The sequence below is a fragment of the Lynx canadensis genome, chromosome F1 (genome assembly GCF_007474595.2).
Source record: "Lynx canadensis isolate LIC74 chromosome F1, mLynCan4.pri.v2, whole genome shotgun sequence".
Taxonomy (NCBI): Eukaryota; Metazoa; Chordata; class Mammalia; order Carnivora; family Felidae; genus Lynx; species Lynx canadensis.
In genome coordinates, this window is record NC_044319.2 from 65,815,616 (window position 1) to 65,887,704 (window position 72,089).

General features: G+C 42.6%; 1 protein-coding gene and 2 pseudogenes across 1 annotated transcript; all 3 read right to left on the reverse strand.

The window, feature by feature from the left end:
• Positions 1-7,409: 7,409 nt before the first annotated feature.
• Positions 7,410-55,807, reverse strand: LOC115505070 (annotated as a pseudogene).
• LOC115505074 (T-cell surface glycoprotein CD1a-like) lies at positions 8,090-11,245 on the reverse strand. The gene is made up of 5 exons (XM_030302446.1): positions 11,067-11,245; positions 9,940-10,206; positions 8,984-9,262; positions 8,511-8,789; positions 8,090-8,184 (listed from the first exon to the last, which is right to left on the reverse strand). The coding sequence occupies exons 1-5, from the start codon at positions 11,125-11,127 to the stop codon at positions 8,090-8,092; spliced, it is 981 nt and encodes a 326-aa protein (XP_030158306.1). The 5' UTR covers positions 11,128-11,245.
• LOC115505072 lies at positions 30,367-33,367 on the reverse strand (annotated as a pseudogene).
• Positions 55,808-72,089: the final 16,282 nt, after the last annotated feature.

Below are 72,089 nucleotides of genomic sequence, written 5' to 3' on the forward strand. Positions count from 1 at the left end.
GAACTGTGAGATCATGACCTGAGACAAAGTTGGACGCTCAACCGACTGGGTCACCTAGGCGCCCCCACAACATTTCATCCTAAAGCATCATAATACACATTCTTCTCAAGTGGACATGGAACATCCTCCAAAATAGATTACTTATTGGGTCACAAAATGGCCCTCAACAGGTACAAAAAGATTGAGATCATACCATGCATATTTTCAGATCAAAAATTGAAATCAACCACAAGAAAAAAATCAGAAAGCCTCCAAATAAATGGACATTAAAGATATCCTTCTTTAGAATGAGTGCGCTAACCAGGAAATTAAAGAAGAAACTTAAAAATACTTGGAGGCAAATGAAAATGAAAACACGACAGTCCAAATGCTTTGGGATGCAGCAAAGGCAGGCTGAAGAGGAAAGTACGTTGCAGTCCAGTCCTATCTCAAGAAACAAGCAAGATCCCAAATACACAACCTAATATTATACCTAAAGGAGCTACAAACACAGCAGCCAATAAAACCCAAAGCCAGCAGAAGGGAAATAATAAAGATTACAGCAGAAATAGACTATGTAGAATCAAAGAGAGAGAGAGAGAGAGAGAGAGAGAGAGAGAGAACAGATCAATGAAATTAAGAGCTAGTTTTTTTAAAGGTTACTCAAAATTGATAACCCCCTAGCCAGATTTCTCAAAAGAAAAGAGAGAGGACTCTAATAGATAAAATCATGAATGAAAGAGGAGACATCACAACCAACACCACAGAAATACAATTAAAAGAGACTACTATGAAAAATTATATTCCAATAAATGGACCATCTGGAAGAAGTGGACACATTCCTAGATACTCACACACTACCAAAACTCAAAAAGGAAGAAACAGAAAATTTGAACAGACCCATAACCAGCAAAGTAACTGAATTGGTTATCAAAAATCTCCCAACAAATAAACGTCCTGGGTCAGATGGCTTCCCAGGGGAATTCTACCAGACATTTAAAGCAGAATTAATACCTATCTTTCTCAAGCTGTTTCAAAAAATAGAAATGGAAGGAAAACTTCCAGACTCATTCTATGAAGCCAAAATTACCTTGATTGCTAAACCAGACAAGCACCCACTAAAAAGGAGAATTACAGGCCAATATCCCTCATGAACATGGATGCAAAAATTTTCAACAAGATACTAGCAAATTGAATTCAACAGTACATTAAAAGAATTATTCATCATGACCAAGTGGATTTATTCCTGGCCTCCAGGTGTGGTTTAATGTTCACAAATCAATCAACATGATACACCACATTAATAGAAGAAAGGATAAGAACCATAGAATCCTGTCAATAGATGTAGAAAAAGCATTTGACAAAATACAGAAACTTTTCTTGATAAAAACTCTCAAAAAAGTCAGGATAGAAGGAACATATCTTAACATCATAAAAACCATATATGAAAGAACCACAGCTAATATCATCCTCAATAGGGAAAAACTGAGAGGTTTCACCCTGAGATCAGGAACAGACAGAGATGTCCATTCTCACCACTGTTGTTCACCATAGTGTTGGAAGTCCTAGCAAAAGCAATCAGACAACAAAATGAAATAAAAGGAATCCAAATTAGCAAAGAAGAAGTCAAACTTCCACTCTTCACAAATGACATGATATTCTAAATGGAAAACCTGAAAGACTCTACCAAAAACCTGCTAGAGCTGATACATGAATTCAGCAAAGTCCCAGGATATAAAATCAATGTACAGAAATCGGTTGCATTTCTATACACGAAAATGAAGCAACAGAAAGAGATATCAAGGAATTGAACCCGTTTACAATTATACCAAAAAAACCCATAAAATACCTAGGAATAAACCTAACCAAAGAGGTAAAATACTCTGAAAACTATAGAAAGCTTATGAAAGAAATAGAAAAAGTACAAAGAAATGAAAAATATTCCATGCTCATGGAAGGGAAGAACAAATATTGTTAAAATGTCGATACTAACCAAAACAGTCTACACGTTCAATGCAATTCCTATCAAAATAACATGAGCATTCTTCACAGAGCCAGAACAAACAATCCTAAATTTGTATAGAACCACAAAAGACCCTGAATAGCCAAAATAATGTTGAAAAGGAAACCAAATCTGGAGACATCACAATCCCAGACTTTAACCTGTATTACAAAGCTGTAGTCATCAAAAAAGTATGGCATTGGCACAAAAATAGACACATAGATCAATGGAATAGAATAGAGAACCCATATGGACCCACAAACATATAGCCAACTAATCTTCGGCAAAGCAGAAAGAGTATCCAATGAAAAATGACAGTCTCTTTAGCAAATGGGAGAACTGGGAGAACTGGACAGCAACATGCAGAAAAATAAACGGACCACTTTCTTGCATCATGCACAAAAATAAATTCAAAATGGATGAAAGACCTAAATGTGAGACAGGAAATCATCAAAATGCTACAGGAGAGAACAGGCAGCAACTTCTTTGACCTGGGCCACACCAACAATTTACTTAAAGATTAGTGGACCCTGTTGTGGGTTCATTTCTGGGTTTTCTGTTCTGTTCCATTGACCTATGTGTCTATTTTTGTGCCAGTTTCATAGTCTTGGTGACTACCTTTGTACTTTCCCTTAAGTCCAGAATTGTGATGCTACCAGCTTTGCTTATATTTTTCAAGATTGCTTTCACTATTTGGGATCATTTGTGGTCCCCTACAAATTTAGACTTGTTTGTACTAGCTCTGTGAAAAATGCTGGTGTTATTTTGATAGAGATTGCATGAAATGTGTAGATTGCTTTGGGTAGTATAGACATTTTAATAATATCTGTTCTTCCCATCTGTGAGCATGGAATGTTTTCTTTTCTATTTCTTTGTGTCCTCTTCAGTTTCTTTCATAAATTTTCTATAGTTTTCAGACACAAATCTTTTACCTCTTGTTTGTATTTATTCCCAGGAATCTTATGGGTTTTGATGTAATTGTAAATGGACTGATTCCTTGATTTCTCTTTCTCCTTGTTCATTATTGTTGCATAGAAATGGCAATAGATTTCTGTAGGTTGATTTTGTATCCTGTAGATTTACTGAAGTTGTGCATCAGTTCTAGCAGTTTTTCAGTGGGGTCTATCAGGTTTTCCACAAAGAATCAGGTTGTCCGCAAATAGTGAAAGTTTGACTTGTTCCTTGTGAATGTGGATGCCTTTTATTTCTTTTGGTTGTCTGATTGCTGAGGCTAGACTTCCAGCATTATGTTAAATAACAATGGTGAGAGCGTACATCACTGTCTTGTTTCTGACCCTAGCGGAAAAGCTCTCACTTTGGCTGCATTGAAGATTAGCTGTGGGTCTTTCATATATGACTTTTATGATGTTGGGGCTGTTCCCTCTATCCCTAATTTTTGAGGGCTCTTATCAAGAATGGATGCTGTCTTTTGTCAAATGTTTTTCAGCATCTATTGAAGGGATCACATGGATATTATCCTTTCTTTTACTAATGTGGTTTTATTACATTGATTGATTTACAAATATTGAACCACCCCTGCAACCCAGGAATAATTCCCATTTGATCGTGGTAAACACTTCTTTTAATGTTCTGTTGGATTCAATTTTCTAGTATCTTGTTGACAATTTTTTGCATACATGTTCATTAGGGATCTTGGCCTGTAATTCTCCTTTTTAGTGGGGCCCTGTCAGGTGTTACAAGCAAGGTAATGCTGGCCTTGTAGAATGAGTTTGGAATTTTCCCTTCCATTTCTTTTTTTCAAACATATTGAAAAGAATAGATATTAAATCTTCTTTAAATGTTTCCTAGAAAACACATGGGAAACCATGTAGTTCTGGAATTTTGTTTATTAGATTTTTCATAACTGATTAAATTCTTTGCTGGTTTTGGGTCTCTACAGGTTTACTATTTCTCTTTCAGTTTTGGTAGTTTCTATGTTTCATTTCTGCTGGTCTTCTTGAGGAGGGGCTCACTGCTCTGGTTCTCAGGCACATCTGCCCAAGAATAGCAGCACCTGCAGAGCACAGAGGGGCGGGGCTTGATGCCACTAGTTAATGCTGCTGCTGTTGGTACTGTGCTGCTTGCTCAACTTAGTTGATGCTGGGGGGGACAAAGAGAAATGGCACCAACCCCCTCCCTCATCCCTGGACTGGGTACTCCGTGCTAGCCATTCTCAGGGCACTCCCAAAACAGCAAATAGTCTCCCCTCATGTGTCCCAGGCATCACTCAGATTCCTGCTTTCACCCTACCTTTCGCAGACTATCTGTGTACCCAGCAGTTCAATGCCCCTATGCTCTATCACTGGCAGGAAGACTGAGTTTTAAAACCCCAAACTTTAAGGACCTGGCATGAAGTGGACCCACACTTGTCTTGGGTGGATCTCGCCATGCTGGGACTGGTGCAGGTTTCTCCCAGAAGGGCAGCCACACCAAAGAACAGGGTGTGTATTTGGACTAAAATGCAGCAAAGAGCTGGCATCTAGATTACATGCCCTCTGTAGGTATCTCTGTTCTATGCTAAGAGGTGGGATAGGGTAATAGTGCCAGCCAGTACTATTGTCCCCAGAGAGACAATTCTACCTCTCCTAGATACACTACAAGAAAGGGGAACAGTCTTTCCCAGTGTGTCCCAAGGACTCCTCAGTGCCTTCACTCTGCCCCTGGGGCTTCTGTCCTTCTCCACAGGATGACTGCAAAACCCACTGTGTTTCACACCAGCAACAGCATGTACTTCTAACACTCCAGTCTTTGACCTCCAGTGGCTATAAAACTCATGAAAATCAGCCCCTCTCCTTTTTCTGGTCAATGGCTTTGGGGAAGTGTTTTCCTTCTGTGAATCCCTATATGTTTATCTCTCTCTCACTCACTCTCTCCTCTGTCTGAGACCAGGGCTCCCTCCCCTCCCCAGCACAAATGATCTGTATCTCCCCCAAACACAACTCCATACCTCACCTCCTACCTTCCAAGATGTAGTCTCTTCTCCCCCTTTAGTTGTGCAATTTGTCCTCTCAGTCCTCAGATTGACTTCTTGAGTATTCAGAATAATTTGATATTTATCTAGTTGTGTTTAAGGGATGAGGCAAACCTGTGGCGCTCTTACTATTCTGCCATCTTAGCTCTTCTTCTCTGACCATCTTCTTCCTTTTTCTTTTCTTCTCTTTATCTTCCATGTAGTGAGAACCCCTTGGATCTATCTCTTGGCAAATTTCATGATAAAACTTTTCTGTCTTCTTCCATACAGGTTTCATCCTCAGCTTTGCTTCTCTTGTGTTGAAAAATGGATTTTAATTGTTTCAAGGTTTATATCCCAATGTTATCATCCAAGACAAGAAAGAGGATCTCTTTCCCTTGCCATCAACTAAAAGAATCAGGCTTCTAGTGGTCTGGTCACCTAGAGTCAGTCATGGCTCTGAACCGTCATTCTAAATGAGGACAAGTGGCATCTTTATGATGATTGACCTGAACTGATTGTGTCCCGTCCATGCTTCAGCCTGTAACATGGTCTAGGATGCTTTCTCCTGATGGCCTTAGGCTGATCAGAGCCCAAGCCTATGCATGAGATGCATGAGGGTAGGGTCAACTAACAAAAAACCACATGCTGTCCATTTGAGAATGACAAGGTAGACAAGAACATAGACAAGAAACAATTAGCCTAATTGAGATGAGAAGATGGAAGTCCTGTGATTTGCTCTTCTCCATCCTATATTTTTCACCTTTCCCACATCTCCTATCTCAACTTCATTTTCCAGAAGGTCCACATGTACCATGGTGGATTCCTGCACTTCTTCCCTCTGGATGTTCTCCTGCCCTGGGCTCCCTCTTTCAGCCCCTAAACAAATTAGAACTTGTGCCTTTCCCAACGTTGGACTGAAATAAGTTGCTACACTAAGAAAGTAGATAGAAACAGCAATGAAAACAGTAATCAAATGAGGAAAGCAAAAATTTTAAGCTCCAAATACAGTGATGGTCTTTTCTTCCCCTGCTACTTTCCACTCAGAATGTCTCTTCTGCATGATCAGGGCTTGAGAATGATTTGTGGAGGTAAACACTAGAGTAACTGAAATCTAACCATGGACATCTCCACTAGCACTGCCATTGAAACAATCAGTCACAAAGGTCCATCTTCAATATCTACAGACTGTCTATGCTAATGGACCCACCTACTGACATTGATTTGTAACCCCCAGACCCACCAGTTCACTGCTATTCATAATGAATGGCAGGGAGAGTGCTCTGACATGCGTCACCCATCGCATGTGTCCTGGTGAGGCTGAACCAGTTGCTGCTCTGCATTTCCATGGTAATTCCCACACTGTAAACATGTGTCCTTTTCATCGTCTATTTGGTGCCACATTTTCTGCATTTACATATACTTTCTTGGTGATTTCGGTGTTTCAAAAGGCCCTGAAGCCCAGACGTGCGAGGTTGACTCGTGTTCAAGAGGGTGTGATGTGTCTCACAGATAAAACACTTGTGCAGGTAGGTCTCTCTCAGGCTCAAGAGGCAGAACTGTGGGCCTTGAGTTCAGTGGTACTGAATCAACAATGTACAAATCCGGGAAAAGTAAAAGGTCTATGTGGAGCCACCTCAGAACGTTCTAAAGTAACATCTAGGGCACTATAATGATGTTACAGAAAAGGAAGGAAAAGAGCTAAATATGTGGGTTCATGAAATGACAACCATATCTTCTTTGTTTCTAGACACACCATGGGCAGCACAGCTGTGGGACTGAAAGTCAAAGACACTGGAGATCACAGTAACCAAACCTGGAAATGTTATATATTTCTGAGGTGGTATTTCAATATAGGGAAATACAACATACGATAAATTACTGGGATATACATGTGTATATATAAGCTGTCTTAAAACAAAAACACACATGAAATAAGGCTGTGTATTCATCAGATGGCAACTGTTCTGAGCAGAGGCTCCAAAAACTGAATGCTGTATTTCCCCCAGGAGCAGGTATTCTTCTGTTTTCAAGGTCATCTCGTTACCCTCCAAGGAGACACTTGCACTACTACCTCTCAGGCACCACATTTATGCACCTGTGAATCCCCTGCTGGTTTTGCTAAAATGCACATTGTGATTCAGTGAACCTCAGCTGAGGCCAAGACCCTATATTGCCAACAAGCCCCAAGGTGATGTCTCTGCTGCTGTCCTGAGGGCCTCAAACAGCCAGGACCTGTATCTGCCCCCTCCTTTTATCCATAACAGGTCCACTCCAATAGGTGTCTGTGTTTAAATAATAGAAATATCCACAGACAAAACTGTATTCTCCTCAGAGGCTCAGAGATGTTAGCAAGGAACCATAACAGTATCAAGTCTCCAGGCAAAGTGAAAAGACTTTTGACAAGAAGAACATCAAACGTCTCAACTACTACAAACACCACAGGAGGCGAAAGAAGAAAAAACTATGAAATTGGCATCAATTCAACACAGACTTTTATTGAGGACATATTCCATGCAGGCGAGACTCCTTGCCAAGGATACAAATACTAAAAAGATGTGGGCTTTGCACTCAAGAGACCTAGGAATTAGAAGGGAAAAGGGACCTAAATGCAGGGCAAAAACGGATAGGAACTGGGTGTAGATTATCCACAGTGCAGGTTAAAGTGGTGGAAATTCCCACCAAGCAGAGACTGCTTCCACTATGCAGACCAGAGAAGGTGCATGGGAGGAAGTGACACAAGATGCCTGTGACCCATGGAGGTCCTCAGACTTCATTTTACTCTAAGATAATTTTGAGATTTAAGTCTGAGACTCAGGTCAGAACAAGAGTTCCTGTTAAACGACACTCAGCTTATACTGACAACTGATGCCTGAGCAGAAAGGAAAGACAAAAGCTGCACATAGGGACTTGCTGGTCCATCACTGCTGAGATGGGTTTAGGGACGTCCTGGTCCTGGGCTGCTGGGATCTCTCTCCAAAGGGAGGCCAGTGCACTGAGGTCTCCAGTGTGATTTCCTAGGAGGAACAGATTGGAAATGCTCTGCAGCAGGTGGAGGTGAGGACTGCAGGGAGAGGAGCACTGAGAGGAGGAAAGGTGAGGACAGACACAAGGGGAAAGACACAGTTGGGAAAGAGCAGAAACATGGTTCCAGAGTCTTACCAGCGCTTCCAGAACCAGAATGCAAGACCTGCCAGAAGCACCAGGGGCACCAGCACTGCCAGGAAGACCAAGCCCACCGGGCGGTGCTGCTCTGTGGGTTTGGGACACAGAGGGTGTCAATTCCCATCCATCTTGGGTTCAACTGCACCTTCCTGGTCCTTTTTCTCCTGTCACCCTCTGCCTCACCAACCACCCTTCTTCTTTCTCCTCTCCCATCCCTGCTCACAGATGGATCCTTCAACCAACCCTCTGCTTCCTGCTACATCTACAGGACCCTCACACCCAGCTCTCCATTTCTTAGGTCACTAAATTTTAGTCCTTTATGATCTGGAGTCCCTAGAATCCCAACTTTGTATCTGTCTCTCCTGCACTGCTGGAGGACCACCCTTTCCCAGCTGGGCACCAGCCCTTTCTCACCCCAGTAGAGGACAATATCCTGGCCTTCTAGACTGCTGTGTCTCACTCGGCAAGAGAGGCCGGCTGCCTCCCTGGTTTCCACATCCAAGGACGTCTGAAGATACCATGTCCCGTCAGCATGGGGCAGGATGTCACCTCGCCGGGTGCCCGGCTGCTCCTGCTCACCCTGCATCCACGTCACCCACACTGGCTTTGGGTAGAAGCCAGAGACATGGCACACAAGGAGCAGACGGCCAGGCCCCGGACTGGGGCCAGTGGACAGCCAGGCCTCTGGCTTCACTGCAGAGACAGGACAGGAATTCTCAGACTGAGAGGGAAGATCTTCACATCGCTTTAGATACACACCTTTCCACCTCTAGAAACCCGTCACCATCAGCCCTCTCCCTCTTGGCCCCTTTTCTCCCTGAGTTTGAGGAAATGTTGCAAGTTTCTGAGTGCAGAAAGAAAGCTTGGAGGGAGGGAGCAGGACTGACCTTGCCGCTGAAGATCTGCCTTCCCTGCACCAAGTAGACCCAAGAGAAAACGGGGGCAGATGTCATTAACATGTGCTTGTATTCGTAAGTTGACAACATGGTACTGATTGAATAGTTTGGAGACCTGCTGAGCTCTCTTTCCTCCCTTTGGAGATGGCCACCATGACGTGTTCTGGAAGCTCACGAGATCTGATCCTTGATACGCAATCCACAAAAATCCTATTGATGCCTCTCCAAAGCGCAGCACACAGCCTTTGACCAGCTGTACCTGAAAAGGATCTGGCAAAAGAGACTGTAAGTTATAGGAAATGGGGAGGGAAAGAGATGAAATGAGGTAAGTAGAAGCCAATAACAGAGGAAGCAGAGGGAGAAGTTGAGGGTATTGGAAGGAATGGAGCAAAGTTTGGTTTAAGTGGAGGCTCACACAGAGGGGAAGTGGTGGTCACTGCAGCAGAGGAAGAGGTGAATGACTGAGGAAGGAACAACTGTTGGAGGAGAGACCAGAAGGCTGTGGGCAGAGAACAGGAGAGGGCTCAGCAGGAGAGCTGTGATAAAACCATCCGGGGGAGGGGGTAGTGGGTACAGGGAACACATGGACAGATGTTGATGAGAGGACTCAATGAGGAGTAAAGCACAATTCGAGGATCAGTCACAGAGTGAAGGAGAGGAGAGTCTCTGGCTGGAGGCCAGGGAATGGGGTGGTCATGGGAGACTGGTGAGAGACAGGAGAACACAGCCTGAGGTCAAGGAGCGGAGGGGAAATAGCAGAAGGCGTGAAGCTTTTCACGTTCCGGGTCTGGCTTCTGCCTCCTGAACACAAGGGTATGATTCCGTTTTATGAAGGGGAGTCGAGAGGTTCAGCAACCAGGGGAGGCTCTTTCCTGGAGGAAGAAGGAACTCAAGGCAACACACACCAGCCACCTCCATCCCACCTGCCCTGAGGGACCCGAGCTCACATTCAAGCTGCCATTGACTGACGTGGTTCTGAAATATCAGAGGAAATGCAATGGATGCTGCATGTAATGACCTTTCCTGTTCCATCAGCTCCCTGTTGCTGAAGTTGCCCTTGGACCAAGGTCGCAGGTGTATGAGAATGCCGGTCTTGCTGTCCCAGCCATGAGTCTGAAGCTCATCCAGCCAAGCTGAGCCAAGGTTTTGTGTCCAGGAACGGTTGTAAAAAGATGTTGTCAGGATGATTCGGAAGGAGTTCGGCCCCTGGAAGTCTGTGTCAGAACAGATAGAGTGAGGGAGGCATTGCAAAGAAGAGAGAATCAGAAAAAGGTGCCAGCAAGGGGCACTGAAATCTGGAGGACAGGGAGCCATAGTTCTCTCAGGAAACACGTGTTGCCCAAAGCTCTGAGCCCATCATTCTGAACCCATCGTTCAGCAGAGAACAGGGCCCTGGGGTCAGGGATGTGTAGAAAGGAACCGGGTGGACATTCTCATTCCCCAGATATGTGCTGGAGAACCCAAACCATGAGTGCACACACAGGCGAGTGTGCACAAACAGTGACACACCTAAGCAAACTTACATTACACACTCTTGCCCAAACTAACATACACAGATACACATGCACACCTTCACACACAAATACACACATACACCTATTAAAACACAACCATACAGACACACAAGCAGTTGTGCACACATGTCACACACAGACTTGCACACATACAGACACACACGCAGATACATGCAGAGAAACAAACACAGGCACCTATGCGCACACACTCATACAACTTGCACACGTGTAGGCACACAAGCACGTGGACATAAATGATGCACACGTGCACACATGCAGACACAGAGATGCACACATGGGCCTCTAAAAGCACACATTTATAACACAAAAGCACACATTTATAACACACACATGCAGGCACAGAAGCACACATATGACACACATGTTCACACACACTGACACACAAATGTATGCACATCACACACATATAGGCACAATCATGCACACATGACACGTGAGCACACATGATACACGTGTGCATGCGCATGTACGCATTTGCATGCACACATGTACACACATCACACACATATACACTCTCTGAGCAGGGCCACTGTCCTCACCATCGTCACTGTCACCACCTGGGACAAGAACTGTGAGCAACACCAGTTGCAACAACAGCATCTTTTTGCAGATGTTCTTTCTTTCTCTCGGAAAGTGGGTCTTTGGCGTCTGTTCTCACAAACCTCCCCACACGCAGCCCCTCTCTTCTGACTTCCTTCTCAACACACACGCCTGCCCTGTGTCTCCGCGACAATGCAGATGGACTCCGCCCTCAACCCTGGACACCTACTCAGACTCTCACTTCCCCTCCGGGTCTGACCCTCCTCTCGGCTTCCAGCTTCTCCCTGTCACCAACCTCCATTCTGTTTCCCGAGGTCCTAACTCAGGTGCTGGGGACCAAGTCTTGGGTGACATGGAAAAGGAACCCAACCTCTTGTGCTTTTCTCCTCATCCAGACAGTAACCCATGAAAACACGGCTCCCCAGCATGCAACCCTGGAGCCTGCTGTCACCCTGTCCCTCCTGCCCTTGGAACACTCCCCATGGACTCCCTTCCCTGTCTCACCCCCACCCCAGCCCATCCACATCTCTGATGTGTTACTGCTTGTGTTTAAAAACAATCAACCAGGTCAATTCGAAGATCTAATCGATTGCATTAAGGGATACAAGTTTGAGGGAGCATACAATTTGGCATGGAAAAGAGGAGCCCCTAGGAAGCGTACAAATAAGAGGTTTTTTATAGGAAGGAAGTTGGAAAAACACAAGAAACAAATGTTTCAGGGAAGGTCACTTTCCCTTAATTGGGAGCGTAGGGGTCTAGCCATCCAGATGACCTCCCCTCACTGGGGAATGGAGAGGACCCATGTGACAACAGACCTCACTGTGATGAACAGAGAATTCCTCACTGACAGGGGAAGACTTACATTTCTGGGGGAGGTTGGAACAGCCGTTAGCTTAGGCATCAAACAAGGTTTGGGGACTTGGCTTGGCCTGAGACACCATTTTGAGTCCATGGGTTTCTTTTAACACATTCTATTTGCTTTTCCAAATTTCCCCATGATTGCCTGTGTAACAGTATCAGCAACCACCAGTTCACCATTATTTTAGGGGAGAATCAGTTGTCATCAGAGAGACCACAGGACATTGAAACATCTGAAGAATACCCACTCAGTCGGACTTGCACTAATACATATTCACTCACCAAACACTCAACACCAGCCTGGTCCAAGCACCTTGCTACATGCACGAAAATACAGTGTTCACAGTGCAATCACTTTATTCAAGGAGCTTTTAGTCTCTTTGGGAGAAAATAACACATACACCAAGAATTATATATTCTGGTGTGCTGAGTTACTTTTTCTTCTTTTTGTTTTGTTTTTTTAATTCGAGGTAACGCTATGCATTACTCAGCGTTCATCAATATAGGTATAAAACTATTCCCTTCATCTTCTCTCATTCCCCACCTGCCTCCCCTCGGGTGACCAACAGTGTGTTCTCTATTGTTCCCATTCAGTTTTTGCCTTTATCTCTCCTTTGTCTTTTTCATTTGTTTTGTTTCTTAAGTTCCACACGTGAGTGAGACAATAGGTGTTTGTCTTTCTCTGGAAGGCTTACTTATTTCACGTAGCTTAAAACTCTCCAGCTCCATCTATGTCATTGCATATGGCAATATTTCAGTCCTTTACTTGACTGAGTAACATCCCATTATACGTACATATCACACTTTGTCCTTCTTCATCCATCATCCGTAGACACTGGGTGGCTTCCATAATTTGGCTACCGTAAATAATGCCGCAGTAAACATAGGAGTGTGTGTATCTTTTCAAATTGCCATTTTCATATTACTTGAGTAAATATACAGCAGAGGAGTTACAGGATCACGTGGGAAATCTGTTTTTAACTGTTGAGGAAACTGCATACTGTTTCCACAGGGGCTGCACCAGTTTGCATTCCTACCAACAGGGTACAAGGGTCCTTCTCCACATCTTCCCCAACGCTTGTTTCCTGTGTGTCTGAATTTAACCGAACTGACAGGAGTGAGGTGGCATCTCATTGTGGTTTTGATTTTCATTTCCCTGATGAAGAGTGATGCTGAGCATCTTTTCATGTGTTTGTTTGGCCATCTGGATGTCTTCTCTGGAGAAATGTCTATTCATGTCTTCTGCCCTCTTTTTAATTGGATTATTGATTTTATTGGTGTGGAGTTGTACTAGTTCCTTGTGTAGTTTGGATACTAACCCTTTATCAGATATGTCATTAGCAAATATCTGTTCACATTCTGTATATTGCCTTTGAATTTTGTTGATTGTTACCTTTGCTGTGCAGAAGCTTTATATTTCCCTGTAGTCCCAATATTTTATCTTTGCTTTGTTTCTCTTGTCTCAGGAGCCATTTCTAGAAAAGTATTGCTGCAGCTGATGGAGAGACAGACCTGCCTGTGCTCTCTTCTGGCATGCTTATGATTTCAGGTTCCACATTGTGGGGTTTTTTTTTAACATTTATTCATTTCTGAGAGAGACAAACAGAGCACAAGCAGAGGAGGGTGAGAGAGAGAGGGACACAGAATCCAAAGCAGGTTCCAGGCTCTGAGCTGGCAGCACAGAGCCCAACGTGGGGCTCAAACTCACAGACCATGAGATCATGACCTGAGCCGAAGTAGGAAGCTTAATCAACTGAGCCACCCAGGTGCCCCGCACGTTTTGATCCTGAATCCACATTGAGTCTATTATGGCATATAGTGTAACAAAGTGGTCCAGTTTCTTTCTTTTGCACGTTGCTGTCCACTTTCGCCAACGCCGCATTTTATTTTTTTAATATAATTTATTGTCAACTTGGTTTGCATACAACACACACTGCTCATCCCAACCAGTGCCCTCCTTCCTGCCCATCACCCACTTTCCCCTCTCCCCCCTACCCCATCTACCCTTAGTTTGTTCTCGGTCTCATAAGAGACCCAGTCTTAAGAGTCTCCTCTCTCTCTGTATATCTTTTTTCTCCCCCCCCCCCCCCATGGTCTTCTGTTTAGTTTCTCCAGATCCAAATATGAGCCAACACCACATTTTAAAGAGACTTTCTATTTGCCATTGCATGATCTTGTCTCTTTGTAAAAAAATTAATTGGCCACAAAATCCTGGGTTTATTGCTTAGTTCTCTGCTCTCTCCCATTGATCTGTGTCTACTTTTGTCCCAGTACCATAATGTTTTTATTACTACAGCTTTGTAGTGTAACTTGAAATCTGGAATGGTGATACTTCCAGCTTTGTTGTACTTTTTAAAGATTGATTTGTCCATTCAGTCTTTTTGGTTCCATACAAACTTCAAGATGGGTTGCTCTAGTTCTGTGAAAAATGCTATTGGTATTTTGATAGGCATTGCATTAAATCTGTAGATTGCTTTGGGTACTATGGACATGTTAACATTATTTTTCTTCCAATCCACGAGCATGGAATATCTTCCCATTTCCTTGTGTCACCTTCAATTTGTTCATCAGTGTTTTATAGTTCTCAGAGTACATGTCTTTCACTCCTTTGGTTAAGTATATTCCTAAGTATTCTGTTATTTTTTGGTGCCATTGTCAATGTGATGGTTTTCTTAATTTCTTTTTTTGCTGCTTTGTTATTATTGTATAGAAATGCAACGCATTTCTATATATTGATGTTGTATCCTGTGACCTTACTTAATTCATTTATTGGTTCTAGTAGATTGGGGCAGGGGGGTGGTCTTTAGGGTTGTCTATATATAGTATTGTGATCTGCAAACAGTGGACATTTTACTTCTTCCTTGCCATTTTGGCTAACTTTTATTCCTTCCTCTCGTCTGAGATGCAGAAATATTTACAATGGTTATATCTTCTTGATGGATTGTTTCTTCTATTATTTTATAGTGTCTTCCTTTTTCCCTTGGTACAGCCTTTCTTTAAAAGTCTCTTTTGTCTGATACAAGTATTGCCACCCTGGATTTCATTTCACATCCATTTGCTTGATGCATGATTCTCCATCATTTCACTTTGTATCTTCATGTGTCCTTAGATCTGAAATGAGCCTCTTGTAGGCAGCATAGAGATGCGACTTGCTTTTTTCTTCATCCCATCACAGTATATCTTTTTATTAGAGCATTTATTCCATTTACATTCAATGTATTTATTGAAGGGTATGACTTATTGCCATTTTGTTTCTTGTTTTATGGTTGTTTTGGTATTCTCTGTTTTTTCTCCTCTTGCTTTTTTCTCTCATGATTACTTGGGTTTCTTGATATACTTGGATTCTTTTCTCTTTATTTTTTGCACAACTATTACAATTTTTAATGGCTTCACTAGGATAAAACTGATATATAAAGCACTGTACAAAAGCATAAGCAACTCTTAAATATAGAGAGCAAACAGAGGGTTGCTGGAGGGGCTGTGGGAGGAGGATAGGCTAAATGGATAAGGGACGTCAAGGAATCTTCTCCTGAAATCATTGCTGCGCTATAGACTAACTTGGATGTACATTTAAAAACTAATTAATTAGTTAATTAATTAATTTTAAAAATTATTATACACGTTAACAAAAATAGAAATGGATGTGGAGAGTGATCATCTAATGTTCATTAGGAGCGTATGTACGTGTATAAAGTTTGGTTTACAATAATTGTAAAAATAAAGAACTGTACAAATTTCACATGTACAATTTGATCAGTTCAGATATACCAAACATTTCTGATACCACCACCACAATCAAGGTAGTAGACAACTCCAAAACCTTAAAGAGTTTCCTTGTGGCCCTTTGCTTTGTTTCATTTTGTGTTGTGGTAAGAGCACTTAACGGAAGATCTACTCTCTTAACTCTTGGAAAATATGGTATTATTAACTATAGGAACAATGTTGTACAGAACATCTCTAACATACCCAACTAACATAATTGAAACTTTCAACACTTTGAATAACAAGTCCTCAATTACTCACCATCAAACCTCTGGTAACTACTACTCTCTGCTCCTATGAGTTTCACTATTTTAGATAACCCACATATATGAAATCATACACTGTTTTTCTGTCTGGGACTAGACTATTTCACTTAGCATAAAGTCCTCAAGTTTCAGCCATGTTATCACAAGGACAGTATTTCCTTTTTTGCGGCCAAATATCATTCCATTGTATATACATACCTCTTTTTCTTTATTCATCCATCTGTAGACAGACACTTAACAAAAGGGAAAGAGAAGAAAATTCCAAGAAGAGGAAAGAGCAAGGAGAAGATATATAGCAAAAGGAAGCACAGCAGATACAAGAACAAAATAGGATCCCTGAGGCTCTGGCTGGAGCAGATATCAATCAGTGTGTATATTTACAGATTCTGTGTAGAGCAGTCAATATTAACTTATTGGTCACTGAACTTTGAATCCATTCTCTATTCTTCTCCTCTGCGTCCACATTTTAGGTATATGGCGTCATACTTTACATCCTTTTATTTTGTGAGTCTCTTGACTGATTTCTATGATATTTTTATTTTTACCACTTCATGCTTTCTTTCCTTTTGGTCTTTCCTTTCCCTTCCCCTCACAGTCCCTTTTAATATTTCTTGTAGGGTTGGGTTAGTGATCATGAATTCCTTTAACTTTTGTTTGTCTGGACAACTCTATCTCTCCTTCTCTTCTGAATGATAGCTTTGTTGGATAGAGTAATCTTGGCTGCTGATTTTTTCCTTTCAGTACTTGAATATATCATGCCACTCCCTCTGGCCTGCACAGTTTCTGCTAAAAAGTCAGCTGATAGCCTTATGGGTTTCCCATGTATGTAGCTATTGTCTTTTCTCTTGCTACTTTTAAAATTCACCTTTATCACTACTTGTGCCATTTCAATTAATAGGTATTGTGTTGTGGACCTCCTTGGGTTGATTTTGCTGGTGGCTCTCTGTGCCTCCTGATTCTTGACTTCTATTTCCTGCATGAGATTTGAGAAGTTTTCAGCTATTATTTCTTCAAATAAATCTTCTTCCCTTTTTTTCTCTCATCTCCTGTGATCTATAATGCAAATGTTATTTTGCTTGATGGTGTCCTTGAGTTTCCTAGGTCTATTTACATTTTGTGTTATTTTTCCTCTCCTGTCTGGCTTGATCATTTCCCATACCCTGTCTGCCAGGTCACTGATCCATCTTTCTGCTTCTTCTAGTCTATTGTTCATTGCATCTAGTGTACTTTTGATTTTAGTTATTGAGTTCTTCATCACTGATTGATTCTTTTTTATGTTTTCTACCTTTTGGTTGAGAATCTCACTGAGGGTTTCCAGTTTTTTCTCAAGTCAGTGAGTATCTTTGTGACCGTTACTTTAAATTTTCTATCAGAGACAAGTGAAGATGGCAGAGGAGTAGAGGGACCCTGGGCTTGCCTCTTCCCTTGAATGCAGCTAGATGAATATGAAATCATTTGGAACACGCAAGAAATTGATCTGGGGATTGAGAGAACAAAACTGAACAACCAGAGCTAGAAAAGCGGCCACACTGTGGAAAGCAGGAGCTGCAGGAAATTGATTTGGGTGAGAAAAGAACTTCAGAAGGTACGGAAACTGATCACAGAGAGAAGAGAGAGGAAGAGGGACAGAAGGAGAGAAAAAGTGGAGGTACACTCAGGGGATTTCACAGTAAGAACTCTTTCCCAAAACCATTGACTGGGAAAAGAGGGGCTGTCCACCATACGTTTTTATGAGATTGAGTATGCAAATTCTGAAATTTTGGAGGTCCAAGCCATTGCCTGTTTCATGACTGGATAGCTTTACAGTACTCCAGGGGAAAGGAGGGTAGTTGCCTTATAGTGGTCAGTGTGGTCTGAGGGTCCGCTGGATTGCATGGGGAGAAAGAGTTCCCCTGCTTGGAGACCACTTGGGAGAGGCAGCACGGCTCTCTGGGGACAAAAGACCCTGCAGGCATCAATATGGCGTACTACTCACTGCACAGGAACAGAGATGCCAAATCAGGGCAGCAAACCTTGATGAGCGGTTTTGGCTGCGTTTTACCATAATGTCCAAATCAGTGCACGGTGGCATAACCAATTTCCATGACAAAGTAGCAAATGCCAAAAACGTGGCCACAACCTCTCCCAGAGGATGAGCATGGTTCTGCTGGCAACGGGTCCCTAAAATTTGGCGTTTTGAACCCTCCCCCATGTGCCTGAGGGAGAGCATAAGGGTACTGTGGAGGACTGTGCGTCCTGGCAGGCAGACCGCTCTGATGCCTACAGGGTGAAGGTAGGGATCTGACAGAAGCTGGGGACACAGGAAGGGTGATTATTTGCTCTTCTGTCAGGGCTTCCTGAAGAGTGGAGGGCATGAATTCCTGCTCTAGGGACACGAAGGTGCGGAGACACCCTTTCCCTACACACACCCTTCAGCACTGACTGACCTCAGTGAGCACAACAGCCCCACCCAGTGGACTGCGGAGCTACACCAAGCTCCAAGCTTGGTGGGGCCTACACCAAGCCCCACCCCTCTGAGCCCTGCAGGTACACCCTTACTAGGGCAAGGCCACCTGAGATCGATGCAAGAGACCCTACCTCCAGAAGACCAACACAAACCCTTCTCACGCACTTAGTCCACTGATTATAGATTACTGCAAATCTTCAACTCTAGGAGAAATATGAGCTAGCTTACTTTTTCAATTGTTTTATATTTTATTTTTTTTAATTATTATTTTATGAATCTAGTTTCTGTTAACAAGAATTCCAAAACACACACAGGATCTAGCTTCCTTTTTTTTTTTTTACTTTTACTTTTACTTTTTAAATTCTTTGTATTTATATTATTCATCATCATTATTATTACTATTATTTTGGATCTCGCTTCTTTTATCAAGCAGACTAAAACGCACCTATGATCTACCTTCTTTTTTTTCTAGACTTCTTTATAACATAGGCATTACTCTGGTACCAAGAATACAAATGTCTTTACTAACATGAAAACAGTGACCCAGATAAAATGACAAGACAGAGGAATTCACCTCAAAGAAAGAAGGAAAGAAAAGAAGTCACAGCCAGGATTCAATCAATACAAATCCAAGATATCTGAACCAGAATATAAAAAAATTATCATAAAGACACTACTTGGGATTGAGAAAAGCAGAGAAGACACTAAAGAATCCCCTCCTGCATGAAAAAAAAAAAAAACAACTAAAACTAGACATGCCAAAAAATAAAAATAAAACTACAAACAAGATATAAAACCAAATATGCAATGACAGTGAGGATGGGCAAAGTAGAAGAAATGCAGTGACTCCTTGAAGCATCGTAACATTTGTATCATAGGAGTCCCTGAAGAAGAAGAGAGAAAACGGAAGAGAAGGTGTATTTGAGCAAATTGTAGCTGAAAACTTCCCTCATTGGGGGAAGTAAACAGACATCTAAATCCAGGAAGCACAGAGAACTCCCATTAAATTCAACAAAAGCCAGCCATCACAAGATATATGATAGTCAAATTCACAGAATACCCAGCCAAGGAAAGGATTCTGAAGCAGAAAGGAAAACAAAGTCCTTAACGTATAAGAGAGGGTAGATCAGGTTTGCAACATCTGTCCTCAGAAATGTGGTAGACTAGAAGACAGTGGCATAATATATTCAATGTGCTGAATGGGAAAAAATGTCCAGACAAAACTACTTTATCCATCAAGGCAGCCATTCATACACATAGACCAATGGAATAGAATAGAAACCCCAGAACTAGACCCACAAATGTATGGCCAACTAATCTTTGACAAAGCAGGAAAGAACATCCAATGGAAAAAAGACAGTCTCTTTAACAAATGGTGCTGGGAGAACTGGACAGCAACATGCAGAAGGTTGAAACTAGACCACTTTCTCACACCATTCACAAAAATAAACTCAAAATGGATAAAGGACCTGAATGTGAGACAGGAAACCATAAAAACCCTAGAGGAGAAAGCAGGAAAAGACCTCTCTGACCTCAGCCATAGCAATCTCTTATTCGACACATCCCCAAAGGCAAGCGAATTAAAAGCAAAAATGAATTACTGGGACCTTATTAAGATAAAAAGCTTCTGCACAGCAAAGGAAACAACCAACAAAACTAAAAGGCAACCGACAGAATGGGAAAAGATATTTGCAAATGACATATCAGACAAAGGGCTAGTATCCCAAATCTATAAAGAGCTCACCAAACTCCACACCCGAAACACAAATAACCCAGTGAAGAAATGGGCAGAAAACATGAATAGACACTTCTCTAAAGAAGACATCCAGATGGCCAACAGGCACATGAAAAGATGCTCAACGTCGCTCCTCATCAGGGAAATACAAATCAAAACCACACTCAGATATCACCTCACACCAGTCAGAGTGGCCAAAATGAACAAATCAGGAGACTATAGATGCTGGAGAGGATGTGGAGAAACAGGAACCCTCTTGCACTGTTGGTGGGAATGCAAATTGGTGCAGCCACTCTGGAAAACAGTGTGGAGGTTCCTCAGAAAATTAAAAATAGACCTACCCTATGACCCAGCAATAGCACTGCTAGGAATTTACCCAAGGGATATAGGAGTACTGATGCATAGGGGCACTTGTACCCCAATGTTTATAGCAGCACTCTCAACAATAGCCAAGTTATGGAAAGAGCCTAAATGTCCATCAACTGATGAATGGATAAAGAAATTGTGGTTTATATACACAATGGAGTACTACGTGGCAATGAGAAAGAATGAAATATGGCCCTTTGTAGCCACGTGGATGGAACGAGAGAGTGTGATACTAAGTGAAATAAGCCATACAGAGAAAGACAGATACCATATGTTTTCACTCTTATGTGGATCCTGAGAAACTTAACAGAAACCCATGAGGGAGGGGAAGGGGGGGAAAAAAAGAGGTTAGAGTGGGAGAGAGCCAAAGCATAAGAGACTCTTAAAAACTGAGAACAAACTGAGGGTTGATGGGGGGTGGGAGGGAGGGGAGGGTGGGTGATGGGTATTGAGGAGGGCACCTTTTGGGATGAGCACTGGGTGTTATATGGAAACCAATTTGACAATAAATTTCATATATTGAAAAATAAAAAAAAAAAGGCAGCCATTCATAATAGAAGCAGAGAAAAGAGTTTCCCAGAGAAACATTTTGTTTAGATTTTCTAAAGGAGTTGTGACCACTAAGCCAGCCCCGCAAGAATTATTAAAGGGGACTCTTTGAGGAGGGAAAAAAGATTAAAAGTAACAAACACTAGAAAGGAACACAGGACATCACCAGAAACACCAGCATCACAGGTAACACAATGGCACTAAATTCATATGTTTCTATAATCACTCTGGGTGTAAACGGATTAAGTGCTCCAATCAAAAGACATAGGGTATCAGAATGTATTTTAAAAAGTAAACAAAAAACATTTATATGCTGCTAACAAGAGAATGATTTGAGAGCTAAAGACACCTGCAGAATGATTGAGAGGATAAAGAAACATTTATCATGCTAATGGACATCAAAAGAAAATAAGAAGCTGGAGTAGTCATTCTTCTATCACACAAGCTAGATTCTAAAGCAAAGACAAAGGCTGTCTTATGTAGCAAGAGATGAAGAAGGTCACTACATCATAATCAAAGAGACTATCCGAGAAGAATATCTAACAATTGTAAATATTTATGCTCCCAACATGAAACAATGCACACATATACATCAATTAGTAATGAACCTAAAGAAACTCGTTGATACTAATAGAAAATAGTAGGAGACTTTAATACTCAATTTAAGCAAGAGACAGATTACTTAGCAGAAAAATCAACAAGGAAACAATGGCTTTCAGTGACACACGGACCAGATGGATTCACTTGATATACGCAGAACATTTCATTCTAAAGCAACACATACACGCTTTTCAAGTGCAAATGGAACATTCTCCAGGATAGATCACATGCTGGGTCATAAATCAGGCCATGACAATACTCATGGATAGGAAGAACAAATATTGTTAAAATGTTTTACTACCCAAAGCGATCTACACATTTCATGCAATTCCTATCAAAATACCAGCAGCAAAATACCACAAAGATAGTACAAACAATTCTAAAATTTGTATGGTACCACAAAAGATCCCAAACAGCCAAAGCAATCTTGAAAACGCAAGGCAAAGCTGGAGGCATCACAATTCCAACCTTCCAACTCTATTACAAAGCTGTGGTGAACAAGACAATATCATAGGGGCACAGAAACAGACACATAGATCAATGGAACAGAATAGAAAATCCAGTAATGGACCCACAACCATATGGCCAACTAATGCCCAACATAGTAGGAAAAATATCCAATGAAAAAATGAGTCTCTTCCACAAATGGGGTTGGAAAAACTGGACAGCAATATGCAGAAGAATGAAACTGGACCAATTTCTTACACCATACACAAAAATAAAGTCAAAATGGATAAAAGACCTCTGTGACACAGGAAACCATCAAAATCCTAGAGGAGGACTCAGGCAGCAACCTCTTTGACCTTGGCCTCAGCAACTTCTTACTAGACATGTCATGGGAGGCATGGAAACAAAAGCAAGAATACAATATTGTGAGTTTCTCAAGATAAAAACCTTCTTCACAGTGAAGAAAACAATCAACAAAACTAAAAGGCAACCTTCAAAATGGGAGAAGATATTTGCAAATGACATATGTGACAAAAGGCTAGTCTCCAAAATCTATAACAAACTTATCAAACTCAATACCCCCAAAAGAAGCTAATAATTCCATTAAGAAATGGGCAGAAGTCATGAAAAGACATTTTTCCAGAGAACACATGCAAATGGATACAGACACATGAAAGGATGGTCATCAATACTTATCATCAAGTAAATAGAAATCAAAGCTACAATGAGATATCACTTCACACTGGTCAGAATGGCTAAAATTAACAATACAAGAAACAACAGGTGATGGGGAGGATGTGAAGAAAGGGGAATACCTCACACTGTTCCTGGGAATGCAAACTGGTACAGGCACTCTGGGAAACAGTGTGGAGCTTCCTCAAAAAGTTAAAATAGAACTACCTATGACTCAGCAATGTCACCACTAGGTATTTACCCAAAAGCTACAAAAACACTTATTTGAAGCGGTAGATGCACTCTGATGTTTATAGCAGCGCCATCAACAATAGCCAAATAATGGAAAGAGCCCAATGTCCACTGACTGATGAATGGATCTTCGTATCTATACACAATGGAATGTCATTCAGCCATAAAATAATGATATCTTGATGTTTACAGTTCCATGGATGGAGCTAGAGTGTATTATGCTAAGCAAAATAAGTCAGTGAGAGAAACACAAATACCATTTTTACTCACTCACATGAGGAATTGAAGAAACTAAACAGATAAATATAGGGGGATCAAAGAGGGAGGCAAACTATGAACCAGACCATTACCTACAGAGAACAGACTGAGGGTTCCTGGAGGGGATTGGGTGGGGGATGGGTGAAATGGGTGATGGGCATTGTTGTGATGTTGCATGTCGGTGACGAAATTGCTAAATTCTACCCCTGAAAGTAACATTACCCGATATGCTACCTAACAAAAATTTAAATTAAAACTTGATTAAAAAAAGGAAAAAAAGAAAAGGGTCGGGATGTGAGGTGATAGCCATGTTAACTAGCTTAGTTGTGGGCATGATGTCACCATGTCCACATACACTAAACCATCAAGCGGTTACTTCCTTTTATGTTTTCAAAAGACAACAGAGTTTATTGCACAGCAGTTCAATGCATTCAAACATGTGATGAATGCTACATAAAATATTATTTTCCACAATTTGTCTTGATTCAATTTCCTTGACCAATGCTTCATTTTCGGTCAAAATGCTGCATGTCAAACTGAAGGCTCCACAGCTCAGGGCCTGAGCGTCACCTGCAGCTCCCTGCATGCCGTGTGCACTGGGCTCCCGACGTTCTTCAGGCCGTCCTCTCTGAGAAGTTGTTGGAAGACTTTCATCAGTAGGACCTTTGTTCATGTCACATCACAGGCTCTGCTGCACCTGCCAGACCTGGCGAAGGCCCATGTGGCCAGTGGGGCCTCCCAGCCTTCCTCCCTGGGTGGCTGGAAAGCTGCACACTGTACAAAGGTACAATTTTCATTTGTCATCATACTCCAGTGAAGCAGGAAAAGCAGCAACAACAAAACCAAAGCATCAGAAAAGTAAAGGCAGACACACAGACCCACAGAAGGGACTGGAGCCCCAATGATTCCCCCCCCCCAGTTCCACCAGCCAGTACATTCCCTGCATGCTTTCAGCCCAGCAAGGGAGATTTCTGTCCTTTGTGACTGGAAGCTCCCCTCTGATGGACGTAGATGTGGCCCCTGGGAATGCTGGGCTAATGTGCCTCTTCTTTACAATGTTCCTCCACACTTCTCTCTTCCTTTCTTTAAAATATTCCCCTATTCCTTTTCTTACTTGCTTGCCTTTTTCTTCACGTGTCCTCACCTGTCCCACTCTTACCCTGTCTTATTGACACTGACATCTGGATCAATCCCTATCCTGGGTGTTTTCGTGGGTTTCTAACAAACCACTGATCAGGAATAGAGTGCTGGTTCAGCTGCTGGAGAAGTGACTGGTAAAAATTTCTTCCAGGGTTTTCCTAGACATGAAAGGACAAGCTGTATCAGCCTTTAATAAACCAGGAAATGTCATGGCAATGGCAGTGAAATACTCAAAATGCAGGAAATTTTCTATGGATTTCTTTTGAACACAATATGTCTATTCATTCATTTATTCATTCTGTCATACATTCTATCATTCATTCATTCATTCATGACTTACTCAGTTTTTTCTATTTGTATTGGAAACATGTTCTCAGAGAGTGGTTCCAAAATGTATGAGAGGCAGCTGTGTGTCCAGATACTTAACATATAATGAATAATCTCATCCTTTAAGCTTTTTATTCTTTGATGTCTACATTCAATCTTCCAGAGGCAAACTTCAGAACTGTTAAATAAGAAAATTTAACTTCATACATTTGAGCAATAATTTCTTTATTAAATGACCCATGAATCATGCATCACCCCAGCTAGCACACAGGTAGGCACCTTGAGAAGTTGTACAAATGGAAGGTTTTTACAGAGGGAGGGTGGGGCCAGGGGGCTGGTAGCAAAGGAGAAGGGTTGTTCCAGGATTCAGACCTGTTTTCTTGTGGGAAGAGCAAGGAGTCTTATCCTGCACATGACCTTGTCTTCCTTAGGGCGTTGGAGAGGTGCCAGGTGACAGATTTAGTGGTACTGATGGAAAGAAAAATTTCCTGCCTGACTCATTTAGGCTACATTTCTGGGGTCACTGAAATTAGTTAGATGGGGTATGAAGCCCCAGGGAGGGAACTCAGCTGGTGACATCATTTTGGGTCTACGATTTTCTTTTCTAACAGGATGTGGCTCAAGGGCATGTATCTTCATCGTCTTGTTTCCCCACCAACAGGAGCTGTACTTGGTTCCCTGCTGGCTGGTCTGCTTGGGACAGAGAGGGGGATGCGACTTCTGCTCTGGTCCAGTCCCATCCTCAGCCAGGCGTTTTGTGTTTCAGTTTGGGGACTGGGCCTTCCGAGAGTTCCCCCCTTTGCCTCAGCAGATGGAGCCTCTTAGTCTGGGACAAGGTGTGTTCCTGTCCCTTCCCCCGCTGCCCCTCCCCCAAGCTGCAGAGTGGCTCGCTGTGCCCTGAGGTAGTGGGGCTCCCTGCCCTTCCCACACCCAGTGAAGGCTCCTTTCTGTGTGGGGAATAGTAGCCTTCCAGCCTTTTTCAGGACGGAGCTGCTGTCAGACCTCAGGCTTGTACCACCAGAAAGCAGTTCTCTGGTCTGTGTCCTGGATGCCAGTCTGTCGGGAGCCCCTGGCCAGGTCGACGGGAAAAGCCTAGGGATACAGCAAATTTCTTGGACTCATGCTAGCCTTCAGTCATTTGTTAACACTTATAGCTGAAGTAATCTTTCTGGTTTGTAGAGACTCTGGCATCTGTCCTATGTAAGCAAGGGTTTGCATGCCATATTTCCTTGGAGGCATCTGTATTTCCCTAGATTTTGTGTTAACAAGCTGCCCTGATCCTCAGCTCTGTAATGTGATGAGGCTTTGGGGTGATGGTGGGGTGTTCATGGGTTCAGAGCCAACAGCCAACAAAGAATTCTTGAAGACGTCTTTGGTGCAAAAAGGTGATTTCATTAAAGTAGGGGGACAGGACTCATGGGCGGGAAGTGCTGCCCCAGACCCTGTGGAGAGACTGGTTATATATTTGGGAGCTGGGGGAGATAAAGTGGAGGGGATGTTTCCAGTGAGATTGTCATATGCTAAAGAACAACTCACAGGATACTGGAGGCCTAGCTATTGGCAAGCTCAGGTTGTTTTCCTTCTAGCAAAGAATTAGCATTAAGACAGTAGGCAGTTCCTGGAGAAATGTTTTACTCTGCCTGCCTCAAGTATTTGTCAATGGGCCGTTAGGTCATAAAGGAAATTTAATTTCACCTGCCATTTCCTTCTTGCCTTTGTTCCCCTTATCACTATGAAGGGTGATGTTGGGGCTCCAGGAAACTGAGTCTATAGGTTTCTGGAGATGAGGCTATTGATAAGACTGCCTTTTTCTTGCAACTCACTAAGATATTTGTAAACTGATGGAGATTCATGTTCTACAGGATTGTGATCTCTATCAGTTAACCATTTGTTTTCCCCCTTTCCTTTGTTCTTGGGCAGCCAGGGGTGCCTAAGGAATGTCACACATATCCCACCTGTAGTTTGGGGGCGGGGGTTGCTGATTGCTGCCTGTCAGCTTTCTTTATGCTTCCTGGTGATAATGGATTCAACAAGTGATTTTGATCATGCAGCTTTTCAAAATCTTGAGTGTTTGGAATGAGTTTTTTCTTTCTATGTTACAATGAAAACTTGCCCCACAACTATTTTCCTCCTTACATTAGCCTGAGATTATATCCATTTACTGGTCAACCAAGAAATAACAAGACACATAGCCCAAACACATTATCCAGATGATATAAAGCACCAAGAAATATTGAAGAGCCTGTAAACACTCTAGGACACCATAAAGTAGTTCAGCATGTCTAGCAGAGGTCAGTTCATGATAAGACAACCACGGAACATTCTAGCAGGAATACTAAGAAGAGAATCTGGGAACACGATTCCAGAACACTCTATTAACTCTGTGTGTTACAAATTCTCATAATTTCTTATTACAAGTAATGGGAGATTTGCACTAGGATCTTTTGTGTGAACTTCATGATTATTAGCGTATGGCTTATTCTAAAGAAAATTGTGTAAGATTCTCATTTCATCAAGTATGATTACAACTAATGCTTTCTTAAGCTTAAAAAAATTTATGTTGATATCTCCATAATTTTTAGGAATAATTCTATGCCTGGACCAAATTATTCAATCATTCAGAAATACTCATTGAGCTCCTATCACTTGCAAGCCCTGTCTTAAATACTGGGGATCCATTAGAAGTCGGGTGCATATGTAACACCCTAAGATCTTAGTTCCTCTTCCCTAACCATCCTCTTTCTTTTTCTTTTCTTTTCTTTATCTTCCCCATAGTGAGAACACTCTGGATGTACTCTCTGGGAAATTTTCATGTATAAAATTTCTCTGTCTTTTGCGTACAGGTTTCTTCCTCATCCTTGCCTCTCTGGTGTTGCAAATAGATTTTAATTGTTTCAAGCTTGATTCCCAGATGTTACTGTCCAGGACCAAAAAAGAGGATCTCTTTCCCCTGATCAACTGTAAGAATCCGTCTTCTAGTGACTTGGTCACCTAGAGCCAGTGCCTGGCTCTGAACCATCACTCTGAATGAAGACAACTGGCATCTCTCTGATGATTTAGCTGAACTCAATGTCACCTGTCCATCCTTCAACCTATCACATCGGAAAGGGTGCTTTCTCCTAATTGACTCAAGGAGATCGTAACCAGGGCTGTGAATGAGGATAGTGTCAACCAACAAAAAACCACATGGTGGCCATGTGAGGGTAACAAAGTGGACAAGAACAGAGAGAAGAAGTAACTAGTCTAATTCAAATGAGAAGACAGAAGTCCTGTGATTTGCGTGCCCCCATCCTGTATTTTTCATCTTTGCCACCTTTTCCATCTCAACTTAATTTTCCAGAAGGTTCACATGAGCAGCAGTGAGAGCCTGCACTTGGTCCCTCTGGATGTTCTCCTGCCCTGAGCCCTTTCTTTAAGCCCTTAACAAATTAGAACTTGTGCCTTTTCTCAAGTTGAATCGAAATAAGCTGCTACACTAGGGAAGCAGATAGAAACAACAATGAAAACCATAATCAAATAGGAAAGCAAAACTTTTAAGCTCCAAATACAGTGATGATCTTTTCTTCCCCGGCTACTTTCCACTCAAAATGTCCCTTCTGCATGATCGGGGCTTGAGAATGATTTGTGCAGATAGTTAAAACACTAGGGTAACTGAAGTCCAACCATGGACATCTGCACTAGCACTGCCATTGAAACAATCAGTCACAAAGATCCATCTTCAATATCCACGGGGGCTGTCTGTGCTAATGCACCCACCTAGTGACATTGATTTGTAACCCCCAGACCCACCAGCTCACTGCTACTCGTAATGAATGGCAGGGCGAGTGCTCTGATATGCATCACCCATTGCATGTGTCCTGTGAGGCTGAACAAGTTGCTGCTCTGCATTTCCATGGTAATTCCCACACTGTAAACATGTGTCCTTTTCATCGTCTATTTGGTGCCACATTTTCTGCATTTACATGCACTATCCTGGTGATTTCAGTGTTTCAAAAGGCCCTGAAGCCCAGAGCTGCAGGGCTGACTGGTGTTCCTAAGCACAAGAAGGTGAGATGAGCCTCACTGACAAAACTGCTGTGCAGGTAGGTCCTGCTCAGGCTCGCGATGCAGAGTCCTGTGCCTTTGAGTTCAGTGGTAATGAATCAACAATGCGGTAAATCCAGGAAAAGGAAAAGGAAATTCTTGATGTCTATGTGGAGCTGACTCAGAAAGCGCTAGAGTAACATCTATAATGCTATGATGATGCCACAAAAAAGAGGGGAAAAGAGCTAAATACAAGGATTCAGAAGATGATGATTTCTACTTTGTTTCTAAAAGCATCGTGGGCAGCATAGTTGTGAGGTTGAAAGATGAAGACACTGGTGATGACAGTAACCAGGCCTGGAAATGTCACACACTTCAGAGCTGGTATTTCACTATAGGGAAATAGAGCATACAATATTATTATTTGGGGAAAAAACATGTGTGTATATATATATATATATATATATATATATATATATATATACTGTCTTAAAACAAAAAGACACATGAAACAAGGCTATGTGTGTATCAGTGGGCAAGTGTTGTGAGTGGAGGTTTCAAAGATCCAAACCCTGTATTTCCCCCAGGAGCAACGGCTCATGTGGCTGACTCCGTGTCCTCAGGGACTGTGACACAGCAGCCATGAATGTGAGGATGCTCTGTATGCCCTCTCCCTGCTGGACCCCCGTTCATTCCTGAGCACAACACTCTTACTGGCTTTTCTGGACCCACTTGTTTCCCTCCAGGGAGGCACTCTCACTGCTACCTCTCAGGCACCACATTTATGCACCTGTGAATCCCCTGCTGGTTTTGCTAAAATGCAAATTGTGATGCAGTGAACCTCAGCTGAGGCCAAGCCCCTATATTGCCAACAAGCCCCAGGGTGACATCTCTGCTGCTGTCCTGAGGGCCTCAAACAGCCAGGACCTGCATCTGCCCTCCTCCTTTTATCCACAACAGGTCCACTCCAACAGGTGTCTGTATTTAAACAATAAGACTGTTCACAAGCAAAACTGTGTTTTCCTCAGAGGTTCACAGATGTTCCCAAGGAACAATGAGAGTGTCAAGTCTCCAGGCAAAGTGAGAGAAGACTTTTAACAAGAAGAACATCAAACATCTCAACTACTACAAACACGACAGGAGGTGAAAGAAGAAAAAACTATGAAATTGGCATCAATTCAACACACATTTTTATTAAGAACATATTCCATGCAGGTGAGACTCCTTGCCAAGGATACAAATTTTAAAAGACACGGGCTTTGCACTCAAGAGACCTAGGAATTGGAAGGGAAAAAGGATGTAAATGTGGGGCAAAAAGGATAGGAAGTGAGGTGCAGATTATCCACAGTGCAGGTTACAGTGGCGGAGATTCACACCAGGCAGAGACCGCTTCCTCTTGTGGATCAGGGAAGGCTCCCTGGAGGAAGTGACCCACGGAGGTACTCGGACTTCATTTTACTCTGAGATAAATTAGAGATTTAAGCCCCAGAATCAGGTCAGAACAAGAAATCCTGCTAAATTACACTTAACTCATCTTGACAACCCATCATCGAGCAGAGAGAAAAGACAAAAGTTGCGCACAGAGACTTGCAAATCCATCACCACTGAGCTGGGTTTAAGTAAGTCCTGACCCCTGGGCTGCCAGGATCTTGCTCTAAAGGGAGGCCAGTGAACCGATGTCTCCAGTGTGTTTTCCTGGAAAGATCAAATTGGAAATTGCTCTGCAGCGGGTGTAGGTGAGGACAGCAGGGAGAGGGGCATGGGGAGGAAGAGGGCTGAGGACAGAGAAGAAGGTAAGGAGACACATGGGAAAGAGCAGGAAGGTGGTTCCAGACTTACCGACGCTTCCAGAGCCAGAACGCAAGACCTTCCAGAAGCACCAGGGGCACGATCACCGCCAGGAAGACCAAGCCCACCGGGCGGTGCTGCTCTGTGGGTTTGGTGCAGACGGTGTCAATTCCCATCCATCTTGGGTTCAACTGCACCTTCCTGGTCCTTTTTGCTCCTGTCACCCTCTGCCTCACCAACCACCCTTCCTCCTTCTCGTTTCCCATCCCTGCTCAGAGATGGACACTTCACCAAACACTCTGCTTCCTCCCACGTCTGTAGGATCCTCACCTTCAGCTCTCCATTTCTTGCGTTATTAATTTTATGTCCTTTATGATCTGCAGTCCCTAGAATGCCAAATGTTTCATCTCACTCTCCTGCTCTGCTTCAGGACCACCCACCCCCTTTCCCAGCTGGACCTCTACCCTTTCTCACCCCAGTAGAGGACCATATCCTGGCCTCCTAGACTGCTGTGTCTCACTCGGCAAGACAGGCCAACTGCCTCTCTGGCTTCCACGTCCAAGGACGTCTGAAGATACCATGTCCCATCAGCATGGGGCAAGACGTCGCCTCGTCAGGTGCCCTGGTGGTCCTGGTCACCCCGCATCCATGACACCCACACTGGCTTTGGGTAGAAGCCAGAGACGTGGCACATGAGGAGCAGACGGCCAGGTCCCGGACTTGGGCCAGTGGACAGCCAGGCCTCTGGCCTCACTGCAGAGACAGGACAAGCATTCTCAGACTGAGAGGGTAGGTCTTCACATCACATTAGAAATACACATCTTTCCACCTCTAGGAACCTGTCACCACCATCCCCTTACTCTCTTGGCCCCTACTCCACCAAATTTGAGAATATGGTGCAAATTTATGAGTGCACGGAGACATAATGCTTGGAGAGAGGGAGCAGGACTGACCTTGTCGCTGAAGGTCTGCCTTCCCTGCCTCAAGAAGACCCAAGAGGAAACGGGGGCAGATGTCATTAATATTTGCTTGTATTCGTAAGTTGAACACATGGTACTGATTGAATAGTTTGGAGACCTGCTGAGCTCTCCTTCCTCCCTTTGGAGATGGCCACCATGACGTGTTCTGGAAGCTCACGAGATCTGATCCTTGATACACAATCTGCATGAAGCCTGTTGATACTTCTCCAAAGTGAGAATTGTAGCCTCCTGCCAGCTGTACCTGAAAGGGATCTGGGAAGAGAGAATGTGAGTTACAGGAAAGGGAGAGGGAAAGAGATGAAAGGAGATGAGTGGAAGCAAAGGACAGAGGAAGCAGAGGAGAAGTTGAGGGCATTGGACAGAATGGAACAACGTTTGGTTTGAGTGGAGACTCAGAGGGGAAGTGGTGGTCGCTGGAGGCAGAAGAAAGGTAAATTACTGAGAAAGGAACACATGCTGGAGGAGAAACAGGAAGGATGTGGGCAGAGAACAAGGAAGGGCTCCACAGGGGAGCTGTGATAAAATCATCAAAGGTGAGGGGAAGGCAGTGGGCAGAGGGAACACATAGACAGACAAATGTCTCTGATGGGACTGAATGGGGAGAAAAGCACATTTCAAGGATCAGTCACAGAGTGAGGAAGAGGAGAGTCTCTGGCTGGAGGCCAGGAAATGGGGTGGTCATGGGAGACTCTGGTGAGAGACAGGAGAACACAGCCTGATGTCAAGGAGAGGAGGGGAAATAGCAGAAGGCGTGAAGCTTTTCAAGTTCGGGGTCTGGCTTCTGCCTCCTGAACACACAGGTGTGATTCTGTTTTATGATGGGGAGTCGAGAGGTTCAGCAGCCAGGGGAGGCTCTTTCCTAGAGGAAGAAGGGATTCATGGCGACACACACACAGGCCACCTCCACCCCACCTGTCCTGAGGGACCCGAGCTCACATTCAAGCTGCCATTGACTGGCATGGTCCTGAAATATCAGAGGAAATCTCAGAGAATGTGTGAAATGACTTTTCTTGTTCCATTAGCTCCTCATTGCTGAAGTTTCCCCTGGACCATGGCCACAGAAAAATGAAAGCGCCCGTCTTGCTGTCCCAGCCACGAGTCTGCAGTTCATCCAGCCAAGCTGAGCCCTGATTCTGTGTCCACGAACGGTTGCAAAAGGATGTTGTCAGGATGGTTCCAAAAGAGATTGGCTCTTGGAAGTCTGTGCCAGAAGAACAGATACACATTGGGAAGGAGAGAGAATGCCAAAGAAAGTTGCCAGGGAGGAGCCCAAAAATCTAGAGGACAGGGAGCCGTACTTCTCTCAGGAGACATGTGCTGCCCCGGAGCCCCAAGCTTCATCCCCATCCTTCAGAAATGGGATCAGGAATGTTCAGGAACAAACAAGGCTGACATCCCTCACTCCCCAGGAATGTGCTTGGGAACCCACACCACAAGTGCACACACACACACAGAGATAAATGCACATATGTACACACACACACACTCAGAGCTGCATGTGATAGACACTATACAAAGAGCCATACAGACACACACAGAGACATGCAAACAGGCACCTATATGCACATGCTCATACCTACTAACACTTACATGCAGACGCACATGTGCACACACGCAAACACACATGACTCACATGAGCACACACGGGTATGCATATGTAAGCGTGCATGCTTGTGCTCCCACAGGGCGTGCCCAGAGTCCTCACCATCGTCAGTGTCACCACCTGGGACAAGAACCGTGAGCAACACCAGTTGCAACAACAGCATCTTATGTGCAGATGTTCTTTCTTTCTCTCAGAAAGTGGGTCTTTGGCGTCTGTTCTCACAAACCTCCCCACAAGCAGCCCCTCTCTTCTGACTTCCTTCTCAACACACACACCTTCCCTGAGTCTCCGCCCTCAACCCTGGACACCTACTCAGACTCTCACTTCCCCTCCGGGTCTGACCCTCCTCTCCCGCTTCCAGCTTCTCCCTGTCACCAGCCTCCATTCTGTTTCCCAAGGTCCTAACTCAGGTGCTGGGGACCAAGTCTTGGGTGGCATGGAAAAGTGACCCTACCTCTCGTGCTTTTCTCCTCATCCAGACAGTAACCCATGAAAACACACACTTCCCCAGCACCCAGCCCTGGAGTCTGCTGTCACCCTGTCCCTCATGCCCTTGGGACACTCCCCATGGACATCCTTCATGTCTCACCCCATGCTAGCTCATTCACATCTCTACTTCTCACTGCTTGTGCTAAAAAACAAAATCAACCAGATGAATTTGAAGGTCACCTTCCCCTAATTGCGAAGGTAGGGGTCTAATCATGAAAATGACCTCACCTCTTGGGGGATGGAGAGGATCCATGTGAGAGAGGACCTCACTGTGATGAACAGAGAATTCCTCAATGATGGGGGAAGACTTACATTTCTGGGGGAGGTTGGACTGCACTTAGGTTAGGTTAAACAAGGTTTGGGGAGTTGGCCTGCCCAAGGCACCATTTTGAGTCCATGGGTTTCTTTTAACACTTACTCTATTTGCTTTTCCAAATTTCGCCACGATTGCCTGTGTAACAGTATCAACAACCACCAGTTCACCATTATTTTAGGGGAGAATCAGTTGCCATCAGAGAGACCACAGGACATTGAAACATCTGAAGAATACCCCCTCAGTCGGACTTGCATTAATGTATATTCACTCGCCAAACAGTCACTTAACAGCTTCCTGGATCCAAGCACCTTGCTACATTCATGAAACTATAGTGTTCATGGGGTGCCTGTGGGCTTACTTGGTTGAGCATCTGACTTTGGCTCAGGTCATGATCTTACAGTTTGTGGATTCAAGCCCTGCATCAGGCTCTGTGTGACAGCTCAGAGCCTGAAACCTGCTTCAGATTCTGTGTCTCACTCTGTCTCTCTGGCCCTCCCCTCCTCATGCTTTGTCTCTCTCAAAGATCTCTCTCGCTTACTCTGTCTCTCTCTCAAAAGTAAATAAACATTAAATTTTAAAAAATAAGGTAAGAAAATACAGTGTTCATCATGCAATCACTTTATTCAAGGAGCTTTTAGTCTCTTTGGGAAGAAAAACACATAAACCATGAACTATTCATTTTGGTGTGCTGAGTTAGTGTTCCTTTGGTTTTTTTTTTTTAATTTCCAGTATAGTTAACATACAGTGTTATATTAAGTGTACAATATAGTGATTCAGCACTTCTATACATTACCCAGTGCTCATCAATATATGGATAATTCTAATCCCCTTCACCTACTCCACCCATTGCCTACCCACCTCCCCTCTGGTAGCCAGCAGTGAGTTCTCTATAGCTAAGAGTCTGGGGGGGAGGGGTTGTGTCTCTTATTTGTTTGCTCATTTGCTTTGTTTCTTAAATTCCACCTATGAGTGAAATCAAATGGTATTATGTCTTTCTCTGACTAACTAATTTCAGTGACCATCATACCTCTCGATCCATCCATGTGGTTGCATGGCAAGATTTCAGTCCTTTTTATGGCTAGTCATATCCCATTGCATGAACAGACATCTTATTTGTCCATTCATCTATCCGTGGACACTTGGGCAGCTACCACATCTTGGTTATTGTAAATAATGCTGCAAAAATCATGTGGGTGCATGTATCTTTTCAAAATGCTGTTTTCATAAATACCCAGCAGTAGAATTAATGGATCATATGGTAATTCTGTTTTTAAGTTTTAGAGGAACCCCCATGCTGTTTTCCACAGTGGCAGCACCATTGGCATTCCCACCAACAGTATTCAGGACCTCCTTTTTCTCCACATCTTCTCCAACACTTGTTTCTTGTGTGTTTGGATTTAGCCACTCTGACTGGCGTGAGGTGACAGCTCATTGTGGTTTTGATTTGCATTTCCCTGATGATCAGTGATGTGGAGCATCTTTCCAGTATCTGTTAGCCATCTGAATGCCTTTTTCAGAGAAATTTATATTCATGTCTTTTGATTAGTTGTCCTTTTGCTGTTAAGTTGTACAAGTTCTTTATATAATATGGATACTAATCCTTTATCAGATATGTTATTTGTTAATATCTACTCCCATTCCATAGGCTGCCTTTTAGTTTTGTTGATTGTTTCCTTTGCTGTGCAGAAGCTTTTTATCTTGATGTAGTGTCAATAGTTTCTTTTTCCTTTTGTTTCCCTTGTTTCCAGAGACATATCTAGAAATAAGTTTCTGTGTCCGATGTCAGAGACATTACTGCCTGGGATCTCCTAGGATGTGTATGATTTCAGATCTTACATTCAAGTCCAATCCACTTTGAGTTCTTTTTTGTGTATGGTGTAAGAAAGTTGTCTAGTTTCTGTCTTTTACATGTAGCTGTCCCATTTTCCCAACACCATTTGTTGGAGAGACTTTCTTTTTCCCATTGCATATTCTTGCTTTCTTTGTCAAAGATTAATTGACCATAAGATTGTTGGTTTATTTCTGGGCTCTCTAGTCTCTTCCATTGGTCTCTGTGTCTACTTTTGTCCCAATACCATACTGTTTTGATTACAGCTTTGTAGGATAACTTGATATCTGGAATTGTGATACCTCCAGCTTTGTGTTTTTTTCCTTTTTCTCTCATGATTGCTTTGGCCATACAGAGTCTTTGGTGGTGGCATAAAATTTTATGATTGCTTGTTTTAGTTTTGTGAAAAGTGCTATTGGTATTTTGAGAGGCATTGCACTAAATCTGTAGATCACTTTGGGTAATATATCCATGTTCCCAATATTTGTTTTTCCATTCCATGAGCCTGGAATATCTTTCCCTTTCTTTGTGTTATCTTCAATTGTTTCATCAATGTGTTATAGTTTTCAGAGTACAGGTCTTTCACCTCTTTGGCTAAGTGTATTTCTAGGTATGTTATTATTTTTGGTGCAACTGTAAATGGGATGGTTTGCTTAATTTCTCTTTCTGCTGCTTCATTATCTTTGTATAGAAATGCAAAGGACTTCTCCATACTGATTTTGTATCCTGTGACCTTACTGAATTCATGTATTGGTTCTTGTTGTTTTTTGGGGGGAGGCGTCTTTAGCGTTTCTATATATATAGTATTGTGTCATCTGCAAATCGTGAATATTTTTCTTCTTGGCCCATTTGGATGCCTTTTAGTCTTTCTCTTGTATGATTGCTGTGGCTGACACTTCAACTATTATGTTGAATGAAAGTGGTGACAGTGGTTAGTGGACATCCTTATCTTCTTCCTGACTTTAGGGGAAATGCTCTCAATTTTTCACCATTAAGTATGATGTTAGCTGTGGGTCTGTTACATACGATCGTTATTATGTTGAGTTATGTTACATCTACATCTATGTTGTTGAAGGATTTTATCATCAATAGATGTTGTACTGCGTCAGATGCTTTTTCTGCATTTATTGAAATGATCATACAGTTTTTATCCTTTCTCATGATGTCATATATCGTGTTGATTCATTAGTGAATACTGAATGACACTTGTACAGCAAGAATAAATTTCACGTGATCATGAGGAATGAATTTTTAATATATTGTTGGATTTGGTTTGCTAGTATTTTGTGATGGATTTTGGATCTTTGTTCATCAGAAGTGTTGGCCTGTAGTTCTCTCTTTTTGTGGTGTCTTTATCTGCTTTTGGTATCAGGGTAATGCTGGCCTCATGGAATGAATTTGGAAGCTTTCCTTCCTCTCCTATTTTTTGGAATAGTTGAGAAGAATAGATATTATTTCTTCTTTAAATTTTTGGTAGAATTTTCCTGTGAAGCTGTTGTCCCTGGACTTTTGTTTGTTCAGAATTTTCTCTCTACTGATTCAATTTCATTGCTGGTAACTGGTCTGCTCAAATTTTCTATTTATTCCCACTTCATTTTGGGGGATTATGTGTTTCTAAGAATCTATCCATTACTTATAGGTTGTCCAGTTGGAGGCCTATAATTTTTCATAAAATTCTCTTAAAATCCTTTGTATTTCAGTGGTGTCACTTATTGTTTCCCCTCTTCATTTCTGATCTTGTGTATTTGAGTTTGCTCTATTGCTTGCTCTTTTTTTTTAATGTATCTGGTTAAATATTTATCAACTTTCAATATTTTAAAGAACCACTCCCCGGCTTTGTTGATCTGTTCTTCTGTTGAGGTTTTTTTTTTTTTTTATTCTATATCGTGTATTCCTGTTCTAATCTTTATTTTTCCTTCTACTGATTTTTGGTTTTATTTGTTCTTCTTTTTCTATCTCCTTTAGTTGTATGATTAGGTTGTTTATTTGATATTTATCTTGCTTCTTTAGAGTGATCTGTATTGCTATGAACTTTCCTCTTAAAACTGCCTTTGCTGTATCCCCAAATATTGGGCCATTGTGTTTTCATTTTCCTTTGTCTCCATGTATTTTTTTAAATTTCCTCTCTGATTTCTTGTTTGACCCATTCATTCTTCAGTAGCCTGTTATGTAACCTCCGTATTTTATGCTCTTTCCAGATTTTTTTTCTTGAGGTTCATGTGTAGTTTCATATTGTTTTTTGTCAGAAAAACATGCTTAGTATGACTTTGATCTTTTTTAATTTATTGAGACTTCTTTTGTTGTGTAATATGTGATTTATTCTGGAGAATTTCATGTGTACTTGAAGCATTGTGTATTCTGTTGTTTTTGGATGGAATGTTCTGAATATATCATTTAGATCTATCAGATCCAAGGTGTCATGCAAAGCCATTGCTTCTTTGTTGAATTTCTGCTTGGATGGTCTGTCCATCATTGTCAGTAGGGTGTTAAAGTCTCCTACTATTATTGTATTACTAGGATTACTTCCTTTATTTTTGTTACTAGCTGCTTTATGTATTTGGGTGCCTCCATGTAGGGTGCAGAAATATTTACAATTGTTATATTTCTTGTTGGATTGTTCCCTTTAGTAGTATATAGTGTCTCTCTTCGTCACTTGGTACAGTTTTTATTTTAAAGACTATTCTGTGTGATACAAGTATTGCTACCCCGGCTTTCATTTCGCATCCATTTGCTAGATAAATTCTTCTCCATCCCTTCACTTTGAATCTGCATGTGTCTTTACATCTGAAATGAGTCTTTTGAAAGCAGCATAGAGATAGGACTTGCCTTTTTATCTATGTCATCACACTGTCTTTTGATTAGAGCATGTAATCCACTTATATTGAATATATTTACTGATAGGTATGTATTTCTTGCCATTTCATTACTTGTTTTATGGCTGTTTTGGTATTCTCTGTTTCTTTATCCTTTTTGCTCTTTTCTTCATGATCAGGTGGGTTCTTTAGTGATATACTCAGATTGCCTTCCCTTTATTTTTTGAGTCTATTCCTAATTTTTGATTTGTGGTTTTCATTCGGTTTCTATATAATATCATCTGTATATAGCAGTGAATATTAACTTATTGTAAAGTGACCCACGTTTTAGGTATATGGTGTCATACTTTATGTCTTTTTATTTTGTGAATCCCCTGACTGATTTTTATGGATATCCTTATTTTTACTGCTTCTGTGCTTACTTCACCTTTGGTCTTTCCTCTCCTTTCTACTCACGGTCCCCTTTAATATTTCTGGTACTGATGGTTTTGTGGTCATTAATTCCTTTAACTTTTGTTTGTCTGAAAAACTCTTCATCTGTATTTCTATCCTGAATGATAGCCTTGCTGGGTAGAATATTCTCGTTTATAGTTCTTGTTCTTTCAGCACTTTGAAGATATCATGGCACTCCCTTCTGGCCTGCAAAGTTTCTGCTGAAAAATCAGCTGATAGCTTATGGGTTTCCCTTGTATGCAACTGTCTTCTTTTCACTTGCTGGTTTTAAAATTCTCTTTTATCATGATGCTTTGTCATTTTCATTACTACCTGTCTTGATGTGGACCTCCTTGGGTTGATTTTGTGGAGGCTCTCTCAGCCTTCTGATTCTTGATTTCTGTTTTCTTCACCAGATTTGGGAAGTTTTCTGCTATTATTTCTTCAAATGAAAGTTTTGCCCCTTTTTCTCTCTCATCTCCTTCTATGATTTCAATAATTCCGATGTTATTATGCTTAATGGTATCTCTGAGTTCCATAAGTATGTTTCGTTTTCTTTTTTCCTCTCTTCTGTTAAGCTTGATTGCTTTTCATTACCCTGTCCTCCAGGTTGCTGATTCATTCCTCTGCTTCCTATAGTCTACCCTTCATTCCATCCCTGTATTTTTAATTTCATGTACTGAGCTTTTCTTCTCTGATTGGTTCTTTTTTTTATGTTTTCTCTCTCTTTGTTGAGGGTCTCATTGAGGTCCTCCTCTATTATCTCAAGTCAAGTGAGTATATGACAATTACTTTAAATTGTCTATCAGGGAGGAGTTAAGATGTAAAAATGGTGGGGGGACTTTGAGCTTGCCTCATTCCTTGAACACAGCTAAATGAATATCAAATCACTTTTGAATACACAAGGAATTGATCTGGGGACTGAGACAGCAAAATTGCAGAAGTGGAGGTAGAAAAGTGGCCACATCATGAAAGGTAAAAACTGCAAAGAGTTGATCTGGGGACAAAAGAACTGTGGGTGTTGCAAAGGGAGGGAGCCTTAATCATGGAGAGAGGAGAGAGCTAAGAGAGAGTGTGAAGGACAGAGAGAGAGAAAGTTGAAGGTGCCTGTAGGGAATTTCACAGTAAGAACCCTTCCCCAAAACCATCGACTGGAAAAAGAAGAGGGGTTGACCATCGCAAATTTTGATAAGAGTGGAGTGTAGAGTCTAAAGTTTTGGAGGTCCACACCATCTCCAGTGTCCTGCCTGGTGGGTTTGGTGGTACCCCAGTGAGTAAGGAAGGCAAAGAAACCAGAAATGGTCAGCCTAGTCTGAGTATCCCCTTGGTTATAAACAGCTCCCCTGCTTGGAGTGCATTTAAGAGAAGTGGCATGGTATCTCTGGGGAGAAAAACCTGGTGGGCACCAATGTGCTGCCCTATTCACTGGCATAGGAGCACAGACCCCAGCTAAGGGTAGCAAACCTTGGTGCCAGATTTTGGCTGAGCTTTACCATAAATCCTGAAATGCTGCACAGTCATGCAACTGATCTTTGGGACAAACTGTCAAACAGCAAAAGCACAACAGACTCTCTTCCACAAGATTACCACAAGTCCACAATCTCTAAACATTGGAGTTTTAAAACTCAGCTGTGTGTCTTATATAAAACACGGGATGGGACACCTGGGTGGCTCAGTCGGTTAAGCATCTGACTTCAGCTCTGGTCATGATCTCATGGTTGGTGTGTTCAAGCCCAGCATCAGGCTCTCTACTGTCAGCATGGTGCCTGCTTCAGATCCTCTGTGACCCCTCTCACTGACCCTCTCCACTGTCTTTCTCTCTGCCTATCAAAAATAAATAAACATTTATTTAAAAAAAAAAAAAGTGTGCTGCCTGGTGGACAGACAGCTCTGACACAGGCAGCGTGAAGGCAGGCATCTGGAAGAAGTGAGGGACACAAGAGTGGTGATTATTTGCACTTTTGTGAAGGCTTCCCAAAGAGTGGCAGGCACCAGCTTCTCACTCTGGAGATGAGAGTGGTGCCATTCACCCCGCTTCTGCACTGTTTAACCTCAATAAGCAAAAAAAGTGCCACCCAGTAGAGGCTGGAGCCCCTTACACCAAGCTCCACCCTCCTGTATGGAGCAGGTGCATTCTCCACTAGGGTAAGTTCTCCTGAGAACCAGCACAGATGACCCGTTCCCAGAAGCCTCTCACATACCAAGTCTGCTGATCATAGAGTGCTGCGAAGCATCTGCTCTAGAGGAAATTGAATCTAGCTTCCTATTTATTTATTTATTTATTTATTTATTTCTCTTGTTTTTGAATAAGCCTTCTTTTATTTTTTTATGAATATAATTCATTGTCAAATTGGCTTACATACGACACCCAGGGCTCATCCCAAGCTCAGCGATTAATTTTATGACTATTATTCTAAATTCACTTTCTGTTACATTATTTAAATCCGTTTTGATCAGTTCATTAGCTGTTGTTATTTCCTGAAGATTCTTCTGAGGGGAATTCTTCCGTTTGGTCATTTTGGATAGTCCCTGGAGTGGTGAGGACCTGCAGGGCACTTCCCCCGTGCTGTGGTGTATAACTGGAGTTGGTGGGCGGGGCCGCAGTCAGTCCTGATGTCTGCCCCCAGCCCACCGCTGGGGCCACAGTCAGACTGGTGTGTGCCTTCTCTTCCCCTCTCCTAGGGGCGGGATTCACTGTGGGGTGGCGTGGCCCGTCTGGGCTACTTGCACACTGCCAGGCTTGTGGTGCTGGGGATCTGGCGTATTAGCTGGGGTGGGTAGGCAAGGTGCACGGGGGGGGGGGGGGGGGGCAGGGGGAGCAGGCTTAGCTCACTTCTCCTTAGGTGATCCACTTCAGGAGGGGCCCTGTGGCAGCGGGAGGGAGTCAGACCCGCTGCCGGAGGGGTGGCTCCGCAGAAGCACAGCGTTGGGTGTTTGCGCGGAGCAAGCAAGTTCCCTGGCAGGAACTGGTTCCCTTTGGGATTTTGGCTGGGGGATGGGCGAGGGAGATGGCGCTGGCAAGCGCCTTTGTTCCCCGCCAAACAGCTCTGTCGTCCCGGGGCTCAGCAACTCTCCCTCCCTTTGTCCTCCAGCCTTCCCGCTTTCCGAGCAGAGCTGTTAACTTATGACCTCCCAGATGCTAAGTCGCGCTTGCTGTCAGAACACACTCCGTCTGGCCAGGGCTCATCCCAACAAGTGCCCTCCTCAATGCCCATCACCCACTTTCCCCTCTCCCCCACCCCCCCATCCACCCTCAGTTCTCTGTATTTAAGAGTCTCTTGTAGTTTGCCTCCCTCCCTCTCTGTTTGTAACTATTTTTTCCCCTTTCCTCTCCCATGGTCTTCTGTTAAGTTTCTCCAGTTCCACATATGAGTGAAAACATATGATATATGTCCTTCTCTGCCTGACTTATTTCACTCAGCATAATACCTTCCAGTTTATCCACGTTGCTACAAATGGCAGGATTTCATTCTTTCTCATTGCCAAGTAGTATTCCATTGTATATATAAACCACATCTCTTTATCCATTCGTCAATTGATGGACATTTAGGCTCTTTCCATAACTTGGTTATTGTTGAAAGTGCTGCTATAAACATTGGGGTACAAGTGCCCCTATGCATCAGCACTCCTGTATCCCTTGGGCAAATTCCTAGTAGTGCTGTTGCTGGGTCATAGAGTAGTTCTATTTTCATTTTTTTGAGGAACCTCCACACTGTTTTCCAGAGCAGCTGCACCAGTTTGCATTCCCACCAAGAGTGCAAGAGGGTTCCTGTTTCTCCACATCCTCTCCAGCATCTATAGTCTCCTGACTTGTTCATTTTAGCCACTCTGACCAGTGTGAGGTGGTATCTCAGTGAGAATTTGATTTGTATTTCCCTGATGAAGAGTGACATTGAGCATCATTTCATGTACCTGTTGGCCATCTGGATGTGTTCTTTGGAAAAGTGTCTATTCATGTCTTTGGTGCATTTCTTTGTGTCTTCTTTAATTTCCTTCATAAGCTTTCTATAGTTTTCAGCATACAGATCTTTTACATCTTTGGTTAGGTTTATTCATAGGTATTTTATGGCTCTTGGTGCAATTGTTGTAAATGGGATCAGTTTATTTCTCTTTCTGTTGCTCATCCTTGGTGTATAAAAATGCAGCCAATTTCTGTATATTGATTTTGTACGCTGTGACTTTGCTGAATTCATGTATCAGGTTCTAGGAGTATTTTTGTGGAGTCTTTCAGGTTTTCCATGTACAGTATCATGTCATTTGCAAAGAGTGAAAGTTTGACTTCTTTGCCAATTTTGATGCCTTTTATTTCATTTTGTGTCTGACTGCTGATGCTAGCTAGGACTTCCAACACTAGGTTAAACAACAGTGGTGAGAGTGGACATCCTTGTCGTGTTCCTGATCTCCAGGAAAAAGCTCTGTTTTTCCCCATTGAGGATGATATTAGCTGTGGGCTTTTCATATATGGCTTTTTAAAGTATTTTTTAAGTATTTTTTTAAGATGTTTTAAGTATGTTCCTTCTATCCCGACTTTCTTAAAGGTTTTTATTAAGAAAGATGTGTTTTGTCAAATGTTTTTCTACATCTATTGACAGGATCATATGGTTCTTATCCCTTCTTTTATTAATGTGATGTATTAATTTGCAAATATTGATTTGCAAATATTGAACCAGTCCTGTAGCCCAGGAATGAATCCCACTTGATCATGGTGAATAATTCTTTTTACATGAGGTTGAATTCAATTTGCTAGTATCTTGTTGAGAATTTTTGCATCCATGTTTATCTTTTAAAAAGCATTCTTTTAAAAACCAGACACCTATAGAATCCAGCTTCCCTTTTTATTATTATTAATTATTATCATCATTATTATTATTTGGATCTGGCTTATTTAGCAAGCAGACCAAAACACATGTAGGATCTCATTTCCTTTCATATTTTATTTTTGGAATTTTTCTTAATACAGCCATTACTCACAGAAGCAGAAATACTATATTCTTCATTAACAAAAAAAAACAGTGACCCCGACTAAATGACAAGATGGAAGAATTCACCCCAAAAGAAAGAACAGGAAGAAGTTACAGCTGAGTATTAAATCAATACAGATACAAGTAAGTGTGGAACAAGAATTTAAAACAATAATCATAAAAATTCTGCCTGGGCTTGAGAAATTATAGATGACACCAGAGAGTCCCTTACTGCAGAGATAAAGGAACTAAAATCTATTTAGGAGGAAATTTTTAAATGATATAACTGAGATGTGAAGCTAAATGGATGCAATGACAATGAGGATAGATGATGCAGAGGAAGAAATAAGCAAAATAGAAGATAAAATTATGGGAAATAATGAAGCTGAAAGAAAGTGGGAAATAAAGGTATAATATCACAAATGTATACTTAGAGATCTCAGGAACTCCTTAAAGCATAATAACATTCATATCATAAGAGTCCCAGAAGATGAGAAAAAAATGAGCACAAGGTTTATTTGACCAAATTATAGCTGAAAAATTCCCTAATCTAGTGGAGGAAATAGACATTAAAATTCAAGAAGTACAGGGAATTCCCATTAAATTCAACAAACCTGGCCATCACCAAGACATAGTCAAACTTACAGAATACACAGATAATAAAAGAATCTTAAAAGAAGCAAGAGAAAAAAAACTCCTTAACCTATAAGGAAAAGAGAGTAGGTTTGTAGCAGATCTGTACACACAAATGTGGTGGGCCAGAAGAGAGTAGCAGGATGTATTCAACGTGCTGAATCAGAAAAATACGCAGCCAAGAATACTTTATCTAGCAAGGCTGTGGTTCAGAATAGAAGGAGACATAAAGAGTTTCCCAAACAAAGACTCAAAGATTCATGATCACTAAACCAGCCCTGCTAGAAATATTAAAGGAGACACTTAGAGTGGGGTGAAAGAGCAAGCAACAAAGACTAGAAAGGAACAGAGAACATCATCAGAAACACCAACTTTATAGATAACACAATGGCACTAAATTCATACCTATCAATAATTACTATGAATGTAAATAGAATAATGTTCCAATCAAAAGACATAGGTTATCAGAATGGATACAAAACAAGACCCATTTATATGCTGCCTATAAGAGACTCATTTAAGACCTAAAGACACCTGCAGATTTGTCTCAGACTTTGAGTCTGGAGTTCTCTCTTGTCCAGCAGGAGAGCAGATACAGATTTGAATATGAGAGAGGCTAATGTCCAGGAGGAGAAAAGAGCCCCAAGTAAGGGTCCTTGCTCCATAGTTAGTAGGATCAGAAGACTTACATACATCATGGACGTGCAGAAAGAGACAATAAAACACTGATCATTAACTCATGTGTGTGAGAGAAAGGGGGTCTCAAAGCTATGCAGTGTTAGGGGTTAGGGTCAATACAAATCAAAGTCCCAGCACCAAGCACATAGCCATTTACCACAGGCACCAGACACTGTGTCTACTTATCTTAACTTTTCTAAGGGCGAAGACATATAGAGCATGCTACCTCAGGTTTAACAAGGCATTTTTCTTGCTAACTGGTTCTGGGTGTTTTTGCCCTGCTGCGGTGGCTTTCTGCCTCTACCTGCTCTCGGTCACTTTTGTCCTGTGAAGGGGCTTTCCTCTCTATGCTTTGTTCTACACTAGGGTGCTTTTGCCCTGTGGCAGCTTTCTGCCTAAGCACATTAATGGAAAAAAGGATAAGAACCATACAACCGTCTCAATAGATGCAGTAAAAGCATTTGACAAATTGCAACATCCATTCATGATAACAACCTTCAAAAAAGTAGTGATAGAGGGAACATACCTCAACATCATAAAGGCCGTATATCAAAGACCCATAGCTAATATCATCCACAGTGGGGAAAAACTAAGAGCTTTTCCTCTACGGTCAGGTTCAAGATAGGGATATCCACCCTCACCATTACAATTTAATCTAGTAGTGGAAGACTTATCCTCAGCAATCAGACAACAACAAAAAAATAATAATAAAAGGCATCTAAATCATCCACAAAAAATTTCAACTGTCACTATTTGCAGACTACATGATACTCTATGTAAAAAAAAAAAAAAAAAAAAAAAACACCCAAAAGACTCCACCAAAAATTTGCTAGAACTGATACATGAATTCAGCAAAGTTCCAGGATATAAAGTCAATGTACAGAAATATGATGCATTTCTATATTCCAATAACAAAGCACAGAAATAGAAATCAAGGAATTGATCCCATTTACAATTGCACCAAAACCCATAAGATACCTAAGAAGAAACCTAACAAAAGAGGTAAACAATCTGTTCTCTAAAAACAATAGAACACTTATAAAAGATATTGAACGGGGCACAAATAAATAGGGAAATATTTCATACTCATGCATTAGAAGAACATTTTTTAAATGTCTATACCACCCAAAGCAATCTACATATTTCATGCAATCCCTATCAAAATACCACCAGCATTTTTCACAGAGCTAGAACAATCAATCTTAACATGTGTGTGGAACCACAAAAGACCCTGAATAGCCAAAATACTTTTGAAAAAGAAAAGCAAACTGGAAGCATCATGACACTGAACTTCAAACTATATTTACAAATCTGTAGTCATCAAGACAGGAAGCTACTGGCACGAAAACAGACACATAGATCAATGGAACAATTAGAAAACCCACAACTATACGGTCAACTAAAGTTCAACAGAGCAAGAAGGAATATCCAATGGAAAAATGTCTCTTCAACACACACTGTTGGGAAAACAGGACAGCAACATGTAGAACAATGATACTGAACCACTTTCTTACACCATACATAAAAATAAATTTGAAATGGATGAAACACCCAAATTTAGGAGAAGAAACTATCACATGCTAGAGGAGAACACAGGCAGCAACCTCTTTGACATTGGTTATAGCAACTTCTTACTAGACATGTTGCTGGAGGCAAGGGAAACAAAAGCTAACATAAACTATTGGGACTTGATCAAGATAAGAAGTTTCTGTACACTCAAGGAAACTATCAACTAAAACTGAGAGCAGCCTAAGGAATGGTGCTGAGGTCCAGCCCCAGCAGGTCCAGGGGTTCCCGAAGGATGAACGGCGTTGGCAAAAATAACAAATGGACACAGACAACAGCAGTGTGTTAGACTGGCCACTTTATTGTGGCAAACGTGGCATCATATTTGTTAGCAATTTCCTTGTAGCGTGCGTCATCTGTGTTTCTCGACATTACCTAATTCTAAAAGTGTTCCTTTATATAATCACCCATTAAGGAATAACATAGTTATTTTCTTGAAACGTTCCCTCCCGCCCTTTGCTTATTGATTGATTTCTTCATACTACTTTCATTATGTATCTATGTTTATTTATAGTTTATAAAGCGTTTGCTTCGCTATTTTCATGAAAGGTCATCTAGCTCTCAACACCTCAAGTGGAACATTTACAGGGACATGACTTCTTAATTGTTCCTTTGAACCATTTGCGGTACAAGGAACAAAAGTATTCGCTTTGGTCTGGGGTGCCGGGAGGAAACCAAGAGGGCCCTGGGAACCCACATTTCATGTGCTCCCAGAGAGACAATGTATATCTAGGAACTAATGAACCATTCTGTACCTTAACCCACCAGGTCCAGTTATGCTCTGGAATGCCTCCTGGGGGCCAAGTGGGCCTAGGGGTTGGAGTAACTTGTATCCATAGATACATTCCTTTGTTGCCAGATTGGGGTTTCAAACCCATTTGCCCCCCTCCTTGGCTGGGAAATATATGGCTCTATCCTTCCTTTAGATAGGGGACGGGCAGGCGGGGGTGGCACTGACTGGATATAAGGTTTCATTATCCATCTTCGGATTCTCATGGTTTTTCCCTCATCCCCAGAAAATATCCCCGAGTTTGCCCCCAAGGCTTTATTTTGAATCATCAATGTCAATTGGACCATGGGGATGGCCATGATGAGTAACAGGAGGGATACCAGTAGCTTCCCGTTTGGAGGGTCGCTGTGCATTGCCCTTCCACCAACCACCCGGGTTGTGCCATCAGGAAAGCTGGATGGGTTGGCTCCTGGCAGAATGGGAGAAGATATTTGCAAATGACATAACTGATAAAGGGTTAGTATCCAAAATCTATAAAGAACTTATCAAACTAAACACCCAAGAAACAAATAATTCAGTTAAGAAATGGAAAAGGCATGAATAGTCATTTTTCCAAAGAAGACATCCAGATATCTAACAGACACATGAAAAGGTGCTCAAAGTCACTCATCATCAGGGAAATATGAATCAAAATACCTCACAGCTATCAGAATGACCAAAATTAATAACACAGGAAACAACAGATGTTGGCAAGGATGAAGAGAAAGGGGAACCCTCTGACACTGTTGATGGGAACGCAAACTGGCCCACACTATGGAAAACAGTGTGGAGGTTTCTCAAAAAGTTAACAATGGAACTATGCTATGATCCAGCAATTGTGCAACTAGGTATTTACCCAAAGGATACAAAAATACAGATTCAAAGGGGTACATGCACCCCGATATTTATAGCAGCATTTTCAACAATAGCCAAACTGAGGAAAGAGCCCAAATGTCCATTGACTGATGAATGGATAAAGAAGACGTGGTGTGTGTGTGTGTGTGTGTGTGTGTGTGTGTGTGTGATGGAGTATTGCTCAGCCATCAAAAAGAATGAAATTTTGCCATTTACAGTGACATGGGTGGAGCTAGGGCGTATTATGCTAAGCGAATAAGTCAGGCAGAGAAAGACAAATACCATCTGATTTCACTCATATGTGGAATGTAGGAAACAAAACACAATAACTTATGGGAGGGAGACAAAGGAGAGAGAGAAGGAGGCAAACCGTAAGAGCCTCTTAACAAGAGAACAAACTGAGGGATGGTGGAGGGCGGTGGATGGGGGGATGGGCTAAATGGGTGATGAGTATTAAGGAGGGCACTTGTTGTGATGAGCACTGGGTATTGTGTATAAGGATGCATCACTAAATTCTACTACTGAAACCAATGTGACACCATATGTTAACTACCTACAATTTAAATAAAAATTTGGAGAAAAAAATAAAGAAATAAAATCTCTATCAGGCATATCATTTCTCTCCTTTTCACTTACCGCTTTTGCTGTTATGTTGTACTGTTCTTTCATTTGGGGACATATACCTCTGTCCCCTCATTTTCTCCAAGTCCCTGGGTCTGTCTCTGTGTGATAGGAAAGTTAACTATGTCTCCTGCTCCTGAAAGGAGTTGCCTTATGAAGAAAAGTTCCTGTCGTGACCCACAGCGTAGTGTCCCTGTTCACCAGGACCTGGTACTTCAGGGGTGTCTCTCTCGTGTGTGTGCGTGTGCCCTGCTGTGGTGGATGATCTATTTGTCCTTCAGTCAGTCATCTGCAATGGCTGTCCTTGCCTGTTGTGGGCAGGGTTTGGTCCCTGTGTTGTTAGAGAGCCATTCTGGGGCCGCTTTGGGCTCATGTGGTGCATGCAGCATTTTGGAAGGAAAATGCAGAATTGATCAAGAACACATGAATTGAAACAGATTATGAAAATTAATATTTTATTTACATTGATCCATGTTTAAATACTTTTAATTGTTGTCCAATATATTCTGGGTTTTTTTTAATGTTTATTATTTTTGAGAGAGAGGGACAGAGCGTGAGAGGAAGAGGACCAGAGAGAGAGGGAGACACAGAATATGAAGCAGTCTCCAGGCAATGAGTGAGGTCAGCACAGAGTCCAATGCAGGGTTCAAACCCACAAACCATGAGATCATCACCTGAGCCAAAGTCCAATATGCAAGTGACTGAGCCACCTAGGCGCCCCGCTCCGTTTCTTTTAAAAACATAAAATGAAGTACCATTTGATGTTCGGTGTGTGTGTTCATGGTGACATGAGGCCCACAATCCCACTAGTTAGCACAGCCACCACCTCACGTCTGGATCCTCTGCTCTTTCTATTCTTTTCTTTTTCATTCTTGTGTTGAGAACACTTTAGATCCTACTTTCCAGGAAAATTTCATGTATACAATTTCTCTGCCTTCTTGCATGAAGGTGTTATCCTCAGCCTTGCTTCTCGTATGCTGAAAAATGGATCATAGTTTCACACTTCATACCCCAACCTTCTTATCCAGGACAAGAGAGACCATCTCATTGCCTGCCATTGACCACAAGAATCAGAACACCTGTAACCTGAGCCACCTGTAGCCAGTGCCCATCACTCTGGGCAAGGATAAGTGGTTTCTGTCTGATGATTGGCCAAACTGGAAGTTACATGTCCATCTTTCATCCCATCACATTGTCAAGGATGCTTTCTCCTGATGGACTCGGGCTGATAAGAGTCCAGGGCTACACATGAGAGTGGAGTCAACCAACCAAAAGCCACAAGGTGGCCATGCGAGGGTGACAAAGTAGACTGGACCCTAGAAAAGTAGGCCAACAGTCCAATCTAGAAGAGAAGTTTGGAGAAGTCCCATGATTTTCTCTCTCCCTACCGATGTTTTTCACCTTTGCCACCTCTCCCGTCTTAACATTATTATTCCAGAAATGTCCACATGTGCAACAGTGGGAGCCTGCACTTGGGTCCCTCTGAATGTTCTTCTGCCCTGAGCCTCTCCTCTCAGACCCTGAACAAATTGCAGCTAAGTCCCTTTCCCCTAATTAAACCCAGAAAATTCCTGTACTAAGAAACTATTTAGAAACAACAATTAAAATCTTAAAAAATCAAGAAAGCAAAATTTTCAAACCCCAAAGACTATAATGACCTTTTCCTCCCCACTACCTTATACTCCAAATGTCCCTGCTGCATGGTCAGGGCTTGAGAAATGTTTATTGAGTAAATTAATGAAATCTACAGTAACTGAAGTCTGTCCATGGATGTTTCCACTGCCTTTGGGGTCATAAGTCACAAAGAGTCCATGTTCATTATTCACGGAGTCTGTCTGTGCAGACTGGTCTTCCTACTGGCATTGATTTGTAACCCCAGACACATGTGCTCATTGATGTTCATGGACACATAGAGTGGCCGACATGTGTCACACACCCCACATGTTCCCCGGTGAGGATGAACCAGGTACCGCTCTGCCTTCCTGTGTGAATTCCCACACTGCAAACACGTGCCCTATTCATGATCCATTTGGTGCCACACTTTCCTCACTTACATGCTCTTTCTTGGTGATTTTGTATTTAAAATGACCCTGAATCCCAGAGCTACAAGGAGCATGGGTGGTCCTAAGCACAGAAGGCGGGATGTGCCTCACAGACAAAAACACCTGTGTGGGTAAGGCTCACTCAGGCTCACAAGGCAGAGTTGTGGGCCATGAGGTCAGTGGCAATGAATCAACAATGCAAAAATCCAGGAAAATGAACAGGAAATTTGTGACGTCCATTCGGAGCCACTCCAGAAAGTGCTAAAGTCATATTTAGGACACGATGATGACATAACAGTAAAGGAGCTATATTCATGGATTCATGAGATGGTGACCATTTCTTGCTTGTTTCTAAGAGCATCATGGGCAGCAGAGCTGTGAGACTGAAAGCCAAAGACACTGGTGACCACAGTACCCAAGGCTGGAAATGTGAAACACTTCTGAGCTGGCATTTCAGTATAGGTAAATAAAGCATATATATATATATATATATATATATATATATATATATATATACTGTCTTTAAACAAAAACACACATGAAACAAGGCTGTGTATTCATCAAGGGGCAAAAGCTCCAAGATCTGTAACCCTGTATTTCCCCCAGGAATAACAGCTCATGTGGCTGACTCCGTGCCCTCAGCGACTGTAACACAGCAGCCACGAATGTGAGGATGCTCTGTATGCCCTCTCCCTGCCAGACCCCCATTCTTTCCTGAGCACAACACTCTTGTTCTCTTTTCTGGACCCACTCGTTTCCCTCCAAGGACACACTCACAGCGCTACCTCTCGGGCATCGTATTTTATGCACCTGTAAATCCCCTGCTGATTTTCTTAAAAAGAAAATTGTGATGCAGTGAGCCCCAAGCCCCTATATTGCCAACAAACCCCAAGGTGACGTCTCTGCTGCTGTCCTGAGGGCCTCAAACACCCAGGACCTGCATCTGCCCTCCTCCTTTCATCCACAATAGGTCCACTCCAACAGGTGTCTGGTTTAAATAATAGAAATATCCACAGACAAAACTATGTTCTCCTCAGGGGTTCAGAGATGTTACCAAGGAACCATGAAGGTATCAAGTCTTGAGGAAAAATGAGAAGACCTTTCACAAAAAGAGCATCAAACATCTCAACTACCACAAACATGACAGGAATCACGAGAAAAAGAAAAAAGTATAAAATTGGCATAAATTCAACACAGGTATTTGTTGAGGACATATTCCATGCAGGTGAGACTCTTTGCCAAGGATACAAATATTAAAAAGACATGGACTTTGCCCACAAAATGTCTATGAATTAGAAGGGAAAATGGACCTAACTGCGTGGTCACAAAGGATGGGAAGGGAGGCATACATTTCCAAAAAAGAAACTAAAGGTGGTGTGAAACTCTCACAAAGCACAGACTCCTTCCACTTGTGAATCGGGGAGGGCTCCCAGGAGGAAATGACATCTGTTGCCTGTGACCCAGGGAGGTACTCAGACTTCATTTTACTTTGAGAGAATTTTGAGATTTAAGTCCCAGAAAGAGGTGAGAACAACACATCCCACTAAATGACACTCAGCTGATATTGACAACTGATCATTGAGCAGAAAGGAAAGACAAAAGTTGCACACAGAGACTTGCAAATCCATCACCACTGAGCTGGATTTAGGTAAGTGCTGGAACCGGGGCTGCAGGGATCTTACTCCAAAGGAAGGCCAGTGCACTGATGTCTCCAGTGTGATTTCCTGGGAGGAACAGATTGGAAATGCTCTGCAGCAGGTGGAGGTGAGGACTCCAGGGGAAGGGGCATGGATTTGGAGGAGGGCTGAGGACAGACAGGAAGGTGGGGACACAGTTGGGAAAGAGCAGGAAGGTGGTTTCAGGCTTACCAGCGCTTCCAGAGCCAGAACGCAAGACCTGCCAGAAGCACCAGGGGCACGACCACCGCCAGGAAGACCAAGCCCACCGGGCGGTGCTGCTCTGTGGGTTTAGTGTGCAGGGGGTGTCATTTCCCATCCACCGCGGGTTGACCTGCACCTACCTGGTCCTTTTTGCTCCCGTCACCCTCTGCCTCACCAACCACTCTTCCTCTTTCTCCTCTCCCATCCCTGCTCACAGATGGACCCTTCAACCAACCCTCTGCTTCCTGCTACATCTACAGGACCCTCACACCCAGCTCTCCATTTCTTAGGTCACTAAATTTTAGTCCTTTATGATCTGGAGTCCCTAGAATCCCAACTTTTTATCTATCTCTCCTGCACTGCTGGAGGACCACCCTTTCCCAGCTGGGCACCAGCCCTTTTCTCACCCCAGTAGAGGACAATATCCTGGCCTCCTAGACTGCTGTGTCTCACTCGGCAAGACAGGCCGGCTGCCTCTCTGGCTTCCACATCCAAGGACGTCTGAAGATACCATGTCCCGTCAGAATTGGGCAAAATGTCACCTCGTCGGGTGCCCTGTTGCTCCTGGTCACCCCGCATCCACATCACCCACACTGGCTTTGGGTAGAAGCCAGAGACGTGGCACACAAGGAGCAGATGGCCAGGACCAGGACTTGGGCCAGTGGACAGCCAGGCCTTGGGCCTCACTGCAGAGACAGGACAGGAATTCTCAGACTGAGAGGGAAGATCTTCACGTCAGTTGAGATACATACATCACTCCACCTCTAGAAACCTGTCAGCATCATCCCCTCTCCTTGGCACCTTCTCACCCTGAATTTGAGGAAATGTGGCAAATTTCTGAGTGCAGAGAGAGAATGGTTGGAGAGAGGGAGCAGGACTGACCTTGTCGCTGCAGATCTGTCTTTCCTGCGTCAAGAAGACCCAAGAGGAAATGGGGGCAGATGTCATTGATTTGTGCCTGTGTTCTTACATTGACCACATGGTACTGATTGAAGACTGTGCAGACCTGCTGAGCCCTCCTTCCTCCCTTTGGAGATGGCCACCATGACGTGTTCTGGAAGTTCATGAGATCTGATCCTTGATATGCAACCCTCACAAATCCTACTGATGCTTCTCCAAGGTGCAGCTCACAGCCTCCTTCCAGCTGGACCTGAAAGGGATCTGGGAAAAGGGGGTATGAGATACAAAAAAGGGGGAGGGAAAGAGATGAGATGTGGTAAATGGAAGCCAGGGACAGTGGAAGCAGAAAGAGAAACTGAGGGTATTAGAAGGAACGGCAGAGTTTGGTTTGAGTGAAGGCTTAGAGAGAGGGGAAATGGTGGTCGCTGGAGACAGAGGAAAAGGTGAATGAGGAAGGAACAAATGTTGGAAGAGAGATGGGAAGATGTGGGCAGAGGACAGGGAGGGGGTAGCTCTTCCTCAGAAGAGCTGGGATAAAACCGTCTGGGGTGAAAGGGCAGGGGGTACTGAAACACACAGACAGAGGTCACTGAGGGGATTGAATGGAGAAAAAAGCACATTTCAAGTATCAGTCACAGAGTAAGGGAGAGGAGGATGTCTGGCTGCAGGCCAGGGAATGGGTGGTCACTGCAGACATTACTGGAGGCCTCAGAGCACAGCCTGAGGTCAATGAGAGGAGGGGAAGGAGCAGAAGACATAAAGCTTTTCGAGAATCAGGGTCTGGCTTCTGCCCCGTGAACAGAGGGGTGTGATTCAGTTTTACAATGGGGAGTCGAGAGGTTCAGTAGCCAATGGAGGGTCTACCCAGGAGGAAGAAGGAACTCAAGGTTACACACACACCGACCACCTCCATCCCACCTGCCCTGAGGGACCTGAACTCACATTCAAGCTGCCATTGACTGACATGGTCCTGAAATACCTGAAGAAATCTAATGGAGTATGAATGGAATAACTTTTCCAGTTCAATGAGCCTCTCTTTGCTGAAGTTGCCCCTGGACCAAGGCCGCAGGAAAATGAAAGCTCCGGTCTTGCTGTCCCAGCCATGAGTCTGCAGCTGTCCCAGCCAAGCTGAACCCTGATTTTGTGTCCAGGCACGGTTGTAAAAAGATGCGGTCAGGATGATTCAAAAAGTTTTTGGCTCCTGGAAGTCTGTGCCAGAAGAACAGATAGACTGAGGAAGAGGAGGGCAGAGGGAAGGAGAGAGAATCAGCAAAAGGGGCCAGGGAAGGGCACCGAAATCTGGAGGACAGGGAGCCATAGTTCCCTCTGGAGACACGTGCTGCCCCAGAGCCCCGAGCTTGGCACCCATCATTCAGAAGAGCACAAGGCCCTGGGGTCAGGGATGCTCAGGGAGGAACCAGGTGGACATGCCTCACTCCCCAGGGATGTGCTGGGGAACCCACACCATGTGTGCACATGCACACAGACACCAATGCACACACATACACACACACTCAGAGTTACACGTGATATGCACGCACATAGACACAGACGCAAACACAGACATACAGACACCCACCCACACACGTGCACACACAGCAGAAACACACAGAGATACACACACAGGCACCTATACACACATACTCATACACATATACACACATGCGCACATGTACACAACAACATATGTGCACACATGACACACATCACACAAATGTAGACAAACACTCTTGCACTGACCAGGCAGGGCCACATCCTCACCATCGTCACTGTCACCGCCTGGGACAAGAACCGTGAGCAACACCAGTTGCAACAACAGCATCTTATGTGCAGATGTTCTTTCTTTCTCTCCGAAAGTGGGTATTTGGCGTCTGTTCTCACAAACCCCCCCACACGCAGCTCCTCTCTTCTGACTTCCTTCTCAACACACATGCCTGCCCTGAGGCAAATGCAAATGGGCTCCGCCCTCAACCCTGGACACCTACTCAGACTCTCACTTCCCCTCCGGGTCTGACCCTCCTCTCGGCTTCCAGCTTCTCCCTGTCACCAGCCTCCGTTGTGCTCCCTGAGGCCCTGATTCAGGCCCTGTTCAGGCTGGGGAACAAGTCTCGTGTGGCATGGAAAAGGCACCCTACCTCTCATGCCTTTTCTCCTCATCCAGACAGTAACCCATGAAGACACACGGCTCCCCAGCACCCAACCCTGGACCCTGCTGTCACCCTGTCTCTCCAGTCCTTGGGACACTGCCCAAGAAATTCCTTCATGTCTCACCCTCACCCCAGCCCGATCACATCTCTGATGTGTCACTGCTTGTGTTAAAAAAATAAAATCAACCAGATAAATTTAAAGGTCACCCTCCAGTAATTGGGAAGAAGAGGGGGTCTGATCATGCAGATGACTTCCCCTCCTTGGGGGAGGGAGAGGGCTCATGTGACAGAGGACCTCATTTGTAAATTCCTCACTGATGCATGAAGACTTACATTTCTGGGGGAGGCTGGAACTGCACTTAGGTTAGGTATTAAACAAGGTTTGGGGAGTTGGCCTGGCCCAAACCGTCATTTTGAGCCCGTGGTCCTTTCTTTCCTTCTTTCTTTCTTTCTTTCTTTCTTTCTTTCTTTCTTTCTTTCTTTTTTAATTTGCATCCAAGTTAGTTAGCATATCGTGCAATAATGATTTCAGGAGTAGAATCCAGTGATTCATCCCCTACATATAACACCCAGTGCTCATCCCAACAAGTGTCTTCCTTAATGTACCTTACCCATTTAGCCCATCTCCCCACTCACAACCCTTCCAGAAATCCTCAGTTTGTTCTCCATATTTAAGAGTCTCTTATGTTTTGTCCCCCTCCTTGTTTTTATGTTATTTTTGCTTCCCTTCCCTTATGTCCATCTATTTTGTATCTTAAAGTCCTCATATGAGTGAAGTCATATGATATTTGTCTTTCTCTGACTAATTTTGCTTAGCCTAATACCCTCTAGTTCCATCCACATAGTTGCAAATGGCAAGATTTCATTCTTTTTGATTGCTAAGTAATACTCCAGTGTGTGTGTGTGTGTGTGTGTGTGTGTGTGTGTGTGTGTATCTCACATCTTCTTTATCCATTCACCCATCGATGGACATTTGGGCTCTTTCCATACTTTGGCTATTGCTGATAATGCTGCTATAAACATTGTGGTGCATGTGCCCCTTTGAAACAGCACACCTGTATCCCTTGGATAAATACATAGTAGTGCCATTGCTGGGTCGTAGGGTAGTTCTATTTTTAGTTTTCTGAGGAACCTCCATACTGTTTGCCAGAGTGGCTGCACCAGCCTGCATTCTCACAAACAATGCAGAAAAGATCCTCTTTCTCCACATCCTCACCAACAACTGTTGTTGCCTGAGTTGTCAATTTTAGCCATTCTGACATGTGTGAGGTGGTATCTCATTGTGGTTTTGATTTATATTTCCCTGATGATGAGTGATGTTGAGCATTTTTTCATGTATAGGTTGGCCATCTGGATGTCTTCCTTGGAGAAGTGTCTATTCATGTCTATTGCCCATTTCTTCACTGGATTATTTGTTTTTTGGGTGTTGAGTTTGAGTTCTTTATAGATTTTGGATCCTAACCCTTTATCTGATATGTCATTCACAAGTACCTTCTCCCATTCCATCGGTTGCCTTTTAGTTTTGATGATTGTTTCCTTCACTATAGAGAAGCTTTTTATTTTGAAGAGGTCCCATAGTTCATTTTTTGATTTGTTTCCATTGCCTTCATAGACACGTTGAGTAAGAAGTTGCTGTAGCTGAGGTCAAAGAGGTTGCTGCCTGTTTTCTCCTTAGGATTTTGATGGTTTCCTGTCTTATGTTTAGCTCTTTCATCAATTTTGGGTTTGTTTTTGTGTATGGTGTAAGAGTGGTCCAGGTTCATTTTTCTGCAGGTCTCTGTCCAGTATTCCCAGCACCATTTGCTGAAGAGACTGTCTTTATTCCATTGGATATTCTTTCCTGCTTTGTCAAAGATTAGTTGGCTGTATGTTTGTGGGTCCATTTCTGGGTTCTCTGTTCTGTTCCATTGCTCTGAGTGTCCTTTCTTGTGCCAGTACCATGCTGTCTTGATGATTATAGCTTTGTAATATTGAAGCTTGAAGTCCGGGATTGTGATGCCTCCATCTTTGGTTTTCTTTTTCAAGATTGCTTTGGCTATTTGGGGTCTTTTATGGTTTCATACAAATTTTAGAATTGTTTGTTCTAGCTCTGTGAAGAATGCTGATGTTATTTTGATAGGGTTTGCATTAAATATGTAGATTGTTTGGGTAGTATCCACATTTTAGCAATATTTGTTCTTCCAATCCATGAGCATGGAATATTTTTTCATTTTTTCTGTGTCTTCTTCAATTTCCTTCATAAGCTTTCTATAGTTTTCAGTGTACAGATTTTTCACCTCTTTGGTTAGGTTTATTCTTAGGTATTTTACGGTTTTTGGTGCAATTGTAAATGAGATCGATTCCTTCATTTCTCTTTCTGTTGCTTCATTATTGGTAGATAGGAATGCAACCAATTTCTGAGCATTGATTTTTGTATCCTGAGACTTTGCTGAATTCATGGATCAGTTCTAGCAGTTTTTGATGGAATCTTTTGGGTTTTCCATATAGAATATCATGTGAAGAGTGAACGTTTGACTTTCTCCTTGCTGATTTGGATGCCTTTTATTCCTTTGTGTTGCTGATTGTTGAGGCTAGGACTTCCAATATATGTTGAATAACAGTGAGCCCTTGTTGTTTTTTTTTTAAACACTTGCTCTATTTTCTTTTCAGGATTTCCCCATGATTGCCTGTATAACCGTATCAGCAACAACCAGTTCACCATTATTTTTAGGGGAGAATCAGTTGCCATCAGAGACACCACAGAACATTGAAATATCTGAAGAATACCCCCTCTGTGTGTCTTGCAGTAATATATATTCACTCACCAAACAGTCACTTAGCACCAACCTGGAACCAAGCACCTTGCTCCATGCATGACAATACAGTGTTCACAATGCAATTGCTTTATTCAAGGAGCTTTTAGTCTACTTGGGAAGAAGAACACATCAGTCATGAACTATATATTTTGGTGTGCTGTCTTCTTTTAATGTGCAGACTCTAGACTAAAACAAGCCTGCTTGAAACAGTATTTACTCAAGCGGTGACCCTTCCTGGTGTTTGCCCTCTCAGAATCTTGACTCAGTGGTTGGCTCAGGTGTTTCTATCCCCACTGGAACTGGATCCCAAATCCAACAGGACCTGGCAAGTGGTAGGCACTCGATGATTATTTCTGAATGATTGAATAATTCAATTCAGACATCAAATTATTCTTAAAGGTTATGGATTATTACTGTGACATAAAGTGTATTAAGTATCAAAAAGTAGTAGTTGTAATCCTACTTGATAAAATGAGAAGATTACACAGTTTTCTGTAGGATACAAGTTTATGTTAATAATCATGAAGTTCACACAGGATCCTAAAGCAAGTCTCCCATTATTTGTAATATGAAACTGAAAGGGCGGGCCTGCACGGGCCGACTCCATCTTGTTCTGTGTCCTCCACCTTGACCACACCTCCTCCCCTTGAGTAACCTCCCGCTTACCCATTCAAACTTCCTGATCAAAACACACCCCGCGACCTGCCTAAGGGGACCCCAACCCTTCCCCAGCCAATCGGCCAAGGCCACAACCCTTCCCCAGCCAATCGGCTGAGGCCGCAGCCGTTACTCACCAACTGCCCCTAGACCCCTATAAAACCTTTGTGCTTTTGAAACTCGCTCTCTCTCCCCAGCATTTCACCGCTGTGTCGGTGCAGGTAGGGGATTGAGCTCGAGCTAGCTCGAATAAAGGCTCTTTGCTTTTGCATCAGACTCAGCTCCCTGGTGGTCTTTGGGGATCACGAATTCTGGGCATAACAAAACCATGAGAATTTGTAGCACATGGAGTTAATAGACTGTTCTGGAATCATGTATACAGATTCCCTTCTTACTCTTCCTGCTTGAATGAGCTGGCCTTCTGGGACATGCTGACCTTCTACTTCCAGGGTGTTCTTAAGTGTTTAAAGACTCGTAAGTATTTGTTTGTGCTTTATGTCATCTGGATAATGTGTTTGGGCTTGTCTTGTTATTTCTTGGTTGACCAGTAAAGAGAAATAATCTCAGGCTAATGAGAGAAAGATCATCTTTTTTGGAAAGTTCTGACAAGAACATAGAAAATTAGAAAGAGCTCACTCCCATACTTCAGATTTTGAAAAGCTAGATGATCAAGATCACTTCTCCTGAATCCATCAGAGCTAAAGGATCAGATCAACTGGTTAACCCAATATCTAGGGAAATAGAGACTCATCCAAGAAAATAGAGTATGTAAACCCTCGCTTACTAAAGACAGGTGCCAGAGGCTCCATAAGCCAGAAAGAATAATTCAGCTCCAACTGTTAACAAATGACTGAAGGCTCGTTGAGTACTGGGAGGCCCTGAGAGTCACAGACTTGGGAAATTCACTGTATCTCTAGGCTTTTGTCCATCAAATTCCCAGCGCTCCTGACAGGCTGGAGTCCAGGATACAGATCAAGGAACTGCCTTCCTCTGGCACAAGCTTGAGGCCTGACAACAGCGGCAGCATGAGAAGGTCAGAAAGGGGCTTTAACCTGGTGTGGGAAGGGCAGAGAGCCCCACTACTTCAGGGCACAGTGAGCCACTCTGCAGCTGGAGGAAGAGCCAGTGGGGGAAGGGACAGGAACACACCTTGTCCCAGACTAAGAGGCTCCACCAGTTGAGGCAAAATCAGGAACACTCAAAGGCCCAGTCCCCAAACTGAAACACAAAGCACCTCGCTGAGGAGAAGACTGGGCCAAAGCAGAGGTAGTGTCCCCTTCTCTGTCCCAAGCAGGCCAGCCAGCAGGGAACCAAAGGCAGCTCCTGCTGGTGGGGGGACAAGAGGATGAAGATATCAGAGAGAAAGAATTTCCTTTGCCCTTCAAGTTCCTTCTAGCTGCACTAAAACTCAGGTTGACACGGGGTAGATTAAGAGGAGAAAATCAAATTTAATTGCAAATGTATGGGGAATCCACACTGACACGGAATTCTAAAGACAGTGTGGTGACACGAAGCATATGTGAGTTCAGGAGGTGTAGGAACCCGAAGATACAAAGGAAAGGAAGACCACTGGCAGGACGGTGAGAGGAGAGGTTTGGAAAACAAATAGGTGCCCTATTATGCAGATACGTTTCTTAGGAAAAGAGGAATCTCTCTTAATAGCTCTCTTCCTGCTACAAGCAGGCAGGTGAGGGAGAGGTAAAGACCTTTTCTGGAATTTGCTGGGTTTTGGCTGCTTTTAACTCAAAATAATGCTAGGGGCAAAGTAGCCCATCTGGGGAAGGCCTCCTCTTGGCTCCTATAAAGATAAATCATCCTGAAGCATATCCCAAAGAGAATACTCACAGTGAATAGGAACAAAGCCCTCAGGCCAACACCCCTATCTACAAAGAAAGAAAGGAGAGAGGGGAGAGGGCTGTGAAAGCAACAGCAGACACAAACCCAGGCCCCTAGATGAGACAGACTGAACCCCCTCCACCACACTGAACAAAAGAACAGGCACACACATTTCCATTCCAAAAAATATATATCCTAATTACCTCAGTGTCTTAGCCTACTGACATGTCTGCATTTTGATCAAAAATTATTAAACACATGCAAATAAGAATGAGGGGGTGGTGCCCCCAGTCTCCTAAAACAGTCCACACTTGCCCTCTGAGTCCCTGTGCCCACAGGAGAGCAACAGTTAGCACATTCAACAACAACAAAAAACCACAACGGTGACAAGAAACTCCGTGACAGGTTGAGTGATAAAGACTTCAAAGAAAGGAGAAGTTTTCTATTTTAAGGCCTTGGAAAGCACTTTTCTTCCTGCTGTTTAAGTAGGAGGCCTCCCATTTGCCTTTTGCAATGGACCTTGTAAATTATAAGCCTCCAAAAATTTACAGCCATGAGTGTAGTGTGGGGAGAGTGGAGGGGCTGGGGTCTGGCGTGGGTTTGGGCAGGAAGGAGAACGAAGAATGATAAGGAAATGAGGAATGTCATTTTGGGACCAAAGTGTTGGGACCTGGGCAGAGACACCAATGGTCATAACAGATGCAGAAGGAGAAGGGGGCCAGAAGACAGACTGTCAGCAAAAAGATTTAGGGGTCCCTGTGGGCAAAAAGACAAAACATAGCTTTCCTGACACAAGAAAAGTCATTTTAGGCCCCCAGCCATCCTGTAAAAGAAGGTAAGAACAGCCACTATCAGGCCAGGAGATAGCCTAATCCTATCACAAGAAATTAGTGGTAAATTTCCCAGACCTTCAAAAGTCAAGACTGACCTGACACACACTCTTGAGTTATCTTCATAGGATGTGAACTCCTCAGAGCACCCAGATGCTGGAAGCTACTGGAGCCAGGGAATCGGTAATGCCCACTCCTGCTGGCCTCATGACTGACCTGAACTCTGTCACCTTCAGATGACTTTTGCCCCAGTACCATGCTGAATTCCCCATTGCACAACCCCCTTCATGAGAATGTGTGCATCACCCTCATTTAGAACTTCCTCAATTTTGTTGTTCGGGGAAACACTGCTTTGGGAAATCTCCCCGGCGTTCTCCTTACTTGTCACAAGTAAAACCCTTCCTTGTCCTATTCTTTGGCTCAATTGTGTCTTTTGGCTCAACACCCACCAACAGGCAAGTACAGTTCTGGGTAATAGAAGGAAGAGGAAGAGAATGTGGAGGAGGAGAAGGGAACAGAAGATGGTTGGAAGTTGAAGTGGAGCAGAGCCACTCAATCTTCAGCTCAGCTCCTGTGGGCAGAGGTGAGACACAATCAGGGGTGCAGGAAACAGCTGGCACATGAGTCATGGTTCCAATGAGGATCTGTGACTTTCTCAGCATAGGGATCGATGGCAGGCCACGCCCAAGATGGGCCACTTTGGCATGAATATCACTGTGAGTTAAAAGTAATCAAAACCCAGCAGATCCAGGAAAAGTTCTTGCCTCCCCTTGAACTGTCTAAATTTACATTGGAAAAAAGAGACTGTACCAGGAAGAGAACTATTAAGAAAGATTCCTCTTTACCTAAGAAACTTATCTACATCTGCATAATAGGGCACCTTTGTTCTCCAAAGCTCTCCTCTCACCTTCTCACCAACGGTCTTCCTCCCCTTTGTATCCTCAGACCTCTACCCCTTTCCTGAGCTCACATAAACTTCATGTTGCCTCACTGTCTTTGAAATCCTATGTCTGTGTGGAACCCCTGTATATACAAAACTAAATTTGATTTTCTCCTGTTCATCTGTCTCCTGTTAAATGAGACAGTTTAGTCCAGCTAGAAGAATCTTGAAGGGCAGAGGGAATTCTTCCTCCCCAACACTAGCCAGCTCCACTTCTGCACGAATGCTCACCTTCAGTGGACAGAAGACAAGTTCTGAAGGAGGAGAAAGGAGGGGGGCTTCTCAAGAGAGACAGCAAACTGGGGACAAGAAGGAGTGGCTGTCGGGTCACTGACAATCTTGTGCTCCCTGGACACAGGAGCCCCAAAGGAGAAACAGGGGAGGTGTTTGGAGCTCAGCTAGCAGGGTGCCCACCCTCAGGGAGCAGGGCATCTTCCATGTCCCCAGATCTCCCTGAGGCCCTCCTTGTGGCTCATTGGTGTTCAGGCCTTGAGCACCCTCGTTTTTCTATAACAGCCTTTGCTGGGTGCCCCCCAAATACCATCACAGCTCTTGAATTTCTCCCTCCACATGACCCAGATGTGAGCGCTGTCCCCACACAGCCCCACACACTCATCTAATGTGCCCTCCCCCACAGAAACCTCAGCTTCCCTGCGGTAGAAATCCACTGTCCCTGATGACCACATGCCTTTTACTGAGCTTCTCATTCCTCCACCACACTCTGCCTCCTGTTTCTCTTCTGTCTGGCTGACCTCCAGCAACATTTCCTGCATCTACTCTGTGTGCTTCTCGCCTTTCACACCAAATCTCTTGTACTAAGAGAGCTTTGGACTGAGCATCAAGATAATTCCAGGCTGGGACACCCACTGGATGCAGTGAGTTGGTGAAATCATATCAGTATCTGGCCTCCGTTTCCTCATCGGCAACATGGCTGTGCTGAAAGAACTGAATATTTTCTAACAGCACTTTGGGATCTGAAATTCTTCCTGTGTTCCTGTCTTCCTGTGTCTTCCTGTGCTCCTGTCTCCTTCCATCCATGTGTTCTGCTCCTCCCCGCTTGGTAGCCATGGTTCACCTCACCTTCATCTCAGCTCCCTGGACCTCCCCTCCCTGTCCTCCTACTCCCCACCCATTCAATCCAACTTCAGTCCTTCCTTCCACTTTCACACCTAAGGCATTGTTTTCTCATATGACCCTTGGATTCCTGTGTGCACATATACCGAACGGTTATGGATTCTATTTCTGGCACGAAGGCATGCTCCACAGCTTGCAAAGGGGATATAATAAAAACCCTCAGAAATGCAAGATTTTTAAAAGTCTTTTAGTTCTTTTTTAATGCAGAGCTGCATTCATAATGAAATAAGGGAAACACCCAGAGAATAAAACAAGAAGAAATGGGAAACTGGCAAGACCAACATGGCACATGAGCATATAAGACGCTGTGTGGGTTGCCTGAAGGTTAGTTGTTCTGGCCGCTTTGCTTGAATCAGGTGACAAGGCCCGAGACCAGGCAAATAGGTGAAAGTTGCCACGGAGGCTTCTGCTGTCTCCCTCAGTGACAGGAGGGACCAGGAAAAACACACCCAATTGTACAGAAGAGGAAGTTGTCCATCTGTGTATTCCCTGAATGTTGGCTTCTTTGTTTGCTTGTTTCTCATTGTAAGAATTACTAATCACGAGTGTGATATTGGAGTTCACAATATTCTACTTGTGTGACCCTGGAGTACACAATGCAGTAAATTAAAATAACAGATGATTCCTTGTGACACTTGGTGAATTTTAACACAAAGTTAATCTCAAAAGGGCCACCCTCATCAACAAGCTTCAAAGGATTCCCACACATAAAGCCTTTCCTAATATAAGGGCACAACCCAAAATTAAAGAACACGGAGAAAAATAATTCATCACGAAGTTAAGTTAGCAGACAGATAAGTAATACGTTAGATCCCTCAAGAAATCACACATAGGGGAAATTATATTTTAAAAGCTGAAAGATATAAAAAGAAATAATACCAGAAAAGAAAAAGCCATTATCAAAACCTATGAGAAAGATTTTTTAATAGCAAACTAAAGGTTCTAGAAATAAAAATTCTAACCACTGTAATTAAAAGCTCAGTGGATGGGGGCGCCTGGGTGGCTCAGTCGGTTAGGCATCCAAATTCAGCTCAGGTCATGTTCTCACGGCTCGTGGTTCGAGCCCCACGTCCGGCTCTGTGCTGACAGCTCAGACCCTGGAGCCTGCTTTGAAAGGAACAATCCAAATGACAGCCCTGCCTCAGTTTAAAGCCAGGTTCTCTTTTCTGCTTATTATGGATCTTTGATAAGAAATACAATTGCTGAGAAGTCTGTTTTGCTTGCAGTTTGCTACGAGCATTGTGAGGCCTTTCCTGAATGTAACCCGCAGTGTAGTAGAATGGGTTGTAAACCTTCCTAAATGTAGTCTGATATGTAATGGAATGAGTGATTGTACATAAACTAACCGGCATTTCTCACTTCTGTAAACCTGCTTGCTTAGCACATTCCTCACCTACCCCCTTCCCCCTTCCCCCTTTTTTCCTCCCGCCACAAGTAACAGACAAAGCCTTCCCGCCAAAGGACAGACAAAGGACGCCCAATCAGAGAACAAATGTCCTTACTTTAAAATCAACTAACCAGGCCCCTCATAATTTGAAACCTCCCCTGTGCTATTTGTCTCTGTCTATAAAAACGCTGTACCAACCCTGATCAAGGCCTCTTGCGTCACCGGCAACGAGTGCGCAGAGGTCCAGGTTCGAACCTGCAATAAACGACCCTTGCCGCTTGGCTTTGACTTACGACTCTGGTGGACTTTTGTGGGAGGTTTTGGAACTTCAGGCATTACAGCTTCTGATTCTGTGTCTCCCTCTCTCTAGCCCTCCCCCACTCACGCTCTGTCTCGCTCTGTCTCTCAAAAATAAATAAACATTTAAAAGAATTTAAAAACAACAAGCTCAGTGCATGGAGTAAGTAACAACTAGGGGTGTACTGATTGCTTTTTTTTTTTTTTTTTGATCTGGTTTATTTTGCCAGGACCCTTGTTATCAGATAGAAAGTAGGTAAGGAAACACAGTAGCTTTTGCTGTGTGTTGTTTACTCAAAGTTCTACTTAGAGCATCCTCTACAAAAACTATTTTAAGAAGGTTTTGCTTTTCCATAATATGTTCTGAAAATGCTATGTAATGTTCATTTATTATCCTGCAAGGACTGTTGTATGCTTGTTTACTTTGCTATCTTGCCCACTGCCCAATTCACTAGAAGAAAACTTTGTATTGGTCTGCTGGGGCAGCCATGACAAAGTACCACAGACTGCGTGGCTCAGACATGGATTTCTACTGGTTCTAGAGACCAGAAGTCCGGGACCAAGATGTCAACAGGTTTGGTTCCTTCTGAGGCCTCTCTCTTTGGCTTGTAGGTGGACAGCCATCTTACCTCTGTGTCTGCACCTCATATTTCCTCTGTGCATCCCTGCTGTCTCTTTGGGTCCAAATTTCCTCTTCTTTTAAGGACACCACTCATAGTGGACTAGGGCCCACCCTATGGCCTCATTTTAATTACTCTTTAAAGGCCTATTTCCAAATACAGTAACATTCTGAGATACTAAGGGTTAGGGCTTTAGCATATGAATTCCAGGGAGACACAGCTCAGCCCATAACACTGGATATTTTCACTTTTCAAAACCTTCTTCACTTTCAAATGTGGTTTTTTTAAACAGGGATGTTGTTGATTTCTAGACTTCAGAGACTATTGCTCTGGCTTATGAAAGTAACCTTTAACCTCCCCAAAGCCTATAACTCTGTATTGTTTTCTTATTAATAACTATTGCCCTGATAGGTATGTTTAAGTCAACATCTGTTTTCTAAAATGTACAAGTAATTTTGGTTTTTCTTTATGGAGCCCCCCCAAAAAAACTCATTTTTCCTCCTCTTCCACGAGGTGCACTTGAAGGTGAAGAGTTACTCTTATGAGTATTAAGATTTCTTATAAATCTAAAATAATTAATGGCACAGGGATAGACTTCCAGAAGATAGAACCAGAATAACGAGTTCAGGAACAGATCCATATAAGGGTGCCTGGATGGCTCAGTCGGTTGGGCGTCCGACTTCGGCTCAGGTCATGATCTCATGGTTCATGGCTTGCATTGGGCTCTGTGCTGACAGCTCAGAGCCTGGAGCCTGCTTCAGATTCTGTCTCCTTCTGTCTCTCTGCCCCTCCCCCACTCACACTCTGTCTCTGTTTCTCTCTCTCTCTCTCTCTTCCTCTCCCTCTCTCTCAAAATGAATAAACATTAAAAAAAAAAAGAAACAAAAACAGATGAACATAAGGGAAGGGAAACAAAAATAATATAAAAACAGGGAGGGGGGCCAAACAAAACAGACTCATAAATATGGAGAACAAACTGAGGGTTGCTGGAGGGGTTGTGGGAGGGGGGATGGGCTAAATGGGGAAGGGGCATTAAGGAATCTACTGAAATCATTGCTTCACTATATACTAATTTGGATGTAAATTTTAAAAAATAAAAAATTAAGTTAAAAAAATTTTTTTAATGTTAATTAAGTCACTCGTAAAAAAAAAAAACAGATCCATCTATATGGACACAATGTAATTGGTATTGCATATCGCTAGTATTAGTCAAGTGACTAACATTGAAAAAAATAAGATGCTACTCCTATTTTACACCATGCACAAAAATCAGGTCCAGGTATATTGTAGATCTAAATGTAAAAGGTAAAATAATTAAGCTTCTCAAAGTAAAATACTACGGTGGTTTTCACAGTGTGATCCCCAGACCAACAGAATCAGCATCATCTGGAAATTGTAAGAAATGCAACTTCTTGGACCTCTTTCCTGACCTAAAGAATGAGAAACTCTGGAGAAAACGTGAGAAACGTGAGAATATTCTTAGCACAAAAACGCAGGAGATAGGCAGAGTGGCTGCAGCTAGATTCTCTAACCAGTTGCCTTTGCAACAGCTGGGCTCAGGATGCGTGAGGCAGGACACAGGAGGTGCCTGAAACCATCAAGTTTGTATAAGCAAACAAACAAAAGATATAATATATACACAAAGTCAATGAATTCTTTCATAGGGAGACTTCAAGACCGCCGGTCTGTTCAGTAACTAACTCCCAGTGACGTCTAGTGGTGAAATACAGACATTCACCACCGTCAAGTTCCCACGCTTCGATAGTGTCTAAAGAGAGTCCCCACCGAGAATTCTATGCTGTTCAGACTCACCGGTTCGGAATTAAAACCTCAGTGCCTGATGTGGACAGTCACCTGCAGTGACATCTGTTCATCTGCTGGGATCCTTATCTGAACCCATCACTTTAAGGAGAGAAGGCAAACATGACCTGGTACCTTGGAAGTGAACTACATTGATGTGGGGAGCTTTGTAGTAAGACTTTGCCGTAAGCAGAGGATTTTATCTAACTGTGGGCTACTTCCCCCATATTTTTTCCCACAGTTACAGTTAGCCTTAAATGAGATCTCTTTTTCACATTTGTAATCTAAAAGTCCTAATTTCTCTGGCTTTGGAGAGGCATTCTGCTTAAATTTCCAAATTAAAGTATCTATGAAAAAGTATACCAAGTAAATTCCATTAGGCCAGTTTAATTCCCTTATTTTAAAACCACAATGAAATGATTTCTTTTTTTTCCCAATTTTATTTATATTTTGTTTAAACAAAATATTATATTTATATGTTATTTATATTTTATTAAATATAAATATATTTATATTCACTGGATCAACTCTTTTTCATATGAAAGAAATATATGTACATGGTAAAAGCTAACTGGCAATTCAGAGGTTGAATTTTACCTGTAAAGGATTTGCTTCTGTGGTTTTTCTTTTATAGCCATTATTCACACCAAAATGGAACTTTCCCAGGGCGCCTGGGTGGCTCAGTCGGTTAAGCGGCCGACTTCAGCTCAGGTCACGATCTCGCGGTCCGTGAGTTCGAGCCCCGCGTCGGGCTCTGGGCTGATGGCTCAGAGCCTGGAGCCTGCTTCCAATTCTGTGTCTCCCTCTCTCTCTGCCCCTCCCCCGTTCATGCCCTGTCTCTCTCTGTCTCAAAAATAAATAAAAAACGTTAAAAAAAAATTATTAAAAAAAAAAACAAAAAAAATAAAAAAAACAAAATGGAACTTTCCCAAATGGAATTGTACAGATCTAAATGTTATTATATACAGTTTTAGCCACTATAAGTTTTCTTTTGTGTTGGTTTTGCTGCTATTTACATTATTTTAAAATTTAGCTGAAGCAAAAATAGTTGAGCTCATTGATTTCCATTTTAATGAGATAATCCATGATCTTCCTTTGTCCCAGATTAGTTTATTATGTTGCTAATTGGGCTGTGTACTTTGCAGACTGTATACTACCTGGGCAGGTTCTGGGCTGAGAAAAGAGCCCACAACAGGAGTAAATGTTCTCCATTATATAAATTATCATGTCACCTACAAACAAAGAGAGCTAAGCTTCTGGTTTGACAGTTTATGGCTGTAATTTCTTTCTTTGCCTTATTAGCTCTTAGTTAATAAGGATGGGACAACCAGTGCAATGCTGAATACAGTCAGCATTTCCTGGCTCCGATCTTAGAGGAAAAGCATACAATGTCCCCATTTAGTCTGGTGTTAGCTAAATGTCCCCATTTAGTCAGATGGCGTCTGGTGACGCCCTTCATCAAATTGAGAAAGTTCTCCTTTATTCCTAGATTACTGGAAGTTTTTATCATGAGGAGGTGGTGGGTGTTTCAAATGTTTTACCTGTATCTGTTGAAATAATATGATCACCCTCCTATATTCTGCCAACATGGCGAATTCAAATGTTCGATTTTCAAATATCAAGCTGATCTTCCTCATCTGGGGTAAACCCCACCTGTTCAATACACTGCTAGATTTTATTAAATTGTGTTAAGGGTTTTTGTGCCTGAGTTTATAAGAAATATTGGTGTTAATTTTTCTTTTCTTATCATTTCTTTGTAAGTTTTTCTTATTAGGGATACACAGAGATCATAAATAGGGAACTTTTTGCTTTTAATCCACATTTTCAAATATATTGGCATAAAGTTTTCCTACAAGTCCCACTATATTCCTTTAATAAGGATGTGTGGTAATATCTTTTTATACTTAATACGGATCATTTGTTTTTTCTCTCTTTTCTTGATCATGTTGGATAAGTATCTATCAATTGAATTAATCTGTTGGGTTTACTTTGTTCTGTTCTTGCCTCTTTTTTTTTTCTTTTTTTAACATTTATTCATTTTTTTGAGAGACAGAGAGAAAGCGAGTTGGGGAAGGGCAGAGAGAGAGGGAGACACAGAATCCAGAGCAGGCTCCAGGCTCTGAGCTGTCCCCACAGGGCCTGATGCGGGGCTTGAACTCACGAACTGTGAGATTATGACCTGAACCGAAGTCGGATGCTTAACTGACTGAGCCACCCAAGCACCTCTGTTCTTGCTTCTTAAGAGGCACACCTAGATCACTGATTTTAAATTTTCTTTACTGTTGTTTTAATACAAGTATTTGAACTCTGTGGCTCCTTGCTTTGCACCACTTCTGAAGAATCTCATGCATTCTGATATGCTATGTCTTTATCACCCTTCAGTTACAAATATTTTCTAATCTCCCTTTTGAATCCTTCATTAAGCCATGAATTATTTGGAATTGTGCTGCTTAACTTTCAAATATTTGAATTTTTTTAGATGTCTTATTATTATTGATTCCCAATTCAATTCCATGGTAATCAGAGAATACACTCAGAGTGATTTCAATTCTCTCATATTACTGAGACTACTTTATGGCCTCGCGTGTGGTCTCCAATGATTAGCGTTTCGTGTGTGGTGGGAAAAAACATATATTCAGAATTTGTAAGATGTAATTAATGCTCAATAGGTCATGTTGGTGATAGTGTTGTTTGAATCTTCTATACCCTTATTGATTTTTGTTCATTTATTCTATCAGTTACTGAAAACAGGTGTGTCAAAATCTCCAATCATGATTTTTATTTATCTGTCCCTTTGATTCTACCAATCTTCCCATCATGAATTATGGAATTCTGTTACTAGGTGCATTGACAGTTAGGATTTGTTTGCCTTCTTTATGAATTGATCATTTTATCATTATGAAATATTCCTGTGACTTACCATTCCCAGATCTCTCCAGTCTCTCTTTTATATCCGAGTTACAATTGGTATCATTCCTTTTTATCCTGAAAGACTGCCAGGTGCATTTCTTAGTCTACTGGCAATAAATCCTCTCAGCTCTCATTTATCAGAAAATATCTTTACTTGACCTTTAGTTCAGAAGGATAGTCTTGCTGGATATTTCCAACATTCTGTAGAATTTTAAGTCTACAGTTTTGTTTGTGTCTCAACACTGGAAAGATACCATTCCACTGACCTCTAGCTTACCTTTCTAGTGGGAAGGCAATACTCTTCTTACCTTTGTCCTATACATACTGGCTTTTTGTCATGACCGCTTTTAGGATTTTCTCTTTATTTTTGGTTTTCTGCATATTCGCTATGACATACATGGGTGTGGTTTCATTGGAAGGTATCCTGCTTGGGATTTACTAGGATTTTTGAATTTTGTGAACTCATATTCTTCCATCCACACTGGGGAAAATTTGACCATTATTCCTAAAAGCAGTGTTCTGCCTCTATCCAATTCTTATAACCCAAGTCAAAGATATTGTTCAGTTATTTTAGCTTTTCAGCCTTTTTCCCCAGTGTTTTCTTTCAGAAAATTTTATGACCCTTTCTTCCAGATCACTGACTCTTTCTTCTGCAGTGTTTATTCTGTTGGTAAGGTCCTCCAATATGCTTTTCTTTTTCCAGAACACATTCTGTGCATTATTAAAATTTTCATACATTCTATGAGATTCCCCATATGTTCACCCATTCTTTTTAGCTTGACTTATAAATTTCTAAATGCATATATGTATTTTG

What these genes read in the sequence shown, in the direction of transcription:
- LOC115505074 (XM_030302446.1), bottom strand. Translation starts at nt 11,127, where the DNA reads ATGCTGTTGTTGCAACTGGTGTTGCTCACAGTTCTTGTCCCAGGTGGT. An exon ending in AGGTGGTGACAGTGACGATG is followed by an intron (nt 10,207 to 11,066) that starts GTGAGGACAGTG and finishes GTTCTGACACAG; the next exon opens with ACTTCCAGGGGCCGAACTCC. An exon ending in GGATATTGTCCTCTACTGGG is followed by an intron (nt 8,185 to 8,510) that starts GTGAGAAAGGGC and finishes CCAAACCCACAG; the next exon opens with AGCAGCACCGCCCGGTGGGC.